This window comes from Zingiber officinale, chromosome 7A, assembly GCF_018446385.1.
Source record: "Zingiber officinale cultivar Zhangliang chromosome 7A, Zo_v1.1, whole genome shotgun sequence".
NCBI lineage: Eukaryota > Viridiplantae > Streptophyta > Magnoliopsida > Zingiberales > Zingiberaceae > Zingiber > Zingiber officinale.
Genome location: NC_055998.1, coordinates 23023986 through 23096074, shown reverse-complemented (window position 1 = coordinate 23096074; position 72089 = coordinate 23023986). Strand labels below are relative to the sequence as shown.

The following is a 72089-nucleotide window of genomic DNA, read 5'->3' as shown; positions in this document are numbered from 1 at the left end:
GATCCAAAATATTTTACAGGTAGTGTAGTCATAACAAGAGCTACTGAGATGATGAAGGGGTGGTCCAGATCCCAAGGATCGGAGAAGCGCCATCACCTGTGGTCAACTCCCAACCTCTCGTCAGATGTCCCGATGAAAAGAGTTCTCCGCTGAGACTCGCCATAGCTCTCTAGTCATACGGCCGGCTAGAGTGCGAGCGTGACGTGGTGCTCGAGCCGGTGGTGGAGGTGGAATGCCTCCTCAAAGGCAAGCATGAACTCATCCCGCCGCCTCTCCTGCGCTGGTCGTCCGGTGTGCCCCTCCACCAAGACATAGTCCCGTCATCCCTATCTACGTGGATACCAGCTAGGGAGAAGTTCCTAGCTGCTATAACATCGAACTCGGTCATATAGGTAATGTCTCCTCTAGTGACATCAATGTGCAACGAGGACATATATGTTGTCAGAATGTGACAGTACGGCATGTGAACTCGTCTATCAGTCACATATCCAGCTGAGTAGATAATGGTGGAGAAGATATGTAGGCTGATGTCAATATCTAACCTATGACTCAGAGCATAGAGTAAAAATGAATGGAATGGGCACATCACGGCGATGTCCCGAGTAGTCAGTGGTAAAATGCAACAGACTAAGACCCTATAAAGAGCGTAGTCCTGGACTCGAAGTTCTACTGATCTAAACTGGGTCACAGTGGGGTCTCGCTCTCCCCCAAAAAAATACGAATAAATCGTATCGAGAGTAATATGTGAGTAGGGATCTCCGAATGGTAGATCCCTGGGAGGATAGCACAAGAAAGGACAATCAGACGGACGTAACTCTAAAAACTCTCGGATGGTCGTAGGGGAGAACGTGATATCAATACCCGCTGCCCTAGTAGTATAGGTGAGATCGTCTACTTTCACTAGGTTATTGCAAAATTCAGCACACAGACTTATGTTTACTGGACTGGTACATTCGACTAGGTTCCTTAAGTTATAGTGGTTTATCACCTCTATAACGGAGGCACACAAATTTAGAAAGAACGATCTATCTATACATTTAGTCCTAATGGCTTTATAAATGGTTGACTCAAACTTAAGCCTTAGTTCTTCTGTGGGAAACCTAGGGTCAGTGCTAGCATTAGAGGGTCCAACACCAGTATTTATTCGTTTCCTACTGTATATAAAACAATATTCTAAGAAAGAATTAAAGGACAAATTCAAATAAATTTTCAGATAGGTGAAGAAGATTTACTGAAGAGCCATCGACAAATATAGATCTGACGACCTCGGTTGAATCGCAGCAGCGTCTTCACCGCAAGAAAATTTTGATTTAAAATACTTTCGCACTGAGGTTCGGAGTGAACCTTGGCAAAAGTGAAGGAGTTTGTGGCAAGTGTTGGGGGCGCCTGCTGCCCCCTATTTATAGGGAGCTCCGGGCGGGGCGCCCGCCCTGGTTTTTTTTTTTTTGGAGATTAGGTTTGAACTTAAGTTTTAAAAGTAAAATTTTGAAATTAATTTTTAAGTTTAAAAGTAAAATTTTGAAATTAATTTTTAAGTTTAAAATTAAAATTTTGAAATTAATTTTTAAGTTTCAAATTAAAGTTTTGAAATTAATTTTTAAGTTTAAAACTAAAATTTTGGAATTTTTAAGTTTAAAATTAAAGTTTTGAAATTAATTTTTAAGTTAAAATTAAAATTTTGAAACTAATTTTTAAGTTTAAAATTAAAGTTTTGAAATTAATTTTTAAGTTTAAAATTAAAGTTTTGAAATTAATTTTTAAGTTTTAAAATTAAACTTTTTGAAATTAATTTTTAAGTTTTAAGATTAAAGTTTTGAAATTAAAATTTTTAAGTTTAAAATTAAAATTTTGAAACTAATTTTTAAGTTTTAAAATTTTGAAATTAATTTTTAAGTTTAAAATTAAAATTTTGAAATTAATTTTTAAGTTTAAAATTAAAATTTTGAAATTAATTTTTAAGTTTAAAATTAAAATTTCACTTAAAAATTAGTTTCAAAATTTTAATTTTAAGTTTAAAATTAAAATTTTGAAGCCTTATTCATCTCACCCGATCTATATTATCAATCAGGGAATCCTATGATTTTGTGAGATGAAATTTAGATTTTTAATTATGGAGTTTTGGTTTAACTTGTGTTAGATTCAGATTTAGCTTTGGTCTCCACAAATAGACAATCTTCGGATAAATTTCTAAGCTTGGTGAGTCACATGGACATCATTAGAAGTAACCAACCTTTCGAGGTTTTCCGAATAGTCCTATCCACGGAGCTTAGTACTAAATCTTAGTCTAACTGGTTAGGATTCATTTAAGGGTAGCTTCGGTCAGTTTCACTTGGCCAAATCCACCAGATCGAAACCATATCTTTCTAGACATGCGATGCCCAAGTTTCCCTAACGTACTATCATCTAAAAACTTCACCAGTACCATGATTCAAGTTAAACTTGGTCTCTAATCCTAATTACCCTGTCGGGTTAGTTTGTTTTAGGTTACCTTGTCGGGTAAGTTAGTTTTGGAGGTGCCAGCTATTCTGGAGCCTCCCCCTGAATTATTGGCCATTAATTTAAATTTTGGATTTAGGTTTGTGTCGATTCCTTTTATAGTTATGGTTAACTTGATGATAATTTTGTTGATTTTCAAAGTGTTTAAATTTTGAATTTGATTTAGGTTTGTATTTTGGATTTTGGTTTGGTTTATTCGATTTTATATAATGTATTTTTTCTTTAGGTATATAATATTGATTAAGTCCTATTTGCGTGGTTAAGCACGCTTTCGGAACCCAAGCTAGATTGGTTGATTTGTATTGGGTTATTAATGATTTGAAGGTTTTATTTGAATTCGACTTATATCCTAGTCCGGTTTTATTATAGCATGCCTTTTGATTACTTAGGATTAAGTCTAGATTTTTTGATCTTGTTGTGAATTTTTCTAACATTTCTTTTAAATTGTTAATCTCAATTTTTAATGATAAATTCTCCTCTTCAAGTGTTAGATCTTGAGTTGGATTTGTATTTTCTTTTTGTTCCTTGAGGTTTTGATTTTCCTCAAGAAGTGATTTGTTTTCATTTTCTAGTTTAATCAATTTACTATTTAAACATGAAATAATTCTAAAAAATTTTTTGTTTAAATTAAAATCTACCTCATTCGGGCCTTGAAACGGACTCGTGGCTTGTTTGAGTTGCCTTCATCTTCCCACTGCCTTTTGTTTCACGGCCATCGCGAGGTGGCTCGATGTTTCTTCTTCCTCCGATTCGTCCGAGGAGTCGTCCCACGTTGCTTTGAGGGCCTTCTTTTGGGTTGACTTGGTTTGTCGAACTTCATTTTGGGCATTCGTTCTTGTAGTGTCCCTTTGTTGCATCGTAGAAGTCACGCTTTTTGTTCCGAGGAGAACTGATCTTTGAAGGTCCTTTTGCTGAAGCTCCTTTTCTCCCGGTGAACATTTTTCTTACCAAGTTCACCGGGTGTTCTTCGGAGTCTTGGTCGGAATCTTCTTCAAATTCAGTGTTGCTCTTCTTTTCTTTGGAGGAACAAAACTATACCTTCTCGGCTCAAGATTAGTTTGTTCATGTAATTCTAATTCACAGAAAGGCTCGTCTAATTTTAACTTAGAAAGATTTTTAGAGATTTTGTAGGCATCTACGATTGATGCCCACAAACTATTACGTGAAAAGCATTTAATGCGCACCTTATTAAGTCTCTATTTTCCATCCGGTGGCCTATCGCATGAAGCCCGCTGAGGATGTCCTTGATCCTCGCATGGAGCCGATTCGCCGTTCACCTTCCCGCATTTTTATATTAAAAATTTTGTTTAAAAGCAAGTCTCGCTTTGTTACCTTGGCGTCACTCGTTCCTGCAGCTCGATCAATTTGTCCCACGACTCTTTAGCTTGTGAGGACCGACTGCTTAGTTCTTCCATCCGCACTGTAGAGTGTTGATCGCTTTATTTTCTGTTGACGCTTTTTTCTTCAAATCAGCTGTCCAGTCTTTAGGATCCAGTATATTCCCGGAAGTGTCCGCTGGAATTTTATAGGGTCTCGTAACGCTCATCCACTGGTCGAAGTCTGTTTTGAGGTAAACCTCCATGCGCTTCTTCCAGTACGGAAAATCGTCCCCGTTGAAGAGTGGAGGTCGTACTGTGCTGAAGCCTTCTTGTTGGGACATCCTGTACACAAGTAAATAGCCAAAAAATATCCCAAGACTTGGTCTTGGATTAGTAGTGCGGGAAAAAAATCTAGATTGGTGTTGCACCAATTTATATTTAAAAAAATAGACCAGTTTGGAATAAAGTGTAAAAGTGAAGACCAAAAAAAATAAAAGGTTTCACCCCCAGTCTGATTGGTGGTTGCACCAAATCAGAGCGGTACCGGCTCTGATACCACTTGTAGGACCGTTAGATTCGATAGAGGGGGGGTGAATATCGATTCGAAAATATTGAGTATAAGCGCAGCGGAAAAGTAAAGTAGACACAGGGTGTTTTTACTTCGTTCGGAGCCTGTGACGACTCCTACTCGAAGGCCCGTACTCCTTGAGTACTTTCGTTGGGCAATTCACTAGTAATTCGGATAATTACAATTTAAGTACAAAAAAGATGCTAATGAAAAGAAAAAACAAAGCTGTACCGACAGACAAGGAATTTAAAAGAGCGGGAACGTGTCGTCGGAGCTTTGTGAGCATTGTTGGAGCGCAGAGCAGCAGAGCGAGTAATCTCAGAGTTCTCAGATGTGAAAAGATGATTCTGAAGCTCCTGCCTGGGGCTTCTTTTATATGTTGCTCCGGGCGCCTGGATTCCTTCCGGGCGCCTGGAATGTGACGTAGCTGCTCAAACCGAGATGCTCCACGTGGTGACGACTTGGCCTGGATATAATTTGCTTTCCGGGCGCCCGGACCACCTTGTTCCAGAAAACTCCCTTTTCCTGCAAAACAAAGTTAGTCCGAGGCAATATATATCCTGCAAAATAGATTGTTAGCACATTTATGAATTAGCACAAATAGTATGACTTAGATTCCGTCTTTCCGAGACCGGAATCTAGTCACGATCTTGACTTAGACATCCGAAATGGATCTAAGCCGGATCGACGCCTAATGTTCCCTTCCTGGGAACGCGTCCTCGCAGTCACTCCCCTCTAGTGACTTACCTTACTTACCTGCCAGACGTCCGGTCAGCCCTTCGACCCGCCAGCTATCCGGTCAGCCCGTCGACCTAGCTGGACTTCTTGCCAAGCGTCCGGTCAGCCCGTCGACCCGCTTGGACTTCTTGTCAGCTATCCGGTCAACCCGTCGACCTAGCTAGACTTCGTGCCAGACATCCGGTCAGCCCGTCGACCTGTCTGGACTTATCCTGCACACTCGATCAAAGTGTCAGACAACAACAAAACTAACTTAACCTGTTTGTCATTCATCAAAACCTAGGTTAGACCGTTAGTGCTACCCGCACCAACATATTCATTCCCCATTGGTCGAAGTGATAAGAGACAGTAGAAGCTTTTAAGAGTTTAGCCTGTCGGTGAGAGATATGTTGATGCTCCTAACAATGTTCACATCTAGTCATGAATTTTACGGCTTCATCTTGTAGGGTAGGCCAAAAAAGTAACCAATCAATAATACCTTATAAGTAAGAGTTCTTCCTCTCATGTGATTACTATAGATGCTTTCATGGATCTCTCTCAGGACAAAATCATTATCTTTTGGCCTAAGGTATTTTAAGAGAAGGCGAGAGAATGCTCCATGGTATAAATGATCATTAATAATAGTGAACCGAGAGGTCCTTCTCTTTATTAGTCGAGCTTCTTTTAGACTAGCAGGCAAAATACAACTACGAAGATCAGAGATGATAGGGGTTCTCCAATCACTTGCTTCTTCCAGATCGAACACCTAGTCAATGTGGGCCATAGACATCGAGTCATCCGGGGTCCAAGTTGTTAAAGCACTCGCCATTTTAGCCAACTCGCCTACGCTTAAGTTATTTGATTGAGGCATCTTTCGGAGAGTTACCTCGTGGAAGTCAACTCTGAGTTGAGACAAGGTTTAGGCGTAGCACCGTAGCTCTTCATTTTTAATCTCAAAACCTCCTTCTATCTATGAAAAAAGCTAACTGAGAGTCTGAATGTATTATGACTCAGGAAGTCCCGCGCGTTTATCCGCCTGTAATCTGGCCAGTAGAGCTTCATATCCTACTTCATTATTCGAGGTTCGGAAATTGAGTCGAATGGATAGTTGTAGAATATCTTTCTTGGACGAGATTAATAATACCCTCACACTGTTGGTCTGTTTGGTAGCTGAACCATCAACATATATTTTCCATAAACCCTCTGACTCTGGCTGTATAGTTTCTGCCATAAAATCCGTTAGAGCTTGAGCTTTGATAGCTATTCTTGGACGGTATTGAATGCCATACTCACTTAGTTCTATGGTCCATTTGACTAGCCGCTCAGAAGCTTCAAGGTTGATTGTGTTGGGATATGTTTGATGTGGTGTGTACTAAAACACGTTTCGTAAACATGCATAGTGAAAAATAAAACAATAATAATTTTTAGATTATTACATCACACGCACCACATGCATATAAGGATACAACATGGAAAATATGATCGCATAATTAAATTTTTACAAAAAGTAAATTTATGCTAGGTATACCTTACGAATGACCTGTAACGAGAAGGATATCAACCGTAGCAATGTTAACCTCGTCTCTATTTATATCCACGCTGAGCTCCTCAAGATAACTCCTTGAGTACAAGACTCTCCTTCATAAGTTACTAGCCATGAGCAAAAAAGAGAGATCCAGAGGAAGAGGAAGAGAAGTACATAAGGGAGAGTTTTCTCCCTTGTGGTGGTCACGGCAACAAGGGGAAAGTCTTCCCCTTGTTGGCGGCAGCAAAGAGAGAGGGGAGAGGGAGAGGAGAAGAGAAATTAGGTTAAGGTTTTCCAAAAATCTTACAAGCCAATTAATGATCTCATGTATATAATTTTCTCTCAACCATATCAATATATTGTTGGATCATGTAATTCGATTAGGGGGGTGAATATCGATCGGAAAGTCATAGAGTAAACAGTGGAAAAATCAAGAACAAAAAAGTGCAATGCTAACACGAACCTTTTTACTTGGTTCGAAGCCTTGACCGACTCCTACTCCAAGGCCCGCACTCGTTGAGTACTTTTGTTGGGCAATCCACTAGCAATTCGAATAATTGTTTTACAAATAAAAAGTATAGTTGCTTTAAAGAAAGAATACCGACAATAAAGGGAAATAAAAACGAGGCGCGTTGTCGGAGGAGATTTCGCAGCGTCGCAAGAGTGTAGTACGGCAGAACAAACGTTGGAAGATCCTTTTGTTCATTGTTCTTTGCTCTAGGCCTCACCCTCCTTATATAGGAGGCTCAAGGCACCCTGATCCCTTCTGGGCGCCTGGAGTGTGGCGTAGCCTATCCACACATGAAGCTCTACGTGTCGACGCGGTTGGGGATAATTTTTGCATTCCGGGCGCCCGGACCTTTGTTTTTTCAGCAACCTGCCAAAAATATTAGTCCGAGGTAAAATGCAAAATTACCCTGCAAAACAAAGTGTTAGCACAGTTAAGTTATAAGAGTAATAAAAGTAGTAGGTAGATTCCATCTCCACGAGACCGGAATCTAGTCACGATCTCATTTCTGAAATGGATCTAAGTTAGATCGACGCCTAATGTTCCCTTCTCGGGAACGCGTTCTCACAGTCACTCCCCTCCAGTGACTTACCTCAACTTACTTGCCAGACATCCGGTCAGCCCTTCGACCCATCTAGACTTTGTGCCAGATATCCGGTCGACCCTTTGATCTAGCTGGACTTTGTGCCAAACGTCCGATCAACCTGTCGACCCGTCTGGGCTTCGTGCTAGCTATCAGGTCAGCCATCGACCTAGCTGGACTTCATGCCAGATGTCAGGTCAGCCCGTGCTAGCTATCAGGTCAGCCATCGACCTAGTTGGACTTCGTGCCAGACGTCAGGTCAACCCGTCGACCCGTCTGGGCTTCTCCTGTACACTTCATAGAAGTGTTAGATCAATATGAAACTAACTTAATCTACTTTATCATTCATCAAAACTTGAGTTAGACCATTAGTGCTAACCGCACCAACATATATAACCCTAAATTTGAGTTGGATTAGAAAGTCCAAATCCAACCTATTATCCCTTAACAAAAAATTAGTCAATTAACCCCTTGGTTTGGTTCATAACTAAACCAAGTTGGTTCATGACTAATTCATGGTTAAACCAAATATAATCCAACTCTTCCATAAGAGATGCGACCCATCCGCGCTTCAATTGCGACAAATATTTTCATATTTATCTTATGTATGGTTCAACCAAATATTTATCTAAGAATCATATTCTTTAACTTGTTTTACGTCTTTTAGAGACTAGTTAGTACCCAATAGGCTCCTGGTTTATCTTGGTCGTTCATAATTAATTACTTAATTATAGAATGATCATGAGTGACACCTAGTAGTACATCATGATCCCTAATTAATCAAAAAATCATAGTTGATCTTAGAATTAATTCTAAATCATTCAGCAGCTACAGTGAGTCGTGTCTCATTCCTTTCACTCGTTTGATACCCACTTAGTTTAGGATATAGTCTATGTGTCTTGTCCCCACTAGGCTGACTACGTCACACCTAGCCCAAGTAATACTTCCTCATTCTGCGGATTCAAATTACTTGTACATGTGTACAAGAGTCTCGTACTCTTAACATGTGATGCTTTGCCCAAAGACTTTGAGTAATAATCCTAATGAGTGGTCATAGGACATACATCTCCTCGCAAGAAGCGGTGAATCATCTATGGGCTATCCAAACACCTTTGGATACTTCAACTTATACCCAATCATCCAGGATCCACACCTCAATAAGATGCTTGCTTAAGATGTCAAAGTATAAATCTTCATGACCAAGATGACTTATATATCTCAAGTCGAAGGAAACTTACGCTCGTGCTACATTAAGAACTTCACAGACATATATGTGTATATATATATATATATAAAGTCTTATAGCGAGTCACTCCAATGAACTAGTTATCATAACCAACATCCACGTTTAACTCTCAACATCCCAATGTCTCCAGCTAGTGAGTAAACTGCTTGACCGAACCAAGGAGTATAACCCGTGCTAGTCTTATAGAATTGATGGTGTCCGAATACATCAATTCGATGACTAAGAAAATTTTAATATATTCATAATTACACATGTAGAGATAATCACTAGTTGTGATCCAATCACAAATTCTCTCATGCTATGAATTATATTACGGGCATTCAGTAAATGAGTTTAAGAAAGTCAAATATATAATATGCACTCAAATAGTGAATCTATACTTATCAAATAAATAGAAAAGAAAACGTAAGACGATTGCCTTAGGACATCCCTCAAATTCTAACAGATTAATATTAGTCCCAAAGGGCTATTGGTGAGGACTATCACTGGATGAGATAAAAAATAAGGTCTCAACTGTCGGGCTATTAAGACCAATACAAAAGCCAACTTTTCCAAAATAGAGTATCGTCTTTCTATATCTTTTAACAGGTGGCTGAAGAAATAAATCGAATATTGGGTATTACCTTCTTCTTGTAGTAGGACGGAATCGACAGCCTGCTCAGCCACTGATAGGTACAATAATAACCTTTCACCTACCACCAGCTTGGAAAGGATGGGTAGTCCTGACATGTATTCTTTAAGCTACGCAAGTGCTTGATTGCACTTTTCATCCCATTCAAATTTAGAGGGCCGATGGAGCACTTTGAAGAAAGGAAAGTTGCGGTCGGTCGATCTGGAAATAAGTCTAGAGAGAGCAATAATTTGGCCTACCAACCTTTGTGCTTCTTGGAGACTGCATGGAGGATACATCTAATAGATCACTTGGACTTTCTCTGGGTTAGCTTCAATTCCTCGTTCAGTCACCATATACCCCAGAATTGGCCCACTTCCCATGCCAAATAAGCATTTATTTGGGTTTAATTTAAGCCCATGGCAAACAGTTAGGGTTTGATAAAGATTAAAGTTATTTCGTCTTGAAAAATTTATGAACCTCAATATATTTAGTGAAAAAAATGTTTGAAACTATCAATGTGATCAGGAGATTGATACAAATGCATAGAAACTTGTTTCGTGTCATTCCGAGGTCTTTAAGTCCATCTTTCGCATTTTAGACGTATTTATTCTTATTTTTTAAAAAATCAAAAATTTGGGATGAATTTGGAAATTTGTCGCAAATCTAGGATGAATTTCCAAATTCATCTCAGATTCCTGATTTTTTTAAAAACTAAGAATAAATGCATATAAAATGTAAAAGATGAACCTAGAAACCTTAGAATGACACGAAACAAGATCCTATGCATTCGTATCAAACTCCTGATCACATTGATAGCCACAAATATCAAATATAATTTTTTCTTAATTAATTTAATTAGATCAACTTAATCAAACTTAAGACTTAGTGAAAAATAGTTAGGGTTTGAAAAATATTAAAGTCATTTCATCTTGAAAAATTTATGGACCTTAATATGTTTAGTGAAAAAAAATGTTTAAACCATCAATGTGATCAGAAGATTGATACAAACACATATAAACTTGTTTCATGTCATTCCAAGGTCTCTAAGTCCATCTTCCGTATGTTAGACGCATTTATTCTTATTTTTTTTAAAAAAATTAGGAATCTGGAACAAATTTGGAAATTTGTCACAAATCTGGAATGAATTTCCAAATTCATTCCAGATTCCTGATTTTTTTTAAAAAATAAGAATAAATGCATCTAAAATATAAAAGATGAACCTAAGGATCTCAGAATGACACAAAACAAGATCATATGCATTTGTATCGAACTCCTGATCACATTGATAGCTATAAATATCAAATATAATTTTTTTCTTAATTAGTTTAATTATATTGAATTAATCAATCTTAAGACTTAGTAAAAAACTGTTAGGGTTTGAAAAAGATTAAAGTTATTTTATCTTGAAAATTTTATGGACCTCAATATATTTGGTGAAAAAAATGTTTGAAGTCATCAATGTGATCAGGAGATCGATACGAACGTATAGAAACTTGTTTCGTATCATTCCGAGGTCTTTAAGTCTATCTTCCGCATTTTAGACGTTTTTATTTTTATTTTTAAAAAATCAGGAATCTGGGACAAATTTGGAAATTCGTCACAAATCTGGGATGAATTTCCAAATTCATTCTAGAATCCTTATTTTTTAAAAAAAAAAGAATAAATACATCTAAAATATAAAAGATGAACCTAGGGATCCAGAATGACACGAAACAAGATCATATGCATTTGTATCGAACTCTTGATCACATTGATAGCTACAAATATCAAATATAATTTTTTTTCTTAATTAATTTAATTATATTGGCTTAATCAATCTTAAGACTTAGTAAAAAATAGTTAGGGTTTAAAAAAGATTAAAGTCATTTTGTTTTGAAAATTTTATGGACCTCAATATATTTGGTGAAAAAAATGTTTGAAGCCATCATTGTGATTGGGAGATCAATATGAACGCAAAGAAACTTGTTTCGTGTCATTCCAAATTCTTTAGGTCCATCTTCCGCATTTTAGATGCATTTATTCTTATTTTTTAAAAACTCAAGAATTTGAGACGGATTTTGAAAATTCGTCGCAAATCTAAGACAAACATAAATTCATCCCAGATTTGCGATAAAATTGAATTCATCCTAAATTTGGGACGATCTTATTCGTCACTAATTTGGAACTGTTGGTGCAAGGAGCACCAGACAATCGAACCTGTGTTTTGATTATGTCAAAGGATTCAAAGTTAAGTTGTCTTGTTATCTAATAAGGTTGATTGAGCTTGTAGGAAAAGTTCTAAGTTGTCTTAGGCAAAATTCCTAGTGGATTCTAGGCAGGTGGAAAATCCTAGAGGGTGATAACCCTAGGTGATGAAAAGTCCTATGTAACGACCCAATTTTCCCTATTTCGAGTTCTAAAAGTCCTTATAAAAAAAAATCTAGAAATGCTATAGAAAAATTCTAGAGATTTTTAGGAATTTTTAGACTATTTTTACGTAATTTTTGGAGTTTGTTTGGTATTTTTACCAAGAGAAAGAAGTTTTAAAAAAAAATATATATAAAAGTGTTAAAGCTGGGTTTTGAACCCAAGAGCTCGGACCCAAACCAGATTTTAACGGACTCAGCCAACCATCTGGTCTACGGATGTTTTGTTAATTATATATGAAGCGATATATATTTAAGTAGTAGTTAGGAACAGTAAAATAAGTTGGAAATAAAAGTGCACAGCGGAGGATTCGAAACCGCAACCCTTGACTTGGTCAAAACCGCAGCCAACCAACTCTTCCACGAGTATTTCGTGAAAAGGTAAGGAGTGAAATAATCTTAAGCCATAACAGAATACCCTAGGTTATAAAAGGATAAGTTAGGAGAGGGATTAATTATTTTCTTTTCCCTCAAAATTTCTCTTCTCGCACTCGGCGACGGCGTCCGCGATTTCCTGTTCTCGGGCGAAGACGAAGCCGAGGCTAGGGCTTCGTCTCCGGCGGCCGGCGAGCGTCTTCTTCCGTGAGTTCTTCACCGATCCAAGCTCCTCTCGTAAAGGAGAACTCGAAGGCGCGAAGAAGACCGAGATTTCAAGCTCGCCGCAAGCCCTAGAAGAATTAGAAGTTCTTCTCTTCGGCTGTAAGTCCAAGGAACACATGTGAGTTGCTTCTCACCTGCAGTAGGAGTTGTTTCGAGCTTTGATTCATTTTCATGGCTTTCGGATTCTTGTTTTCTTTTGAATTTCGAAGCATGTTGTAAGGTTTTTGGTTTTGATGTACCACCGTGAACCCTAAAGAAAGAAGAGAAGGATTAGTGCAGTTTAAGCCTGAAGAACAGTTACAAATATGGTCCTAGATTTCCCGTAGTAGTGTTCTCTTATTAGTTGCATCTTGGTTTTTTCCCTTGCTGTGCTACAAGGCATGTAGAATAGTTGCAATCTAAGTTCCTTTTGTTTAGTTGCCGTGTGCCTCAAAGAAGGGAAATATGCCAATGTTCCTTTTGTTTTGGATTCCAGTAGATTGCAGAATAGTATACCTTGTTAACAGAACGTGACAAACAGCTATGTTCATAAGTTCTTAGTAGCAAATCTTTGTAGTATCGAACATGAAGAAGGATTATCGATTTTGGTTCTTTTTAGTATAAGAAAATTCCATGTTGTTAGGTCAATGAAACAATGATTTTGATGAACTGATTTAATTCGGAAAGTTTCAGTTGGATTCTTAGTAGTTAATCCATGCATGAAGTTTTGATTTCTAGTAGCAATTTTCTTGATCCATCTTTTACTTCCCTATGCATGAGTTAGATTTTTATTTGTTAGTTCCTTTGAAGCTAGTTTAAGTTCCGTGAAGCATGATATTCTGTTAATTCCATACAACAACGATTCCTTATTTTCTAGATTCTATTGCATGCTTAGTAGTTGAATGGGTTTTACTTTCACAGCATGCTTAAGTTGTTCTAGTTTCCTATTTGTTATTGGAATAACATGAGCAGTTCTATTGTTATAGCATGCAGATTTTTATAAGTAAAGTATGCAAATTTTGATAGGCTTAATATGCAGATTTTTGTTAAGCTTTACATGCAGATTTATGTTAAGCTTTGTATACAGATTTTCAGTACGTAGAGTGTGTTCTAGTGCACCCCAAGTGCTTGATAAAATGCTTAGCTCAATATAATGCTACAGTAGGCATTTTAATAGCTCAGTAAATGCAGTAGAAGCATTTAAAATAACTTATTTAGTCTTGCTTCAGCTTATATGGGACTACGGTCCAATGGGTGGGCTCCCACAGTCGCCTCTAGGTTCAGATAACCTAGTTCTAGGTTCAGATAACCTAGTTAAAGCAAGGTAAGAAAATTAATTATGAAATCAGTATTTTATTTTCAGCAGTGGCACTGTACTGGATTAGATATCCATTGGGTTGGGCTCCCACAGTCGTCCCTAGGTTTAGATAACCTAGTAAACCCTACTAGACTCGGAACTTGCAATCCCGGGTTTAGTTAGGGATGCGCGCACAGCAAGTGCCCATCAGCAGCATGATTATTATTTTAATCTATTATGTAAATAGTTTTCAAAACTTCACAAATTAGTTATGTGAATACAAGTTAGACTCGGTTTAGCATTAATTAGTTTAGCTTAGGTATCAATTCAGTTTCTTATTGATACACATGATAGTTCTATGATTAGCTTTACATGTTAGCTTTTTAGTTAGTTTCTTTGCTATTTATGAGCATGATTATCTTTACATGTTAGCTTTTCAGTTAGTTTCTTCGCTATTTATGAGCATGATTAGTTGTACATGTTTAGTATTTCAGTTAGTATGATTCCTTTATTGGTTTATGAGCATGATTAGCTATACATGTTTAGTATTTCAGTTAGCATGATTCCTTTGCTATTTATGAGCATGAGTAGCTATACATGTTAGCTTTTCAGTTAGTTGATTTCTTTGCTATTTATGAGCATGAGTAGCTTTACATGTTAGCATTCAGTTTTAGCATGTTTTTATTTATATACATGCATATCGAGTTTTTGTGAGTAGGATAGCGCTCACTAAGCTTTTAGCTTATAGATACTATTTGCCTCCTACTGCAGATAAAGGAAAAGCTAAAGTATAAGGAAGTAGGCGACAAGGAGATGCTGTGACGGTGTGTGATGTGTGGACTATGGAGATCCTTGAGACTTAGCTAAAGAACTCACTTAGTTTAAGAATTTGTTTAGTTTAATTTCTTATTAAGTTGATAAGAAAATTTTGTAGTAAGAAGTTATGTTTCCGCTTTTCATTACTTACATGATTTGATTTATTAAACTGCGTGGTTGTGAAAATATATGTTCCAGCCGCCTGTGGTTGAGTATACTCTGTTTGTATTTACGGATATGGTCACCGGTACAGGGGAGACTCCGCCGAAATTTTTCGGTAGGGTTTCCATGTGATTTTTTTTATCATACCGGTTAAGTAGAGTTAGTAGTCAAGTAACGGTCATCCTTAGAGTGTAGTAGTAGTAAGAAGGGTGGTCGTTACATCCTAGCTGCAGTTAGGTAGGTGGAAAACTCTATGGGGTGGTAACCCTAGGTCCTAGGGGGAGGTAACCCTAAGCGGAAAGTCTTGGCGGGTCAAGCGCTTCAGGCAAAATCCTAGAGTCGGGGACTCTAGGTTGAAATCCTGGTAGTCGCGGACAGAGTGGAAGTTTGGATGGGTCGTGGAGCAGATGCCCAGCATAAAGATCGAAAGTCTTGGGCACTGAGCAAAAGTCCAGTCGGTTTAGAAGACCGGTCTGGCAACAAGTAACTTCTCCTGAGAGGGGTGGGTGAGGACGCGTTCCCCAAAGAGAGAAGTAGGGATGTAAATAAACCAAGCGTTCGTGAATAAGCTTGGTGTTCGGTTTGGTAAGAGTTTGTTTATGTTCGTTCAATATATATAAGATTAACTAAACAAATAATCTTGAGCAGCTCATTAAGCTAAACAAACAAGCTTGAACACATATGTGTTCAGCTCGTTAATGTTCGTGAACAATGTTCATGAACAATATTCACAAAGCATATTCATTAATAAAACTCTTTTCAATATGCTAAAAAACAATAAAATAAATTTAAATTATCAAGCTCAATAACCAATCAAACAACTAAAAGTTTCAAACAATCAAATAAGCTTGAATTGAGAGCTTGATAACATCTAAATGAACCAAGCTCAAACCAAGCTCAAGCCAAGCTTGAATTGAGAGCTTGATAACATCTAAATGAACCAAGCTCAAGTCAAGCTTCAAACAAGCTCAAGCTCATAAAAAATAAACCAAGCCAAGCTTGAACACTCATTTCAAAAGCTTAGTTCATTTTAAGCTTGGCTTGGCTTGGCTCGGCTCGGCTCGGCTCGGCTTGGTTACCTTATCAAACAAGCTTGAACACTCTAAAGCTCGGCTTGTTTACAGCCCTAGAGGGAACAGTAGGCGTCGGTTCGACCTAGAGTTTCGACGAAACTCAAGGTCAGAATTGGACAGTCAGAGACTGTAAAATCTCATATTATATATATTGTTTTATGTCTGAACTAACTTTATTTGTAGAAAACAAGGGGCTAGAAAAAGCTGGTTTGGGCGCCCCGAACTCAAAAGTTATCTGCAAGCTGATGTTGCGCGTGTAGATTGGTTGAACCACATGTTCCAGGTGCCCGGAGGGGTTCCAGGCGCTCGGAACAACCTATAAAAGTAGGCTTCGACCAGGAGCTTCACAATAACATTCCGAACAAGTTTTGCTTCTTCGAGCTACTCAGAAAACGCTTCTACGATACCCGAAAGCTTCGACGACGATTCTATTGAAGATTGTCTTATACAAAGTTATCGGTATTATTTAATTTTCAAATTACTTGTAAAATTGTATTTGTACTCTTTCCGACTGATTAGTGATTGTCCATCGAAAGTACTCTCAAGTGCGGACCTTGGAGTAGGAGTCGCCATAAGCTCCGAACCAAGTAGATTTTGTAAAATTTCTGACAATTTTCATATTTCGACCCAAATTAGCAATGAAATTTGCAACAAAAATTTATTTCTTACTATTTTCCAATGATTTTATTTTGTTGCTAATTTCATTGCTAATTAGCAAATATTTCAGTTTTCCTTGCTAAATTCGTCGTAAAATTGCGACGAAAATAATTTGTTACAAAATTTTGTCCCTTAAAACCTATTTTTTTTAGTGATAAAACAGTAGTAGTAATTAGATTATGTCTTCTTGAGACTAGGATCTAGTCAAGATCTGAACTTAGGTTTTTCAAATGGATCTAAGTTGGATAGACGCCTAAAGTTCTCTTAACGGGGAACGCGTTCTCCCTGGATATCTCATCTAGTTGTTTACCTTCACTTACCAACTGTAGTCACTTGACTTGCCTTTGACCCACCAAGTCCTCCCACTAGTTGTCAGGTCCATAAACCCAATTGGATTTCGACCGGTTGTTAGATCTCTTTGACCCAACTGGACTTCCCGCCAGATATCGGGTCCCGGAACCTATCTAGACTTTCCACCATCTATCAGGTCCTCTGGACCTAGCTAGATTTCAACCTGGTGTCAAGTCCTTCAGACCAGTCAACTCCTGCACACATAGTAGAAAAGTTAGATAAACAACACATCTAACTTTAACCTATTTGTCGTACATTAAAACTAAATTATTAGTGCAACCTATACCAACACATTATGTGTTCACATTTACTTTATGTATTATCTATCTGCACATTAAAGGTATGGTTGACAAGTTGAGATTGACTCTCTCACATGAGTAAAAATATGCAATATATCCATCTGGGAATCTTCAGGTACGTATTCAAGCACTGCATCGCCAAGGAGTGTTAGCACTCATTATTTTTTGAGACAACAGATGGATAGGTGACCAGTCAATACTGGCCACTATGGAGGTTGACTTAACTAGGGGTAGTCAGATGGTATATATTATTCCGAATATTATGATGACAATAAATGACTTTTACAAAAATATACAGCTTTCTATCCTTACAAGAGGCTATGATCAATGGCAAGGAGGGGAAGCAAACCTTTTGATAACTAGAGGAATGGTAGGGCGCCTCTCTAATACTCCAAACACGGGGTTCGCTTATGAAATTCAAAGAGTTATGGATTATCTGACTAGCCATGGTGTTAGGGCATTACCGGGAAGGCGCTATTCGACTACACCACTACTGGGATTAGACTGGATAATATGGCTAACACAAATATGCATCCCGATGCAACCTATGGAGGTAAACAGACATAACCTAGTTGATGGAAGAATCTCTATTAGTTTTACTAATTATACTGCAGCAACTCAAGAAGATGAAGTAGAGCATGAACTCTTGGCAGTCTTGGAAGAAAAATATAAGACTATTGATGTGAATATTGAATATGAAGAAGATCCTACTCAATACCCTGAAGTTGCAAATAAGGATAATTTTTCCTTCATCTTAGTTCATAAATTAACCAAGACTATAGTAATGATAAAAGAGAAGACATTAGGAGCAGCGGGGTTTGATCTTACTTCAGATCAGAGCATTATTATAGAGCCCAGAGGGCGAGCCCTTATCCCAACAGGACTCAGCCTGGAAATTTCCTAGGGAACTTATAGAAGAATAGCGGCTAGGTCAAGCATAGCTTGGAATCTCGGGCTTGATGTCAGAGCGGGAGTAATTGACTCGGATTATCGAGGTGAAATCTTTGTTTTGATCTTTAATCATTCTGATGAACGAGTTTTTATCCCGCAGGGAATGACAATAGCACAAATCATTTTTGAACAAATTATCCATCCAAATATCTATGAAGTCACCCAGTTATCCACAATAGTTAGAGGAACTGGTGGTTTTGGATCTACCAATACCCAATCAACAACAGATAGTTCTAAAAAGACTTCTAAGAAGTCTTCCAAATATACTACAGGAAGATGGGATACTTTAGGACAGCCAAGTGGAAAATTTGATTATTATGTTAATTATGATATTCCTAAAGCTCCACCAGATTTAGAGCTCCCACCACCATCATGGGATGATGAAGTAATAGATGACTCAGGGAGGCCAAAAGAATCGGATTGGGATCAGCTATTACCAAAAGAAAAGCATGCGCTATCCATATTTTTAGAGGAAGAAACTCTCTCTCTAAAAGAAACATCTAAAGACCTTGCAGGGACTACAACCCCATGGGCCTCTGTACCCCGGTCCAAGGACCCTTTTGATGATATTCTTGAAGAAGATAGTGACCTTTCTTATATTCAATATTTGACGCAGTTATCTCAACCTGATACTACAAAATGGGACTTATATCTTGACGAAGACAGTCCTGAAGAATTTTGTAATCCCTTTGCCTCCAACCTTTCTCAATCTTAACTCATAGCTGCAGGGTATGAAATGGAATATCCAATACTCCAAAGACTGGTAAGTGCTATACCAAGAGAAGAAACTAATCAACAAATTTACTCAACAAGTATTGTTGTTTCACCTTATCAACCACCAACTGATACAACCATGGGATTACCAGGTTACCCTCTAGCAATACAAGATACAAGTCCCTCCCAGCCACAACAAACTCCACAACCTATATTTCGAAATCCTAAATTCTAACGGGACTGGAATACTGAAATGTGGACTCTACCTTCAGCACAACAACAGGGAGGAGCAATCTTTGTAATACCAGAGCAACTTGGATTATTTCAAGATATTTTCTCTAGATGGGAATCCATTACTCTCAATCATGTTGCCGCTCAAGGATTCACTGATCTTGCTAAAAAAAATTGAATATATGGAAAATCTACTTGGTGAAATGGAGAAACTGGTATGGGTCCAGTGACGTATGATGTATCCAACAGAATATGATGCTCTTATTCAGGCAATGGATGGGAGACAAGGAACTCAAAATATACTTTCTAAATGAGAAGAGTCTTTTCATCGAAAGACCCTACACAAGGATCAACTGTAATACAGGATGAAGTATACAGAGATTTAGAAAAGCTCTCATGTGACAATATGAAGAATATTCTCTAGTATATGAATGACTATATACGTCTAGCATAAAAAACAGAACGCTTATATACAGGGCCAGAATTATCTGAAAAATTCTGGTTCAAAATGCCTGGTGATCTTGGTAAGCGAATCAAAGAAGCTTTTGATACAAAATACAAGGGCTTGACAATTGGCGTAATTCCAAGAGTACTGTTTGCCTATAAATTACTGGAACAGGAATGCAAGGATACGACTTTTAAGAATCTCTAAAAGATCTCTCATTTTGCAGTCAAATACCTATCCCAAGATATTATAAAGGGTCTGGTGCAAAGAAATATGTCCTTCGACGAAGCAAGACTTATAAAGGAAAGTCTCATGACACACATGCCCGGGTGGAAAAATGTAAGAATTTATTAAAAAATAAAAAATGCAAATGCTATCTTTGAGGCAGGAAGGCCATTTTGCAAGAGACTATCCAAATGATAAAAGAAGCAGCAAAAGGGTTGTCATGTTCAAGTAGCTAGACATTCCTGAAGATTGCGACATACTCTCCATCCAGGAAGGGGAGAACCTTAGTGATGCTATTTATAGTATCTCTGAAGGAGAAGAAACTAATGACCTACAAAGGTCAATCCAAACATTGGTACTATCTGAAAATAATTTTATGTTAGGATAGGTTGATGGAGGTTATAGACCGCAAATTCGAGTAACGGATCAACAATATGAATGTATCCACCAGTGGATAGAAAATGGGGGCACTTATCCTCCGCAACCATTTAAGTGTACGGGATGCCAACGTGACACACAAAAGCGGACACGAATCCATTGCCCAAATTGCTTGATTACCGCATGTAATCTTTGTGGCCCATATTGCTTTGGCCAATAGGTATCTATATTATGAAGGTGTTGGAATTCCGTTCTGTTTAAATTTTCCCATACAAAAATTGTACAAGTACAAAACTATTCCAAGCAACCCGCATGTTCGATCAGACATATGTTTGATCAATCAAGCAAGTTCTTGACGGATCAAAGCACACCTTGATCGAAGTATAAGATCGATAGCCTCTTGTGTTGGTATTCAAAATCGATACAAAGAAAACTCGACTAATTACACAATGGAATTAAAGGACTAGTTGTACCTTTTCTTTGTAGCTAAAGACCTCTTGATCTTCTATCGTATTCCTCTCCACTTATTGGACGTCGTGTGGGTGACGATCTACCAAGACAACACCACACTCCTTCTCTTCTCGGTTTCCAAACCACCAGCTACAAAAGGAGCTCTTAGGATGGGGCACCTTATCTTCTTCTTCCTCTTCTCCAAGCCGCCGCCCACCAAGGAGTAGAACAGGCGGGTGCAGGCCTTAGGTGAGGAGGAAAGGGAGGGGCTGCTGGTTAGTCCTAGGAAAATCGTACCGGTTCCACTGTACAAAAATTTTGTACAAGTGTCGAACCTTTCCTTAAATAATCTATTGTGTTCTTTAGAAGTTAAATTAGGAATCGCAGACGGAACTTAACATCATTGATTCCAAATTTAACTTATCTGTTCTTAATGGTTTAGATTTGAATCGCAAGCGGAACTTAACACTATTGATTCAAATCCACCTATGTTATTAATTCCATTAAATATTAATTTCTAAAATTGGTTTCCAAGACTGCATGGTGAGGCACATGACCTTCTTAGATATAGGAGCAACCACCACCGCCTAGACAAAGCCTTTTAAGGAAAGTTAATATTTAATTTCCTTAAATAACTCTAGGTTAACCAAAAAGAACAATCGAATCACAAATTCGAAAAATGAAGAAAAAAAAACTCGAAAAACTAGATCTAATGCCTCTTGTGTTTGGAATTCTTACAAAAAGAAATAACTAGCATGATGCGGAAAACAATTGCTAATTATACCTTCTCTTTGTATGCTAATGACCTCGAGATCTTCTGTCGTATTCCTCGCCTCGCCTTGGACGTCGTGTGGGCGACGATCCTCCAAGATGAACACCACCCAAAAGCTTTCTTCCTCTTCCTCTAAAATCCGGCCACCACCACCACCAAGGAGAAGAGAGCAAAGGGAAAGGGAGAAGAGAGAGGGTCGACCACACCAAGAGAACCTCCAAGCAAGAGAATAAGAGTTGTGTCTCATGAATCCTCCTCACCCCTTCTTTTATATTACTTGCCCAAGGCAAATAAGAGAAGAATTTTTACAAAGATTAAAATCTTCCTCTAGTTTTTCCTTTTCCCTTTTATTTTTCCTTTTCTTTCCTCTTGATTGAATCAATCACCAAATCAATGGTTGGATTGATTTAATCTTGGCCGACCCCTTGCTTGGGCACCAAGAAAAGGTGGCTGGCCACTTATAGGAAGAAATAAAAAAAAATTATAAATTTTTACAAGAAGAAATCCTCTTATAAAATTTTACAAGCTCTCTTTCCTAAAGTGGATGTTAAAAAGGAAAGTTTTAAAAAATTAAAACTATGTTTTAAAATTTAAAACTTCTCTTCAAAATTTTCCTTTTTTAACATGAATAGAAATTTTTTAATTTTTAAAACTTCTTTTCCTTTTTTTCTAAAACCATGAGGATGGTTAAAAAAGGAAATTTTTAAAACTTTAAAAACTCTCTATTAAACCATGTTGTCTAATTCAAATAAGGAAAGTTTTTAAAATTAAAATCTCTCTTTTAAAACTTATAGTTTTCTACAAAGATAAGATTTTAAAAATTCAAAACAAGCCTCCTTGTTTGATTAATGTGGCCGACCCCTACTTGTTTGGTTACCAAACAATAGGGTCGGCCCCCATAGAAGAGGATGTGGCTGACCCTTGCATGGTCACCAAGCATTGGACTGACCCCCTTCTTGGACATCAAGATGGACTTATATTTGGATGGACTTGAGGCTTTAATGAGGCTACGACAGGGACCTAGAGGAGAAATTAGTTTTGGCCTTCCAATGAGCTTGAGTATCCCGTGTTCGCCCCGAACACACAACTCAAGTTCATCGATAATAACTCATTCCACTAGAGAGTTATTATCACACTACCGCACCAATCCCAAATTATATTGTGGGCTCCTTCTTATCATGAGTGTGCTAATCTCCCTGTGTTTAAGATTACGAATGCCCACTAATTAAGTAAGTTACTGACAACTCACTTAATTAATATCTAGCTCCAAGAGTAGTACCACTCAACTTCATTGTCATGTCGGACTAAGTCCACCTGCAGGGTTTAACATGACAATCCTTATGAGCTCCTCTTGGGGACATTCTCAACCTAGATAACTAGGACACAGATTCCTTCTATAATAACAACACACACTATAAGTAATATCATTTCCCAACTTACCGGGCATATTGATTTATCGAGCTAAACCTCACCCTTTGATAAGTCAAAGAAATAAATATTAAATATATGTGCTTGTTATTATATTAGGATTAAGAGCACACACTTCCATAATAACTAAGGTCTAGTTCTTTTATTAAGTCAGTACAAAAAGAACTTGCCTAAAATGGTCCTACTCAATACACTTAGAGTGTATCAGTATAATTTATTAATCATGATAAACTAATACTTAATTACACTACGACTATTCTGATGGTTTGTTCCTTTCCATCTTAGTCACGAGCAACTGTTTATAATTTATAAAGAATCGACAACATGATCTTCTGTGTGTGACACAACACACCATGTTGTCTACAATATAAATTAATTGAATAATTACATTTAACAAATAAATGTAGATATTGACCAATGCGATTCTTTTATTTCAAAAAATAAATGTTTACAAAAGCTAGGCTTTTAGTATACATTCTAACAAGGGCGCCGACCATAAGGTGAGGAGGAAAGGGAGGGGTGCCAACCACAAGGAGGAGAAGAGAGAAAATTAGGTTTTAGGAGCCACCACCTACTCCTTTTTATAGGCTTGCCGTCAGTTATAAAGAAAGAAAAATAACATAATTCTGTTTAGAAAAAATCTCTCTTTCTATAACCAAGTTAAACCAAACCAAGTTAAGTTAAACCAAACTAAGTTAAACCAAACCCAGTTAAACCAAACCAAGTTATGGATGGGTGGATGCGAGACTTTATATAGAGGCTACAACAGGGACCTAGAGGAGGAATTGGTTTAGGCCTCCTGATGGGCTTGGGTTTCCTGTGTTCGGCCTGAACACCCAACCCAAGTCCATTAATAATAACTCATACCACTAAAGGGTTATTATTGAACTACTGCATCAATCCCATATCATGAGTGTGTTAATCTCCCTGTGTTTAAGATATCGTATGCCCATTAATTAATTGAGTTACTGACAACCTAATTAATTAACATCTGATTCTAAGAGTAGTACCACTCAACTTTATTATTATGCTGGACTAAGTCCACCTGCAGGATTTACATGATAATCCTTATGAGCTCCTCAAGGGGACATCATCAACCTAAATAATTAGGACACAGTTTCCTTTTATAATCAATAACACACCATATAAACAATACTATTTCCCAACTCATCGGGCCTATTGATTTAATAAATAAATCTCACCCATTGATAAGTTAAAGAAATAAATACTAAGTATACGTATTTATTATTATATCGCGATTAAGAGGGCGCACATCCATAATAACAGAGGTTCTGTTCTTTTATGTAGTCAGTACAAATCAAACAACCTCAAATGATCCTGCTCAATATACACATAGTGTACTAGTGTAATTTTATAGTCAAGATAGGCTAATACCAAATTACACTACAACCGTTCCAATGGTTTGTGCCAATCCATCTTGGTTGTGAGCTACTATTTATAATTTATAAGGAACCGATAACATGATCTTCTGTGTGACACCACACACCATGTTATCTACAATATAAATTAAATGGACAACTGCATTGACATATATATAAATATAAAATGCAAACATTTGACTAAAGTGATTCTCATTTTAAAATATTTCAAAACAGATATTCATACAAAAGCTAGGCTTATAGTATACATCCCAACAATCTACCACTTATACTAAAAGACTATGCTGCCATACATCTGATTCTCATCTCCTCAATATGCCTATCAAAAGATCTCACCGGAAAGGCCTTAGTGAAAGGATCTACCAGGTTATCTGTTGATGTAATCTTGGCGACAACAACCTCTCCTCATTTTACGATGTCTCATATCAGGTGATACTTGCGCTCACTGTATTTACTTACCTTATGGGCTCATGGTTCCTTCGAGTTTACTACTACACCACTATTATCACAATAAATTATGATAACTTTGGGCAAACCAGGAATCACATCTAAGTCCTTCAAGAAGTTTTTGAGCCATACAACTTCTTTGGCTGCCTCAGAGACTGCCACATACTCAACTTCCATGGTGGAGTCTGAAACGTATTTCTACTTAACACTCCTCCATGCTATGCCTCCACCTCCCAAAGTAAACATATACCCCGAGGTTGATTTACTATTGTCCCTATTTGATTGGAAGTCTGAATCCGTGTAACCCACAGGGAGCAAATCATCTGCCTGGTAAACCAGCATATAATCTCTAGTCCTTTTTATGTACTTTAATATATGCTTTACGACAGTCTAATATCCCAGTTCTAGGTTACTTTGATATCTGCTAACCATGCCCACAACAAAACAGATATCCGGTCTCGTACATAGCATCACATACATTAGACTTCCTACAGCTGAAGCATAAGGAACTGCCTTCATCTCCTCTATATCCTTTGACGTTTTAGGACACATCTCTTTAGATAAAGGTACTCCATGCCGAAAAGGTAGAAAACCTTTCTTGGAGTTTTGCATGTTAAAACGAGCTAGGATAGTATCGATGTACGAAGCTTGGGATAAGCACAACATCCTTTTCTTGCGATCCCTTATTATTTTGATCCCAAGAATATATCCACATTCTCCCAAGTCCTTCATATCAAACTGCTTATATATCCATACCCTTACGTCTGACAACACTTTGACATTATTGTCAATGAGCAAAATGTCATCTACGTATAGTACAAGAAATACCACCACATTTCCGTCACTTTTCTTGTATACACAAGACTCATCCGGACACTGAATGAATCCATAAGACTGGATCACTTCATCAAACCGGATGTTCCAAGATCTTGAAGCTTGCTTCAGTCCATAAATGGATCGATTGAGCTTACATACAAGATACTCTTTGTCTTTCGCAATGAATCCCTCTGGTTCCTTCATATAGATGTTTTCTTCAAGACTTCCGTTAAGGAAAGCTGTCTTGACATCCATTTACCAAACCTCATAATCCATACGAGCAATAATAGATAAAAAAATTCGGATAGACTTAAGTATGGCTACCGGCGAAAAAGTTTCCTCATAATCGATTCCCTCTTTCTGAGTATACCCCTTCTCAACAAGTCTCGCTTTAAAGGTTTCCACCTTTTCATCTGTTCCTCTTTTCCTTTTGTAGACTCATTTACATCCAATGACTTTTACACCATTTGGTGGTTCTACAAGCTCCTAGACCTGATTAGAATGCAAAGATTCTATGTCAGAGTTCATTGCACTTTGCCAAGATGCTGCATCTTTATCTTCGAGTGCTTCATCATATGTCCAGGGATCAACTTCATATTCACCAGGGATCAAGTCCGAAGACTCTCCCAAAAATATAAATCTTTTAGGTTGTTTAACAACCCTCCAACTACGATGAGGCACTACATGTAATTGTGCATCATTTGTGACACGTGTTGCAATTTCTTGTGGTATCTCATCTTGTACCGTTGGTACTAAAATAGAAGTGTCCTCTCTTATTTTCTCAAGAACAATTTTACTCATGAGCTTGTGGTTCATTACATAGTCTTCTTCTAAAAATCAGGTATTGGTGCTAACAATGACCTTTTGATTTTTAGGACTATAAAATAAATCACCTTTCATTCCTGTAGGATATCTCACGAACAAGCGAACTTCTGTACATGATTCCAACTTATCAGCGTCTCCCTTCAGCATATGTGTTGGACTACCCCAAATCCAAATGTGTTTCAAACTATGCTTACGCTCATTCCACAATTCTATAGTTGTAGAGGGTACTGACTTAGAAGGTACCAAGTTCAGAATGTAAGCCGTCGTTTCCAGAGCATATCTCCAAAACGAATTTGATAATTCTGAATAACTTATCATTGATCTAACCATTTCTATAAGAGTCATATTCCTTCATTCCACCACACCATTCTATTGGGGTGTACCAGGTGCAGATAATTGGGATTGAATCCCGGCCTCTGATAAGTAACTCCTAAGAGGTACTCTCCACCACGATCAGATCGTAGTGTCTTGATACTTTTACCATGACATTTCTCCACATCAGTCTTGTACTCTTTGAACTTATCAAAGCACTCAAACTTGTGGCGCATCAAGTAAATGCACACATATCTCAAATAGTTGTCTATAAAAGAGACAAAATATTCGAAACCACCTCTTACCTGAATAGTCATAGGGCTACACAAATTAGAATGAATCAATTCCAACACTTCTTTGGCTCTATACCCCTTTGCCTTAAAAGGCCTCTTGGTCATTTTTCCTTCCAAGCAAGACTCGCAGGTCAGAAAGTTTTCCACTACCAATGAACCCAAAGGTCCATCGGCTATTAACTTTTGAATCCTACTCAAGTTAATATGACCCAACCTTAGATGCCAAAGATATGTTTGGTTCATTTCCGAAGGTTGCTTTCTCTTATTAGAATTAGAAGATGTGTTATTAATTTCCATTTGTTGCATTGTGGGAGTTATTGGATTAAGAGTATACAAATTACCAATCAATGCACCAGAATAGATAACCACCCTATTTTTCTTGACAACCACTTTGTCATCAAAAGAAATAGAATATCCATCCATAAATAATTTAGAAACTAAAATCAAATTCCTTTTAAAACATGGTGTGTAAAGACAATTTCTCAGAATCAAATTTTTATTCCTATCAAAAGATAAATAAACATCTCCCACTGCAACAACTGCCACTCTCGTAGCATTGCCCATGTAGATGGTGATTTCCCCTTCATGTAGTCGTCGGGTTTCCTGGAACCCCTACAATGAATTGCAGACATGATCAGTGGTTCCCGTATCTACACACCAAGTACTGGTAGATAACACCACTAAACATGTTTCAACAACTAATGAATAAGATACACCTTTATTGTTCTCCTGCCTGGCAGCCCGATTCTGGTGTCCGAAGAGTTCCTTGAGATTGAGTATCATGTCATAGGCAGTGGGTAGGGCATGATATTGATGTTGCAGCACATTTGACATAGAAGTCAAAATGTAATACCGCGCCATCTCATCTGCCTTGACTAATTTCTTATGTCTCTCTATCTCCTCTTCACTAGAATCCTTATCAGGCACGCTAGGACAAACCTCAAGAAGTACGAACTTGTATTCTTCAGCAGTTAAGACAATGTCCAAGTTTCGTTTCCAATCAATATAATTTGGACCAGTAAGTTTGTTTTCTTTTAAAATAATAGCAAGAGGATTGAAAGCCATTTTGAAATCCTGAGAATCACAAAATAAAGTATTTGGTCAAAACTTTAGAATTTAAAATAATATTGATTCCTCAAACAATATAATTTAAATTCACCAACACCTCAAAACACCGTGAATTTTGTATGCCACGATAGTATGGACGTATACTAATTCAAACATTTGTAAGAGAAGGTTTTATCCATTAATTTTATTATCTTGTCAACCTAACTTTATGACAAATAAAATTAATAGTTGGTTCATCTTCAGTCACACAAATAATATCAGTGACTCCGATGGGGAGGATACTATTAAATGCGTCTAAGTATAAACCATTACTTGATACTTAGTCCATTAATTAGGATTGTTCCCCTTCAGATGGAGAAGATCACACATACCTAAATAATTTCCTATAATCATCCATAGAGGAAGTTTGATCTAGTGATCCACAAACAAACTCATCCGATATGGAAGAAGGCACTCAAAGCCAACACGCAAGTTTGAATGCATCACTTACAAACTAGTAATGGAGATTGTGGAATTTATTTACATAATCCCTCTCCTACTTAGTTATTTAAATTGAGGAATTTTAATATGCACACGCATCACATCAGACATCACAGCACACATCACAGCACACATCACAACACACATCACAACACATATCACAGCACATAAAACAGCATATAAAGGCAATAAATATGAAAATAAAACTTCCAACTATTATGGCCTCATCCAACGCTGTCCTCCAATATGCCGCCAATGGATTGTTGTCCTCCAATATGCCGACAATGGATGAAGTCGGCATGTCTATCTCGGTTACTTCTCCGTCGCGCCTCTGGTCCTTTAAATAGCACCACGCATAGTAAGGATATAAGCCGCGACAAAAAATAAAATTTTACATTTATCGATCCTATATTCTACAAAGGAATTTACATGTAATCTAGATCAAACAAAATGTAAAAAATAATATGACAATCAACCATATTTAATTATTACAATCATGCACACACAAACAATCTCGACATGCCCAAGGGTTCAAATCATACACAAACACAAAAGTCATAATAGTTGGACTTAGGACGCCTGCAACCACAGAGTTAATCTATCTTACACATACTACTATTATCCGACCTAAATTTATATATGAACAATGCATAATTTAATCGAAAACCAATCACACAGAATCAGAAAATTTGCTCTGATACCACTTGAAGGCGCTGGAATTCCATTCTGTTTAAATTTCTCCATACAAAAATTGTACAAGTATAGAACTATTCCTAGCAACCCGTATGTTCGATCAGACATGTGTTTGATCAATCAAGCAAGTTCTTGACGGATCAAAGCACACCTTGATCAAAGTACAAGATCGCTGGCCTCTTATGTTGGTATTCAAAATCGATACAAAAAAAACTCAACTAATTAATCAAAGGAATTAAAGAACTAGTTGTACTTTTTCTTTGTAGCTAAAGACCTCTTGATCTTCTGTCATATTACTCTCCTCTTCTTGGACGTCGTGTGGGTGATGATCTACTAAGACAACACTGTTGGATCGAAAAGCGCTAGAGGGGGGGTGAATAGCCCTCACAGCTATTTTGTTTCGATTATCGGAATTGTAAAGGCGTAAGAGTTAAAGCAGCGGAATAAATAGAGAACAATCACACAGAAAGATGCAAGGGATTTTACTTCGTTTGGAGCCTAGATCGACTCCTACTCGAAGGCCCGCGATCCTTGATCGCTTTGCGTGGGCAACAACTATAAGCTCGATAAAAATGATTATAAGATGAAGTACAATAGCTAACAATAAACAATTGAATTATACCGACGACAGTGAGAAAAACTGAAGTTTCGGAGCTCCGGGTCGTCAGGTGGTTGTCACAGCAGTTCGGGATCATGTCGTTAGCAGCTGGTCCCAGAGATATTACTTGGAATTGCTTGTTCTGAGCTGCTGGTCGAGATCCCTTATAAAGGGTGTTCAAGGCGCCTTCTACTGTTCACCAAGACAACTTGAATGAGCCGAGTCAGCCGCGAAGATAAGGTCTAAACTGGTCAAACCTTATCAGGTTCAAGGCGCCATTATCAAGTTGTCCAAGGTGCCTTGGCTTCCTTCAAGGCGCCTCCAAGCTTGCTTCGTAGCCAGCTCAGGTTTTGCACCCGAGGCGCCTCCAAGCTCCATGGAGGCGCCTCGGTACTGTTCATTCGAGGCCAATTTTGTACTTTGGTCCCTGCAAGATATGTTAAACACAAACATACCCTGCAGCAAAAAGGTAGCTCATAACACATAAGTGAGAGTATAAGAGTGAAAGTTTGACAGTCTCCGGACTGTCCGAGTCTAACTTCGGGTTTCCAACCGAAAACCCTAGGTCGACCCGACGCCTACTGTTCCCTCTGCGGGCAGCGCGCCCTCACCTACTCCACTCAGGAGATTTACCTGCTGCCAGTGCGATCCTCCAGATCGACTGGACTTTTGCTCAGCACTCGAAGTGTAACGCCCGAAAATTCTCGAAACTGCATTATAAATATTCTACGATTTTTCTGGAATTTTTAGATATTTTTCCGGAATTTTCCGAGTAGCGGAAGCAGCAAAAATAAATAGAACCGCAAAATAGCTTAGGCGGGAATCGAACCCGAGACCTATGGTTTAGGGATAATGTTAGTAACTGGTTGAACCCAGCAGGGCCGTGCTGAAAGGAAAGGGAACCAATAAAATTTATATTGGAGTTGGGCGAATTAAGTCTTTAATATAAATAGGAAAATTAATCAAGTGAGGAGGTTATTTTTTTTTCACCGTGACCTATCCTCTTCCAAAACCTCACCGCCGCCCACACCTCTTCCTCCTCCTCTCTCGGCGCCCAAGCCCCTAGGACTCTCGGATCATCCTCCGGTGACGACTCCAACACGAAAGAGGTTCTTCTCCGCGAGAGGAACGCGAAGACGTGAGCGGATCGTCGAGAAGGTCATCTCCACCGGAATTCTAGCGAATAGAATCGTAAGAAATTACGAACCGGAGGTAAGAAACTCCTCACCTGCAGTATAATAGCTACCGTGTGATTTTTCTGTGCATTAGTTTAGTTATATGCGTATGTTTTCGACACATAGGGTGTATTTAACCCTCCTCGCAGGTTTAGGGATTAGTGAGTACCTTTAGATGGGCCGGACACATCTTTTCTCCTTCAGTTGGAGGTTTAGATGTTGTTGGGTGCCTAAAGGTAGTCTCCCTAATAGAGAGGGGAGTTAAAGCGCACTAGGTGTTCGATTAAATAACCAACTTAGAAAAGAATGCAACTTAGGCATTTTTATTAGCACGGTTGAATGCATTAGAAGCATCTAAATTAGTAAATCAGTTTATTCTAGCTTATATGGGACTACGGTCCAATGGGTGGGCTCCCACAGTCACCTCTAGGTTCAGACAACCTAGCTCTAGGTTCAGATAACCTAGAAAGAGCAATTTAGAACAGTTTAGCTATACCCAGTATTTTACTTTTTAGTTGGCATTGTACTGGATTAGATATCCATTGGACTGGGCTCCCAGGTCCCTAGGTTTAGATAACCTAGTAGCTCTACTAAATTCGGGACTTGCAACCCCGGGTCTAGTTAGAGATGCGCGCATAGCACGTATAGTTGTCGGGCCCCTCAGCAGCATGTTTAGTATTTTCACTTATTATATGTATACGGTTTTCAACCTTTCACAAATTAGTTCGTGAATTCAGTACAGTTCTAGCAATAGCTCAGTTCTTAGTATCAGCTTAGTTTTTCCCTGTGAATATGCATGAGACTTTATGTTCAGCTTTAGATATGCCATGATTGTATGCTTATATGCCATGCCATGCTTAGTTTATTCAGTATATTCAGCATATGTTTTAAACAGCATGATTTAAAATCATATTTGCATCGTTGCATGTTTTGTGAGGTAGATGGTTTCTTACTAAGCTTTTTAGCTTATAGATACTACTTTTCTTATACTGCAGATAAAGGTAAAGGAAAAGTGGATCAGTAGCGGAGGCTGGAGGGCAATGCTATCAAGATGTGTGTGGGCAGGAGTTGGAATAAAGATCTTTGGGATCTAAATAGTTTTACTTCAGTATTAGCACTTTGCGTTTTTAGTTTTCATTATTCAGTTTTGATTGTTAAGTGTTATGAGATAGTAAACCATGCACTATGTAGTATGCCAGGTTTAGAATGTTAGTAGTTTTATATTAGTGTGATTTGCATTGGTTTAGAGTTGTTGTGTGAGGTTTTGGCATGCCAAAGTGCTTGAAATCGATTCCGGCGAATCAACTCGACGGTCTCCGCACCGATCGTGAGAAGCACCGATCGGCCACCGACCGATCCGACAGATCTGATATCAGATCCTCCCGGATCGGCCACCGACCGACCCAAAGACGATAGCGGAGAGTTTCAGGTGCTGGATCGGTCCACCGACCGATCCAGACACCGGATCGGTCTGCCGACCGATCCAGCCACACTGGATCGGTCTGCCGACCGATCCGTTGAAGTGTGATCGAGGTCCCCCGATCGATCTGTGGATCGATCGGCAGGTCTGTAGGTAGTTGGGAAGTTTAGTTCCTAGTCCCTAGCTCAGTTGGGATGTTCAGTTTCCCCTCCTTAGCATGTGTACACCAGCAAAGAAGGTCTTTAGACCTTTCTTATCAGTTGTATCCGTCCTTAGTAGAGTAAAATTTTAATTAGCCCAACTTTCCGCACAGTATAGTTTAGCATAAATTGTAGCGACCGGCCTTACAGCCAGTACCCAGAAGGTGGGTCGTTACAGAGTGGTATCAGAGCAGTGTTCCATACTTCCTACACACACATCAGCATTGAACCTGCAGCTTCCAAGTAAGAATACCTCTACTCTCTTTATTGTTCTTGCTTTCTAGTTACAGTTCATGTTTATATGCCTACTGCTTGTTAGTATGTGATAGTTTTAAACATGATATCAGTAGTTATATAACTGTAATTACCTTAGTTATGTTATGTTCTCTATGTCTTTAGAAATGGCACGAGGACGCCCAGCTAGAAGGGCACTAGCTACTGAGCCCCAGCAAGAGGCAGGCGGTGGCTCAGTTACAGCAGCAGCTAGCTGAACAGCAACAGGAAATAGCCACCTTAAAGGCTAACCAGCAGAATACCCCCACAGTCACCCCGGAACCGAATTTGACGACTCCGGTAGTCTTAGAGGTTCCACCAGCTCAGCCTACAGCACCAGCACTAGCACCAGCAGCCCCAGCAGCTGAGCCAAGAAAGGAAGCCTATCTGATCCAGTGGCAGCGAGTCAAGCCAGAGAACTTCTCAGGCACTAGTGAACCATGGGATGCACAAGCCTGGTTCAAAACACTGGAGAGCATGATCGAGCTTCTGGACTGGCCAGAACACGAGAAGGTGAAGTGTGTCTCCTTCTGCCTGACAGGAGACGCACGCATGTGGTGGGAAAGAATTAGAATGAAGCGCCCAGTGAACCAGATGTCATGGGCTGACTTCGAGAAAGAATTCTTCGAGGAGTTCTTTCACATACGGGTTACAAACCGCCACTACGACGAGTTCACTGAGTTTCGTCAGGGCAACCTATCAGTTGAGGAAGCCGTGAAGAAATTCAACAGGTTGGCTCGTCTATGCCCAGAGCTAGTCAGCACAGAGAAGGAACGAATCCGGTTGATGCTCAAGATGCTGAGGCCAGAAATAGCAGTGAACGTGGCTGGTGGCATACATAGGCCACAAACCACAGAGGAGTTAGTGAGCAGTGCCTTGACCACAGAGCATTACCAGAACAGCATAAAGCAGCAGAAGCAAGTCTCCTCAGAGTCCAAAGGCCAAGGAAACTCTCACACTCAAAAACAGCAAGGCCACAGCTCTAACTGGAAAGGGAACTCCAACAGCAAGCGCAAATCAGGGAGTGACCCAAAAGGAGGACCATCTAGCAAGCGACCCAGTTATCCAAAGTGTGCTACTTGTGGGAAATTCCACCCAGGGGTTTGTCGCAAGGGCACACGAGGATGCTTTGAATGTGGACAAGAAGGGCACATGGCCAAGCAGTGCCCGAACAAGACCGGTCTTCCTCAGCCACAGCAGATTCAGTATGCAGGCCAGCCAGCTCAGTTATATCAGATGCAAGCCGCTCTAGAAGGTCCACTTATCAGCCAGGGCAGATTAGAAGCCCCTCCAGTGCGAGGATCTACTCACTCACCAGAGAGGACGTAGCCAATGCCTCGACAGTTGTCACAGGTCAGATTAGCATTTTACAGTATAGTGCTACTATTCTATTTGATACTGGGGCAACCCATTCATATATAGCCAGGATGTTCGCCGAAAAATTAGAAATACCCTCAGAGGTACTCAGTTGACAGTTTTTGACGGCACTACCTTCAGGAGAGATCATGGCATCCACACACTGGCTTAGAGCAGTGCCGGTCATCATAGCAGGCAGAGAGCTCTTTTGTGATCTGATAGTGCTAGAGATGACCGACTATGACGTTATCTTTGGAATGGACTTTCTGATCAAGTACGGTGCTACCATAGAATGCCGTAAACAGAAAGTCATCTTCTAACCTGAAGCGACAGTGCAATTTGAATACAGCGGGGAACCAAAGAGAAAGGCCAAGAAGCTTCTCTCAGCTATGAAAGCACAGAAGCTACTGGATTCAGGATGTACAAGATTCCTAGCACACGTAGTCAACGCCAGTCAGGACAAGAACCAACAGCTAGCAGCGGTTTGAGTCGTATGTGACTACCCATCAGTCTTCCCTGAAGAGTTACCAGCTTAGCACCAGACAGGGAGATTGACTTTGAGATAGAGCTCATTCCCGGTACGAATCCTATCTCCAAAGCGCCTTATCGCATGGCTCCAGCAGAACTGAAGGAACTTCAGGAGCAATTACAGGAGCTGCTCGACAAGGGTTTCATACGCCCGAGTCACTCGCCATGGGGAGCGCCTGTATTGTTCGTGAAGAAGAAGGATGGAAGCATGCGACTGTGCATAGACTACAGATCACTGAACCAAGTCACGATCAAGAACAGGTATCCCCTTCCCAGAATCGATGATCTGTTCGACCAGCTGAAGGGAGCAGCAGTGTTCTCTAAGATAGATCTCAGATCAGGTTATCATCAGGTGAAGGTTAAAGAAGGGGATATACCCAAGACAGCATTCAGAACCAGATACGGACACTACGAGTTCGTAGTCATGCCCTTTGGCGTGACCAATGCTCCAGCTACATTCATGGATCTCATGAACAGAGTATTCAGGGAGTATTTAGATAAGTTTGTTATTGTGTTTATCGATGACATTCTTATCTATTCAGGAACTCGGAAGAACATTGAGCACACGAAACTAGTATTGCACTTTAGCGTAACCGACTATACGCCAAGTTCACGAAATGTGAATTTTGGTTAGATCAGTGTCCTTCCCGGGTCACATCATCTCAAAGGATGGTATTATGGTAGATCCCAACAAGAAGCAGCAAGTAACTGGAAGAGACCTAAGAACGCCAATGAAATCGGGAGCTTTCGGATTAGCAGGATATTCAGAAAGTTTGTAGAGGACTTCTCTAGGATAGCCTCCCACCGACTCTTACCAAAGAAGAAAGTATCGGATGAGGATCAGGAGAATAGCCAATGAAATGAAAAGGAGATTGACCGGCTCCCATTTGGCTCTACCAGATAACACCAGCTTTTGACATCTATAGTGATGCCTCTAAGTGGGACTAGGAGCAGCTGATGCAAACGGCAAGGTGATCGCCTATGTCTCCAGACAACTCAAGGATTATGAGAAGAATTATCCTACTCATGACCTTGAGCTTGCAGCAGTAGTGTGTTCGCTCTAAAATTTGGAGACATTATTTGTATGGAGCTCGCAGAGTGTATACAGATCATCGAGTCTGAAGTACTTCTTGATCTGAACATGTGACAGCACAGATGGTTAGAGCTGGTCAAAGACTACGATATAGACATCCTCTACCATCCAGGAAAGCAAATAAGGTAGCGGATGCACTTAGTAGAAAGTCCAGTGCTACCTTTAGCGACCATGTCACCAACCCTACAGAAGGAGATCGTAGATTTCGGTCTTGAACTCATCGTTGGACGCTCTCTACTATGACCTTAGAGTCTACCTTGCTTGGTGATATTCGGTCAGCTAGGAGCAGGACCCTAAAATTCAAAATCAAGCAAGGGCTAGCGGAACCAGAAAGTAGAGAGTGTCCGATAGAGGGTGTTGTATTTTGGTGACGGACTCTGTATTCCAGGAGGAACTACGGAGATGATTTTAGAAGAGGCTCACAGGACTCCTATGCGATGCATCCAGTTCCACCAAAATGTATCAAGACCAGAAGAACGTTTTTGGTGGCCGGATGAAGCGAGACATCGCCAGATATGTTAGCATCCGCCTCACCGCCGAGGGTCAAGGCAACATCGGCGACAGGAGGAGTTCTCGCACTATCTGATTCAGAATGGAAGTGGAGGATATCTCTATGGATTTCATAGTGGGACTGCCCAGAACCACGAATGGTTTTGACGCCATCCGGGTAATAGTTGACAGGTTGACTAAATCAGCCCACTTTTTAGCTATCAAGATATCCTACTCCATGGAGAAGCTAGCTCAGTTGTATCTCCAGGAGATCGTCAGACTTCATGGAGTCCCACGTACCATTATTTCAGACAGAGACAGCAGATTTACATCACACTTCTGGGAGTGTGTACAGTCAGCATTGGGCACGAAGTTAAAATTCAGCACAGCTTTCCATCCTCAGACAGATGGTCAGATGGAGCGAGTAAATCAGGTACTCGAAGATATGCTCCGAGCATGTGCCCTAGACTTCAAGGGAAGTTGGTGCAAATATCTGAGTTTAGCAGAATTTGCATACAACAACAGCTATCAGGCCACTATCGGCATGGCACCTTACGAGGCTCTCTATGGGCGGAGGTGTAGATCTCCAATCTGCTGGTATGAGAGTGGTGAACAGAAGGAACTAGAACTCCAGACAGATCTAGTAACAGATCCGCCAGAGGATAGAGACAGCTCAGAGCCGCCAGAAAAGCTATGCTGATACACGGCGCAGACCCTTAGAGTTTTCAGTTGGGGATTCAGTGTTCCTCAGAGTAGCTCCCATGAAGGGAGTAATGCGTTTTGGGAAGAAGGGCAAGCTAAGTCCCAGATATGTGGGACCATACCTTATCAGCAGAAGAGTGGGCAAGGTAGCATATGAGCTAGAGCTACCCCAGGAAATGTCAGCTGTCCACAACGTATTTCATGTCTCTATGCTGAAGAAGCATACCCCAGATGCCACCCAGGTGATTGAGCCCCAGTCGGTACAGATCCACGAAGACCTCAGCTATGATAGTCGGCCTATTCAGATAATAGACCGAGCAGTTAAGAAATTACGGAACAAGGAAGTACCATTAGTCAAAGTCATTTGGCATAGTCACACCACAGAAGGAGGTTAGGGAACGTACCGGAGGCAGGCCAAGGTTCTATTCGAGGGTTTTTAGAAGGATTGAGATTGTAACGCCCAAAAATTCTCGAAACTGCATTATAAATATTCTACGATTTTTCTGGAATTTTTAGATATTTTTCCGGAATTTTCCGAGTAGCGGAAGCAGCAAAAATAAATAGAACCGCAAAATAGCTTAGGCGGGAATCGAACCCGAGACCTATGGTTTAGGGATAATGTTAGTAACCGGTTGAACCCAGCAGGGCCGTGCTGAAAGGAAAGGGAACCAATAAAATTTATATTGGAGTTGGGCGAATTAAGTCTTTAATATAAATAGGAAAATTAATCAAGTGAGGAGGTTATTTTTTTTTTCACCGTGACCTATCCTCTTCCAAAACCTCACCACGGCCCACACCTCTTCCTCCTCCTCTCTCGGCGCCCAAGCCCCAAGGACTCTCGGATCATCCTCCGGTGACGACTCCAACACGAAAGAGGTTCTTCTCCGCGAGAGGAACGCGAAGACGTGAGCGGATCGTCGAGAAGGTCATCTCCACCGGAATTCTAGCGAATAGAATCGTAAGAAATTACGAACCGGAGGTAAGAAACCCCTCACCTGTAGTATAATAGCTACCATGTGATTTTTCTGTGCATTAGTTTAGTTATATGCGTATGTTTTCGATACATAGGGTGTATTTAACCCTCCTCGCAGGTTTAGGGATTTAGTGAGTACCTTTAGATGGGTCAGACACATCTTTTCTCCTTCAGTTGGAGGTTTAGATGCTGTTGGGTGCCTAAAGGTAGTCTCCCTAATAGAGAGGGGAGTTAAAGCGCACTAGGTGTTCGATTAAATAACCAGCTTAGAAAAGAATGTAACTTAGGCATTTTTATTAGCACGGTTGAATGCATTAGAAGCATCTAAATTAGTAAATCAGTTTATTCTATCTTATATGGGACTACGGTCCAATGGGTGGGCTCCCACAGTCGCCTCTAAGTTCAGACAACCTAGCTCTAGGTTCAGATAACCTAGAAAGAGCAATTTAGAACAGTTTAGCTATACTCAGTATTTTACTTTTCAGTTGGCACTATACTGGATTAGATATCCATTGGGCTGGGCTCCCATAGTCGGTCCCTAGGTTTAGATAACCTAGTAGCTCTACTAAATTTGGGACTTGCAACCCCGGGTCTAGTTAGAGATGCGCGCATAGCACGTACAGTTGCCGGACCCCTCAGCAGCATGTTTAGTATTTTCACTTATTATATGTATACGGTTTTCAACCTTTCACAAATTAGTTCGTGAATTCAATACAGTTCTAGCAATAGCTCAGTTCTTAGTATCAGCTTAGTTTTTCCCTGTGAATATGCATGATGACTTTATGTTCAGCTTTAGATATGCCATGATTGTATGCTTATATGCCATGTCATGCTTAGTTTATTCAGTATATCCAGTATATGTTTTAAACAGCATGATTTAAAATCATATTTGCATCGTTGCATGTTTTGTGAGGTAGATGGTTTCTTACTAAGCTTTTTAGCTTATAGATACTACTTTTCTTATACTGCAGATAAAGGTAAAGGAAAAGTGGATCAGTAGCGGAGGCTGGAGGGCAATGCTATCAAGATGTGTGTGGGCAGGAGTTGGAATAAAGATCTTTGGGATCTAAATAGTTTTACTTCAGTATTAGCACTTTGCGTTTTTAGTTTTCATTATTCAGTTTTGATTGTTAAGTGTTATGAGATAGTAAACCATGCACTATGTAGTATGCCAGGTTTAGAATGTTAGTAGTTTTATATTAGTGTGATTTGCATTGGTTTAGAGTTGTTGTGTGAGGTTTTGGCACGCCAAAGTGCTGAAATCAGATTCCCGGGCGAAATCAGAACTCTGATCGGTCTCCAGACCGATCGATAAAATCACAGTAGACTACTGATCGATTTCTGATCGGTCTGCAGACCGATCAGTAATCACTCAGTAGCCACTGATCGATTCCTGATCGGTCGCCAGACCGATCCAGACATACCTGGATCGGTCTGCCGACCGATCCAGCCACACCTGGATCGGTCTGCCGACCGATCCAGTTGGGAACAGAACGACCGCAGCTCCAATCGATCTGTGGATCGATCGGCAGGTCTATAGGTAGTTGGGAAGTTTAGTTTCTAGTCCCTAGCTCAGTTGGGATGTTCAGTTTCCCCTCCTTAGCATGTGTACACCAGCAAAGAAGGTCTTTAGACCTTTCTTATCAGTTGTATCCGTCCTTAGTAGAGTAAAATTTTAATTAGCCCAGCTTTCCGCACAGTATAGTTTAGCATAAATTGTAGCGACCGGCCTTACAGCCAGTACCCAGAAGGTGGGTCATTACACGAAGCTTCCAGACTTTCTGCTGGACATCCGCTTCCCGGCTAGTCCAGTCTTTCACCTGGTTCGCGACACCAGGACTTTCCACCTAGGGTTACCACCCCCTAGGACTTTTGCCTGAAGCCTTCGACCTGCCAAGACTTTCTGCATAGGGTTACCACCCCCTATGACCTAGGGTTACCACCCCCTAGGGTTTTTACCTTGCCTAACCACAGTTAGGTCTTTTCTTGAAATGCTTAACAAATTTGTTAGATCACTAAACATCTTAACTTTGAATCCTTTGCCATTATCAAAATACGAGTTCGATCGTCGAATGCTTCCCGCACCAACAATCTCCCCCTTTTTGATTATGGCAACTCAAATTCAAAGTTAAGTAAACAGATATGCAAGTAAAGCAAGCATAAAGAAAAAAAAATTTAAGGCGAGCAAAAATGATCTTGTAAAGCTCCCCCTTTAAATGATATTTTGCGATTAATTTTGAATTGGCTACTTTTGAATTGGCTTACTTTTGAATTGGCTACTCTCCCCCTTTGCCATATATCAAAAATAAGTAATGGAATACTTAGCTTTGGTAGAATCGACAATGATTTTCCAAAAACAATTATTTGTTAGAAAGATAGAGAATTAAATAGGCAATAGATTTCTAAAGAGAGAAAGAGAATTTCAAAAACACTTAGCATTTTATAAGTGATTTTATCATTTAGCTAAGTGAAACAAGGATCTTAGGCTAAGTGAAACAAAATAAGTAAGGAAGATTGACTTAGCTTAATGTTGAAAACACCTTTTAAACAATTGAAAAATATTCTTCAAAATTGACTAAAGTATTTGCTAAGAGATTTGAAGTCATTTAGCTTAGTCTTTTGCAACTGTGTTAGTTAAAAACATTGAATTTCTAAAATATAGCTTAAGTTTTAAAAAAAACTTAGCTTAACTTGAATAACACAACACTTGATTTTGAAAATAGGGGTAAAATTAAGAACTTGTGAATATTTAGAACAAAGAGGGAGTAGCTCAAAATTGAGGTTAATTATTCAGTTGGTCCTTAAGTCCAAGCATGAGTCAAATTAAGGAATTTCAAATTATCGAATATGATTTGGTCAGGTATCAGAGCCCTAACGTACAAGCATGTTTAACCTTAATAGATCCATTTCCTTCACTAACTGTCTAACCTGTAGCTACTTGCTGATTGCCTAGAGGACAGCAGCTTTCACTTGGTTAGTTGAGTTAAGTCATTTAGTCCAGTTAGATTTGACTAAGACTGGAAGACTTGACTGGATTACTGTTAATAAAGTATTTAACGCCCAGACTCATATTGATGCACAGAAATAAGCATTCTTGAGTCCAGGCTGTACCTTATGCATCTCATGTCATTCTATGTTTTACAAACACAAGCAAGGTATACCTAGGTGTTTGTGAGATGCTCTGTATTAAGTCTAGGGGAACATGATATCTAGGGGGAAAGCCTAGGCTAAGTCCAACTTTTGAAAAATCTAATAAATTGGGATTTTGAAATAAATATTTTCCTAGAATTTTTTAAAATGATAACAATTTTGAAATAGGACAATGAGTTTGAAAAGCAATTTTTATTCTACCCAACACATTCCTATTTGTCTTCTAAGTGAGCTGAACTCAAGTTCAGGTAAGGGCTTTGTGAAGATGTCAGCTAGGTTTGACTTTGACTCAACATAGTTGAGTGCAATATCACCCTTAGCTACATGATCCCTTACAAAATGGTGCTTCACTTCTATATGTTTAGTTCTTAAGTGATGAATTGAGTTTTTTATTAGATTTATTTAACTTATATTATCAATTGAGATTTTTGTTTTATGATTTTCCAGTTGATAGTCTTTAAGAGTATGCATCATCCATAGCAATTGAGAAGCGCATTCACCTAAGGCTATATATTCAGCTTTAGTGGTAGATAAAGCAACACAGTGTTGCTTTCTACTTGACCAACTTACTAGGCATTGTCCTAGAAATTGACAACTATCGCTTGTGCTTTTTCTATCTAGCTTGCATCCGACATAGTTTGAGTCAGAATAGCCGGTTAGGTCAAGAGTGTCAGATCTAGGGTACCATAGTCCTACATTTAGAGTTCCTTTAACGTACCTAAGGATTCTTTTGACAAGGGTTAAGTGAGACTCTTTTGCACAAGATTGATATCGTGCACACATACCTACTGCGAAAATTATGTCTGGTCGACTCGCAGTAAGGTACAGTAGACTTCCTATCGCACTTCGATAGTATTTCAAATCTACTGATTTTCCTTCTAAGTCTGAGTCAATTTTAGCATTAGTAGCCATTGGTGTATTAATTATCTTTGAATTCTCCATGCCAAATTTTTTAATTAATTCTTTAGCATATTTAGTTTGATAAATATAAATACCATCTTTAGTTTGCTTAATTTGTAAACCCAAGAAAAAATTTAGTTCTCCAACCATACTCATTTCAAATTCATTTTCCATTAATTTAACGAATTCTTTTAGAAATTTAGAGTTAGTTGAGCTAAAGATTATATCAACAACATAGATTTGGGCTATGAAGATGTCTTTTTCTATGGTTTTTACAAATAGGGTCGGATCGATGTTACCTTGTTTAAAGCCTTTGGATATTAAATAATTGGATAACAATTCATACCATGCTCTAGGGGCTTGTTTAAGGCCATATAAAGCCTTTTTCAATTTAAATACATGACTAGGATAGTCTAAGTCCTCAAATCCTGGGGGTTGGCTTACATAGACCTCTTCTTTAATAAACCCATTTAAAAAGGCTGACTTGACATCCATTTGGTATAGTCTAAATCCTTTATGTGCTGCATAAGCCAGTAGCATCCTAATGGATTCAAGTCTAGCTACTGGTGCATAGGTTTCATCATAGTCCAAACCTTCAACCTGACTGAACCCTTTGGCCACTAGTCTTACCTTATTTCGTACTATATCACCTTGATCATCCAATTTGTTCCTAAATACCCATTTGGTATCAATTATGGACTTATCTACTGGTTTAGGTACAAGTTCCCAGACTTGGTTTCTATCAAATTGGGCTAATTCTTCTTGCATAGCAATAACCCAGTCTGGGTCAGGTAGGGCTTCTTCTATAGTCTTAGGTTCAATTTTAGAAATAAGGGCAATCTGACTCAGGTTTTTATAGGAGGATCTAGTTCTGACTCCTAGGTTTGGATCACCCAAAATTTGATCAGGTGGGTGAGAGATACTTACTCTAGTTGGTCGTATGTGTGGGTTAGAAACTGATTCTTCTGGTTTATTAAGGTTAGGTTGGATGTCATCATCTTCTATAGTTCTTGGATTGATGTCAATATTTTCATTTATATTAGGTAGGTTGTTTTCTTCATCAATGATTACATTAGTTGTTTCTTCAACTTTTAAGGTATTTTGATTATATACTCTAAAGGCCCTACTGGTTGAGGAGTATCCTAAAAATATTCCTTGGTTAGATTTGGGTGTAAAGTTTTCTAAGTAATCTTTAGTATTTAAAATGTGAACTTTACAACCAAATACTTTTAAATAGTTTAGGTTGGGAATTTTATGGTAATATAATTCATAAGGTGTTTTATTGTGAGGTTTGTTAATTAGAATTCTGTTTTGAATATAATTTGCTGTATTTATGGCTTCGGCCCAAAATTGATGATTTAAGTTATACTCATTTAGCATGGTTCTAGCTGCTTCTTGTAGGGTTCTATTTTTACGTTCCACTAGCCCATTTTGTTGGGGGGTTCTAGGACATGAAAATTCATGTTGGTATCCATTTATTTTACAAAATTGGGTAAACCTATGATTTTCAAATCCCCCCCCCCCCCCGTGATCACTTTTGATACGTTTAATTTTAGTATCTTTTTCATTTTCTGTTAATTTACAGCAATTACTAAATATTTCAAAGGTTTCATCTTTTGTTTTTAGAAATTTTACCCATGTGAATCTAGAGTAGTCATATTATAACTAAGTAATACTGGTTCTTGCTTAGTGACTTGGCTCCATGTAAATCAAATAGGTCAAGGTGAAGGAGCTCAAGCACAGAGTTAGTTCTTTCTAGATTCGTTGACTTGTGTGTTGATTTGGTTTGTTTTCCTTGTTGACAAGCATTACAGATTGAGTTTTCAATGAATTTTAATTTTGGAAAACCTCTAACTAGACCATTTTGACTCATTTTAGAAATGAGTCTAGTGTGAGTGTGACCCAGTCTTCTGTGCCACAGTTGGGTTTCCTCTTGTTGTGTCATGAGACACTTTATTGAGGATATTGATAGGTTAATTGTGTAGATGTTATTTTTTCTAAGTCCCTTAAGTCTGATTTCAGGGTTTTCGATGTTTTTAACTAAACACCCAGATTTGTCAAAATTGACTAAGTATCCACTATCACACAATTGACTTATACTTAGTAAATTAAAGTTAAAATTTTCAACCAATAAAACATTTCGAATAATGAAGTCAGAATTAAGTTCAATATTACCTTTTCCGATTACTTTCAGTTTACCGTCGTTGTTGAATGCAACCGATCCTAAATTCTTGTATTTGAGTTTAGTAAACTTCAACTTATCTCCAGTCATGTGTCTGGAGCATCCACTATCCAACATCCATTGATCCAATTCCTACAAATGAAGTAGTTGAATTGGTTTCCTTTTAATGGATTCAAAGATAGCTTAATTGAAGTAGACTCCTTAGTTTTTCTATCTCACCCAATCTAAGTTTGCAATCAATTAATCCTATGGGTGTTTGTGAGATGTTTGATTAAATTAATGTTTTGAAAAGTTTTGGAAAAGGTTTTAAGTTAATGATTTCTAACAAATAATTTGAAGCTAATTAGGTTTTGAAAATAATTTTAAGTTTATTAAATTTGAAAATAATTTTAAGTTAATTAATTTTGAAAATAATTTTGAAAATGATTTAAGTTAATTAATTTTGAAAATAATTTAAGTTAATTAATTTTGACAATAATTTTAAGTTAATTAATTTTAAAAATAATTCAAGTTAATTAATTTTGAAAATAATTTTAAGTTTATTAAATTTGAAAATAATTTTAAGTTAGTTAATTTTGAAAATGATTTAAGTTAATTAATTTTGAAAATGATTTAAGTTAATTAATTTTGAAAATAATTTAAGTTAATTAATTTTGACAATAATTTTAAGTTAATTAATTTTAAAAATAATTTTAAGTTAATTAATTTTGAAAAAATTTTAAGTTAATTAATTTTGAAAATAATTTTAAGTTTATTAAATTTGAAAATAATTTTAAGTTTATTAATTTTGAAAATGAAATCTGTATTCCCAATTTAATTTGACTTTAAATTTATTCCAAATTTAAATTGAATTAATTTTTATTCCTTAGTCATCTCACCTGATCTAAATTTTCAATCAGGGTATCCTATAATTGTTGTGAGATGAATTATGGTTGAATTTTAGGGTCTGGTTTAACTTTGTGTTAGATTCAGGTTTAACTTTGGGTTTAACAAGTAGGCATTCTTTGGATAAACTTCTGGGTCATGGTGAGTCGCAAGGACATCATTAAAGTAATCATGCCTTCGAAGTTTTCCAAATAGTCCTACCCATAGAACTTAGTACTAAACCTTGGTCTAACAAGTTAGGATCCATTTGAGGGTAGCTTCGGTCAGTTCCACTTGGCCAAATGCACCAGGTCGAAGCCATATCTTCCTAGACATGCGATGCCCAAGCTTCCCCAACGTACTATCATCCAAAAATTTCACCAGTACTGTGTTTCAAGTTAAACCTATCCCCTTTTTTTTATTATAATCTTATTTACCCTGCTGGGTAGGTAAAGTTCGGTTACCCTGTCGGGTAGATTAAGTTCGGTTACCCAATCGGGTAGTTTAATTGGGGGTGTCAGCTATCCTGGATCCTCCTTCTATTTTTAATTGATTTAAGTTGAATTATTTTTGAATTGAACTTTGAATTTTGAACTAAATTTGAATTTTAATTTAATTTTAAATTTTTAATTTGATTTTGAATTTGACTTTGAATTTATAATTTGATTTCGATTTTGAATTTTGAGTTTATAATTTAATTTTAATTTGATTTTGAATTTGACTTTGAATTTTAAATTTTATAATTTGATTTCGAAATATAATTTTTTTGGTTTAATTTAATTTTGACTTTTTAGTTTGAATTTAAATTTTGAATTTGTAATTTAATTTTAATTTGATTTTGAATTTGACTTTGAATTTTAAATTTTAATTTTAATGATTTTTCTGTTAACTCTCCCTGGATCATAGCCTCGATATGGCCTATCGAGGTAGTGTATTTGATCCTTCGGGACCCAGTATTGACCAAGTCCAACTTGATTGACCAATTTGGACTTGGGGACCCATGCTTGGATTACCTTACTATTTGGTTTGTTTATTAAGGATAAATAAGATTTATATTTCTTTTTGGTTTTGTATCCTAGCCCAGTTCTATTATAAATGGCTCTTTGTGTCCCAAGAATCAAGTCAAGATTCTTGGAACCTAAAGAAAACCGTTCTAAAGTATTTTTTAAATTCTTGACCTGATTTTTCAGACCAAAGTTTTCTTCCTCAAGTTTTTGAACTTGAGTTGAATTTCCTGTCACGCCCCCAGAGGAGTCCTTACCGAAAAATTTCGGCAGCATCTCCCCTGTACGGGTGACAATCTGAGACATACATACATACATACATACATACATACAAAATACATCAGCCACATACGGCTGGAATATATCTACACAACCACGCAGTTATATAATCAGCCCACTCGGCTGGAACAGAAATAAACACAACCACGCAGTTATATAAATATATTAATCAGCCCACACGGCTGTACTAAAAACCATCACAACGGAAATCACAAACAACGATCACAAAACATAAAGCGACTATCTGCGAGTCGGCTCGGCTTGACACAATAATATCAAACCAAATACAAGAGAACACAAATACATAAACAAGTACAAAATCCAAAATACAAATAGCGTAAGAAATACCAAAATAGTAAGGTCGTCCTCGAATGTGACGTGGGACTGGCGGACAGGCTCTCCAGGCGACTCCATAAATCCTTTACCTGCTACCTGGTGAAATTACCAATATACGGGGTGGTGAGTATAAAGACTCAGCGGGTAATAGACTGATAGTGCATGAGTATAGTAAATCAAACTAGAGATGCAAAGGTATACAGTCTCGTATGGAAATAGCAGATACTACAGTGATATCATAACAAGTGTCCATACCTGAAACCATATCCTAGGCTAGTAAGGGAAGGTAGATATAACAAAGTCCTGCTACAGTACTGCTCATAACTACATGGTATCATATGAGGTATATACAGATCAACAGTAAGTAAGCCAGTGTCTAAACAAATATCACAGGTATAAATCTCAACCTATGTAAGCATAACAGCATAAATAAACAACAGCAGCATAATCTAGCAATAACAGCATAAGTAAACAACAGCAGCATAACTATAATAACAACAGCATATGCACGATGGTCACCCCACCCACCCCTCTGCACCACGACCTCTGTATGGTCAAGAGGTCGGATCGATGGCAATTGTACGACACTCCAGCCGCTACTACTCTCGAGTGACAGAGTGGACAGTTTACATAGTAGCTATCTAACTACGTAGCAATAGGGTCCCTGCTGCTCACAACTCCAACCGCCACTACCCATGAGTGGTCGAGTGTGGCACGACGGGACAAGCGGCACGCTCTAGCCGCCACTACCCATGAGTGGTCGAGCGTACGGCCCTAGCCAACGACCCTCTCAACCACAATGGAGACATGGTCGCCGGCATGCATGCAATGACATGATGGATATAATGCAACAGTCATCATATATATATAAATAGAAATTGGGGATGCTACATGAAGTCAGCATGCTCAATAAGTAACATGTATAAATAGCAATCAAAGCAGGTAAACATGGTATCAGGTGTCCATATATCCAATACCTACTATCTAATGTCTGGTATCTGATATCCAATACCTACTATCTAATGTCTGGTATCTGGTATCCAATACCTAGTACTATAGTATCTGCTAAATATCATGAATAGCAACGAGAGACTGTATAGATACAGAAACGAGTAGCTCAAAGATTGAGTGGAAGTATCAAGCACGGGAAAAATACGAGTGGAGTCAAGATAAATACAGTATCTATCTGAATATAAAGCTCATGCACTAGGGTCAAAATACTAAAAAGATTGAGCAAGAAATACCCGCCTTAACTGCGAAGATCGTGCCAATACCATTCCCACATCGAGACGCTCATCTCGAACCAACATCCTGCAAATCACATAATGAATAGATTTAACTAATCATATCTACAACAATTAACCCAACTTCAAGACCTAAACTAATAGGGAAAAACCCTAATCCCAATGACCATTAATTAACCCTAATTAATGATAATCCGATAATCCTCAATCAACTGATTGTTTCATCTTCCAATAAAAATTCGTATATAGTAACACATTTATAACCCAACCTAGCATCAGGAATCACTTAATTCATTTCCAACCTTCCTAATTACAAATCCACTTCATATCAAAATCAAACTACAATAACCTACTTTGCTAACTCCATTTACCATTCTAAAATCCATTAGCTCATCATTCACTCCATTGTATCAACTACAAGCATAATGAACCACTAATATGATAACCCAAACACAATCTCAACTAATATAATCCATTTTTATCATCTCTACTAAACATCCAAAACCAATCTTACATAATTCATCTGCCTCACTTAATCCATAAATTCCAAACCTATACAATTTGATATCAGAATCTATAAGGAATCGTGTAATCCAATTTAAAACTTAGACTCAACAACCTTACCTCCAAATCCGGATGCCCCAACTGATGATTCGCTACTGAAGAATGTCGCTGCTGGAAAATGACAACCGATGCTAAGTAGAGCTGTTGTCACCCAATTCAAACTGAATTCAACACCTAGGTCTACAGATCTAACATCTGGAGTGGTAGAGTCTTACCTAATGCTTCCCGGATGAAGAATAACTGCTGGGAGTTGTAGCCGAGCTCCTCACAGTGAGCCACTGCCAAGAAACAACCCTCAGTTAACCTAATTTTTCCTCTTCTGACCTCAAATCTCAGATCTTCAAAGCTATCAACCAAAGAAAAACAATTAACATACCTTAACCTAATACAGTATCGGAAACCCCCAAAAATGGCGAAGAGGTATGCTCAGCTTCAGGACTCGGGAAGACGAGAAGTCACCTCCTAAATTGCCGATCACCACCGATTCCAGCGCTCCAAATCCAGCAAAGCAAGGGCTCGGATTCTCCACCCTTTCGCTGAAGATCAGGCTGTGCGGAGCAAAGATCTGAGAAGGTGTGTACCTAGCGGAGCTGTAGATGAGAGGCTGAGGAATAGAAAGCTCCGGCGAGCGGCGGCCTGAGCAACGCCGTGCGATCAGGTACCGTGGCATGTCTCCGGTGCTCACGTGAGGGAGGAAAGGCTAGCCGTGTGATGCCCTTGCGAGAAGAAGAGCCAGCGGCTATAGCTCGAGGGAGAAGAAGTCGCCGGATATGCGGGTCATCGCGACCGGCGGTGGTGCAGCGGATCGCGAGGTGAGGACTCGGGGAAAAGAGTTCGGCGCATAAGAGGGAGAGGAGGAGGTGATCGGCGGAGAGGGACTTAGGGCACAGGTAAGGGGCGAATTGAATAGGAAGGGTTTATAAATTTAAACTTAGGTTTAGATAAATCAAAACCTAAGTTTATTCCTCAATCAACTCCCATCTTTGGGTATTCCAAATAGGCTTTCACTAAACCCAATAATTAATCCCCTTAAAATACGTCATACGAGCTCCGATTAAATTCCCAGAAAATTCCTAAAAATTTCTGAAAAATCCAATAAGATTATTTGTCAAATAACCTTATTATTTAACTGCTATTTAGGTACCGTATTTTACATTTCCAGTCTGAACTTGGTCAGGTAATGATTTAGAGTTAGTCACTTCTTTAAGGACTACTATTTCCTTTAGAAGTGACTTGACATTAAGGTTCGACTTAGCTAGTTTGCGCAACAAATAATTGACTAGATTATTTAGACGAGGGATACTTACAGCGGGATCTGGCCCTTCGGAATCGGATACGGATCCGTGGCTTCGCTCGGACTCGGCCTCCGACTCACTCTCACTCTCGGATCCGTCAATCTGGTCTCTGGCCATCAGAGCAAGTAGGCTTGTCTGATCAAGTTCGTCGTCGTCGTCTTCCGAAGAAGATTCGTCCCACGTCGCCTTCAGGGCCTTCTTCCTTCTCTGCTTCTTAGCTTCCTTTTGATTTGGGCAGTTGGCCTTAATGTGCCCCTTCTGGTTGCACCCGTAGCAGATAACTTAGAACTTACCTTTCGAACTTGGTTGAACCTCCTTGGTTTGTACCACCTTCTTTAGATCTTTCTTGTTGAAGCCCTTCTTCTTCTTGTAGAGCTTCTTTACGAGGTTCACGAGCTCAGTTGTTAGTTCGTCGTCTTCATCGTCTGAGTCAGGATCTTCTTCCTGATAGATCGTTGGAAGCGATAGAGGGGGGGTGAATATCGCTCGTTTTAAAAACTTTTCTTTTCCTTTTTCAAATCAGAAATGTGCAGCGGAACTTAAAGAAAGAGACACGTTTATTTACTTCGTTCGGAGCCTAGCTCGACTCCTACTCGAAGGCCCGCGGTCCTTGACCACACCGATGGGCAAAGCACTAAAACTCCTCTCTCCGAAGTCCTCGGAGAGAAGCAGATCGTACAAGTACAATGGAATAAGATAGTAACAAGCCTACTATCTTATTTACAATTAAGTGCAATATTAAATAAGTATACCGACAATAGTATGCGTAGAATGTAGCTTGGTCGGTACTTCCGGACGGAGTGACTTGCTGAGCTGTTGAAGATGTGTAGCACAATCCGTACGTGAAGAAGAACTTTTGAGATGATCAGAAGAGTTATCTTTGCCTCTGTCTTCGAGCTTGGTTTTATAGGCGTACTGAAGGTTCGGTCGACCGAACCAGCTCCGATCACCTCCAGCTGGCAATCTGACGTTGGCTCGTAATTGTGCTTTAATTTGCCTTCAATGGTTCGGTCGATCGATCCCTCTGTTCGATCGACTGAACAGGCCCCTTCCCTGTTCGTTGAGATTTGCCGTGATCTGCATTTACTGTGCCTTTAATATTGATGGTTCAGTCGACCGATCAGTGTAGTTTCCTTCTGCATCTGATCGTTGCTGATCTATGCTGATTCATCTTGGTTCGGTCGACCGATCCTCTGGTTCGGTCAACCGATCAGTGTAGTTTCCTTCTGCATCTGATCGTTGCTGATCTGTGCTGATTCATCTTGGTTCGGTCGACCGATCTTCTGGTTCGGTCGACTGATCCGGCCAAACCTGCAACACAGTATTAAGCAAAGTATTCCTGCAACACAAAGGTTAGCACAATAATATATAATGCATGAGTATGACAGTTAGGACTGTCTTGATCTCAGCTTGGAAACCTTCCCGATTTCTTTAGTTGGATCAGCGACCTTAGGTTGTTCCCTTTAGGAACCCGACCTCACTGTCGCTCTTCCAGTTGCTTACCTCAACTTACTTGCCAAACATGATCCTCCAGACATGTTTGGTCTTTTGTCTGCTTAGTGTCTGATCGCCTGATCCACTAAGACTTTTCCTGCAATACCATATTAGCCAACAACAATAATAGTAATACAGAAAACAATAGTAAACCTAAACCTAGATTTACCGAGATCCGCTGGTCCGGTCGACCGCCCGCGGTCGACCGGAAACCATCCGATCAACCTTGCTTGGAGTTCACTCCTCCAAGACCTCTCATTACCTAAGGTTACCACCCCTTAGGATTTTCTCCACTTGGCTTCACTCACCAAGACTCAGTATTCGGCTACCCAGGGATCAAGTCCTCCAGACCTATCCACCTGGCTTCCATGATATACCGAGATTTCCCTTACATAGCCTACAACTAGGACTCAGTATTCGGCTACCCAGGGATCAAGTCCTTCAGACTTATCCATCTGGCTTCCACGATATACCGAGATTTTCTCTCCTTGCCTAGCCTCCAACTAGGACTTCCTTTGCCTAGCCTACAACTAGGACTTCCCTAGATCAAGCTCCATACTAAAACATTCTTACTTAAACATATTTGTCTGACATTAAAACCTAGGAGGCTGATTGCACCAACACTTCCGATTCAGGTTCAATTCTTCGTTGTGCTCTCGGTTCGCGTGTTCGACTGGCACTTGCAATCAAAGCAACCCCCTTCTCGGTCGGTTGTGCATTAGTCTGCTCATGTAGTTCAAACTCACAGAATAATTCATCTAACTTTATTGAAGATAAATCCTTGGAGACTTTGTAAGCATCTACCATTGATGCCCACAATGTACTCCTCGGAAATGAGTTTAGTGTGTACCTTATGACGTCCCGATTCTCTATCTTTTGCCCGATTCCATGGAGAGAATTGAGGATGTCTTGAATTCTTGCGTGTAGTGAACTCGCCATCTCACCTTCTTGCATTTTCAGATTATATAATTTATTAAGTAGTAAATCACGTTTACTCACCTTTGTGTCGGAGGTTCCCTCGTGAAGTTCAATCAGCTTTTCCCAAAGCTCCTTTGCTGATGAGAATGGACCAACTCTGTTGAGCTCCTCTTTGGTCAGTCCACACTGGAGGGTGCAGGTAGCTCTGGCGTTGGCTTCCACTTTCTTGATGAGGGAGGGTTCCCAGTCTTCGCAGGGAGTAGGTTTGCCATCAGTGTCAGTCGGTAGTTGAAATCCAGTTCGGATGATCATCCACATCTCAAACTAGATCTTTAAAAACGTCTCCATCCGTCCCTTCCAGTACCCGAAATCTTCTCCGGAGAAGAGCGGGGGGCGAACGGTGCTGAAACCCTCTTGTTGGGCCATTGAGAGAATATGCAAAAAGGAATAGAAAAGAATATGTCCCAAGACTATGTCTTGGATTAGCAGTGCGGGAGTAAAGACTTGAAAAGAGAACTAACTCGAGTGATGTTGCACCAACCTCGAGCGAAAATGATGCGAACGAACAAAAAAAAATTGGAATATAGTAATATTACTAATTTCAGTTGACTCCGTAAAATTTAAAACACCGCGAAAAAATTGCGTGATTGGTGATTGCACCAGATCAACGTTACCCCGCACTGATACCAATTGTTGGATCGAAAAGCACTAGAGGGGGGTGAATAGCGCTCGCGGCTATTTTGTTTCGATTATCGGAATCATAAAGGCATAAGAGTTAAAGCAACGGAATAAATAGAGAACAATCACACAAAAAGATGCAAGGGATTTTACTTCGTTCGGAGCCTAGATCTACTCCTACTCGAAGGCCCGCGATCCTTGATCGCTTTGCGTGGGCAACAACTATAAGTTCGATAAAAATGATTACAAGATGAAGTACAATAGCTAACAATAAACAATTGAATTATACCGACAACAGTGAGAAAAGCTGAAGTTTCGTAGCTCCGGGTCGTCGGGTGGTTGTCACAGCAGTTTGGGATCGTGTCGTTAGCAGCTGGTCGCAGAGAGATTACTTGGAATTGCTTATTCTGAGCTGCTGGTCAAGATCCCTTATAAAGGGTGTTCAAGACGTCTTCTACTGTTCACCAAGGCGCCTTGAATGAGCCGAGTCAGCCGCGGAGATAAGGGCTGAACTGGTCGAACCTTATCAGGTTCAAGGTGCCTTCAGCCTCTCCAAGGCGCCTTCATCAAGCTATCCAAGGCGCCTTGGCTTCCTTCAAGGCGTCTCCAAGCTTGCTTCGCAGCCAGCTCAGGTTTTGCACCCAAGGCGCCTCCAAGCTCCATGGAGGCGCCTCGGTACTGTTCATCTAAGGCCAATTTTACATTTTGGTCCCTACAAGATATGTTAAATACAAATATACTTTGTAGCAAAAAGTTAGCTCATAACACATAAGTGATAGTATAAGAGTGAAAGTTTGATAGTCTCTGGACTGTCCGAGTCTGACTTCGGGTTTCCAATCAAAAACCCTAGGTCGACCCGACGCCTACTGTTCCCTCTGCGGGGAACGCGTCCTCACCTACTCCACTCAGGAGATTTACCTGCTGCTAGTGCGATCCTCCAGATCGACTAGACTTTTGCTCAGCACTCGAAACTTCCGGACTTTCTGCTGGACATCCGCTTCCCGGTTAGTCCAGTGTTTCACCTGGTTCGCGACACCAGGACTTTCCACCTAGGGTTACCATCTCCTAGAACTTTTGCCTGAAGCTTTCGACCTGCCAAAACTTTTCGCATAGGGTTACCACCCCCTATGACCTAGGGTTACCACCCCCTAGGGGTTTTACCTTGTCTAACCACAGTTAGGTCTTTTCCTGAAACGCTTAACAGATTTGTTAGATCACTAAACATCTTAACTTTGAATCTTTTATCATTATCAAAATACGAGTTCGATCGTCGGATGCTTCCCGCACCAACAAACACCACCCTCCTTCTGTTCTCGGTTTCCAAACCACCGGCTATAAAAGGAGCTCTTAGGATGGGGTACCTTATCTTCTTCTTCCTCTTCTTCCTCTTCTCCAAGTCGTCGCCCACCAAGGAGTAGAAGAGGGGAGCGCCGACCTTATCAAGGAGGGGGGCGCTGGCCCTAGCAAGGAGAGGGGTCGCCGACTCTTAGCAAGGGGGAAGGGGAGGGGACCCGACCCTAAGCAAAGAGGAGGGGAGGGGTGCCGACCCTAGGTGAGGAGGAAAGGGAGGGGCACCGACCACAAGGAGGAGAAGAGAGAAAATTGGGTTTTAGGAGCCACCACCTACTCCTTTTTATAGGCTTGCCGTCAGTTACAAAAAAAGAAAAATAACAGAATTCTGTTTAGAAAAAATCTCTCTTTCTATAATCGAATTCTGTTTAGAAAAAATCTTTCTTTCTATAACCAAATTAAACCAAATCAAGTTAAATTAAACCAAACTAAGTTAAGTTAAACCAAACCAAGTTAAGTTAAACCAAACCAAGTTATGGATGGGTGGATGCGAGGCTTTATATAGAGGCTACAATAGGGACCTAGAGGAGGAATTGGTTTAGGTCTCCTGATGGTCTTGGGCTTCCTGTGTTCAACCCGAATACCCAACCTAAGTCCATCAATAATAATTCATACCACTAAAGGGTTATTATTGAACTACTGTACCAATCTCATATTATAATATGGGCTCCTTCTTATCATGAATGCGTTAATTATCATGTCTGTTAATTAATTGAGTTACTGACAACCCAATTAATTAACATCTGATTCCAAGAGTAGTACCACTCAACTTTATTATCATGCCGGACTAAGTCCACCTGCAGGGTTTACATGATAATCCTTATGAGCTCCTCAAGGGGACATCATCAGCCTAAATAATTAGGACATAGTTGTTGGTACAGTGGGGTCGGCAAGAGAGGAGGGGTGAATTGCCTGCAAATAAAGAATACCCTTCTCAAGACTTTTCAACTCAAATAAATAGCAACAATAAAAGATAAAATAGCAGTAATAAAAGAGAGACAGGAAATTTAACTTGGTTACAACCTAGGGGGTTGTTAATCCAAGGCAGTCGAACAGCTCTACTAGAATGTCTCCTTCACTGTAGGCGGAGAAGTCTTTTTTACACACTAAGAACACTCAGAAGTTACAGGAACTTAATACAGAGTTGATTGAATAATTTTCTAGCTCCAGGGGCCTTTATATAGCTCCTGGAAATCCTATCTCGAGTGTTAAGGGCGCCTCCAACGAGGTTGAGGGCGCCTCCAAGGGGTTTGACCGGATAAAACTCTATCTGATTGCAAACGACCACTTTGGTCAAGTCGAAGGCGTCTCCAATGGCCTTAAAGGTGCCCTGGACTGGTTAAGGCCGCCTTCAAGGCAATGAAGGCACCTCCAAGCCTGCAGTCAGTGCAGGCGCCTTCAGCAATTCGTTGAAGGTGCCTCCAGCTAGCTTTTCCAGCTCCTTTTAACTTGTTCTACTCTTCCGAGGCTCCGATTGCTTGGGTGATTGCGGCCAACTGAAATAGGGCTCACCCGAACCTAATTTTCGGCCTTCTCCTCGAGCAGGATTCCGACTCGGCTTCTCATCTCTCGAATGCCACGCACGTTCTTCTCATTCACCGGTGTACTCTTCCGCAGCTTTCTCATCCTTTGGACACACCAAGCCTGTCAGCTTCCTTCCCGTGCCGTCCTTCTCGCTAGCTGCATCTTCCGCTCAACTTCCTACGCTCCTAAGCTCATGCACACTTAGACACAGGGATCAAATAACAAGCAGGACCTAACCTAACTTGGTTGATCACATCAAAAAATCACGGGGTGTCAACAATCTTCTCCTTTTTGATGTGCATCAACCCAAGTTCAAGTTAGGAAAAAAAACTAGTAATTTTAAAGAAATTACTAAACTAACATTTTAAGCAAAAAGATTGCAATTACAGAATTTGCAATAAAAAATTAACTTCCCTAACTCCCCCTAAACTTGTACCTATTTCTCCTCCTTTGATCACATAAAAAAAACATGGGATAATAATTATCAAGTAAAAAATTTCAAGTTTAAAAACAATTTTCTTAAGTAAATACTCAAGTTTTAAAATATATCATTTTCAAAAGAAATTCAAAAAAAAATATTCTAAGTAAATTTGCTAACTTAGGCCAATAGATTTTTTTGAGAATTTTTCTAAGTATAAAAATATTTTTGAAAACTTTCAAAAAAATGTTTGAAAGACTTTTTAAAGCATTATCTAATTCTAATTTTAATATTTTACCAGAAAGTTAATTAAATATTTTATTTCAATATTTTGGCTTCTAGGTCGTAGCGAGGTACTAGGCCTTCTTGGTTATAGGAGCAACAACCACTTCCTTAGACAAAGTCTCATAAAGAAATTTTAACGTTTAATTTTCTTGCTGAATGCTTTAACTCAAAAAAAAATTAGTCTAGAAAAGATTTTGGAACCCAGTAAAGGTTTCTTCCTACTGGATTAATCAAGAACTTATGGGGTACATAACTTTTGGAAACTTTCCTAAGTTGTCCTTGATGTTTTCTAATGTACCAGTTTAATTTTCCATATAACTTGATTTTTTATTTTGGAAATTTATTTAAGCAGCATAATCATTTTTCAATTTCTCATTCTCTAATTTTAAATTATCGTACATTTCTAGTGGGCATGCTTTTGCTAAATTTAACTTCACTTCATTATTCTCCTTTTCTAATTAACTAAGTCTTTAGTGAGAACTTTTATGAATTGAAAGGACTACTTGGGAGTCAGATTACGTACCTCACTTACCTCTATTTCTGATGCTCCCCATTCATCACAGCTTTCTTCTTCTGATTATTCTCCTCTTTCATCTATGCTCATCTCCGAGCTGGTTTCTTCGAAAAGATGGTTGACCATCAGTGCTAATCCCGAGAATGCTTCGATTTCTGATTCTGAGGATGAAGATTCATCCCATGTAGCCTTCAGACTCTTGCGCTTCGAGGACGTCGGCCTTTGAGACTTTTCCTTGCCCCTTTTATTTAGTTTTGGGCAGTCGTCCTTGATGTGTCCTTGTTCGTTACAGTTGTAGCATCGGACCGTCCTTTTGTTACGTTGTTGTTTCCTCGACTGCGATATAAATTTATTAATTTTAATAAATTTATTTAACTTCCTTACTAATAGTGTCACTTCAGTTTCATCAATCAACGCTTTAGAGTCGAGATCATCCTTTTCGTCTTGTAGGACAATATTGAGATTTGGCTTCTCTCCTTGTTTAGGCTCTGCAATTCGAGATTTGTGAAGTTCGAATGTAGAAAATAGATTTTCTAAAGTACTTACCTCAAAGTCCTTAGAGATGTAGTATGCATCTACTAAGGACGCCCATTCTGGATACCTTGGGAAGGCGTTGAGCGCGTACCGGATTGAGTCTCAGTTTGTTACCGATTCTCTGAGGTTGTTCAGTTGCGTTATCAGCTCCTTAATTCTTACTTGAAGTTGTGCTGCTTTTTCGCCGTTGTTCATCCAGAGATTTGTCAGCTGGGTCTAGAGGATGTCCCGCCTTACTAATTTCGCTTCTGAAGTGCCTTCGTGGAGCTCTAGGAATTTCTCCCAGAGGTCTTTGGCGGAGTCGTAATTTCCGATTCGACTTACCTCCTGGGCGGCAGAATGCTGAGCAGGTGAAATTCCGCCTTTCCGTTGGCCACAAAATCGACTTGCTTCTTTTTCATCCAGTTGTATTCTTCCTTGTCTTTGGGGGCTAAAAAACCAAATTTCATAGTTAGAAGAATGTCAAAATTCGTTTTAAAAAATACCTCCATTCTTCGTCTCCATATAGCGAAGTCTCCATCGAATTTCGGGGGATGAATGCTTGTTCTGGCCATCGTCTTGATCTTTGTGCTTCAGTCGGTGGTCAGTCCTTCTGAGGCAGTCTGACTCTGATACCACTTGTTGGTACAGCGGGGCCGGCAAGAGGGGAGGGGTGAATTGCCTGCAAATAAAGAATACTCTCCTCAAGACTTTTCAACTCAAATAAATAGCAACAATAAAAGATAAAATAGCAGTAATAAAAGAGAGATAGGAAATTTAACTTGGTTACAACCAAGGGGGGTGTTAATCTAAGGCAGTCGAACAGCTCTACTACAATGTCTCCTTTACTGAAAAAATGTCTATAGCACAAAGCGGTCAACACCCTCGACTGGTTAAAAACCTGCTGTATAACTTGCAGGTTGACCTAGATATTCCAGGTATTCCAAAATTCACTTTAAAGGCTATATTAGATACTGGAGCTACAACTTGCTGTGTAGATCAGCATTCAGTACCAGGTCAAGCACTTGAAGAAAACTCCTTTCTGGTACATTTCTCTAGTATTAATTCTCAACAAACAACAAGATTGAAATTGAAGCAAGGAAGGATGACTATTGGAGATAATAATTTTCGAATACCATACACCTATAGTTTTCCTATGATATTGGGTGACAAAATTCAAATGATTATTGGTTATAATTTCATTCGTGCAATGAACGGGGGAGTCAGAATAGAGGGCAACATTGTCACCTTTTATAAAAATCTAACAGTTGTAAACACTCTTCCTACAGAAGATACACAAGTGGCAATACAAGAGCTTGACCTTGATGAGGAAGAATATTTACAAGTCAAGGAGGTGGTATTCTATTCTATCGGACAATCCTCACAAACTTTTTTTGAACAATTTGGGCCTTTATTAAAAGAATTGGAACAACATGGATATATTGGGGAGAACCCAATACAGCATTGAGCCAAAAATAAGATTTTGTGTTATTTAGACATCAAGAATCCAGACTTTATCATAAAGGACCAACGAATCAAGCATCTAACTCCAACACTAAAGGCTGCTTTCACGAAGCATATTGAGGCACTACTCAAACTTAAAGTTATACGACCAAGTAAGAGTCGTCATTGCATTACTGCAATTATTATAAATTCTGGCACAACTATTGATCCTCTTACGGGAAAAGAGAAAAAGGGCAAAGAAAGGATGGTCTTTAATTATAAGAGACTTAATGACTTGACGAATAAAGACCAGTATAACCTGCCAGGTATTAATACAATTTTACAAAAGGTAAGCACAAGTTCTATATATTCCAAATTTGATTTAAAAAGCGATTTTCATCAAGTAACAATGCTCCCAGAGTCCATTGAATGGGCTGTCTTTTGGGTGCCTGATGGACTTTATGAATGTCTAGTTATGCCCTTTGGCCTTAAAAATGCACTTGCAATTTTTCAGTGAAAAATGGATACATGTTTTAAAGGCACCGAAGACTTTATAGCAGTATATATTGACGACATATTGGTTTTCTCAAAATCAGAACAAGAGCACGCAAAGAACTTAAAGATTATGCTTTCCATCTGTCAAGAAAATAGCTTGATCTTGAGCCCAACTAAACTCAAAATTGCAGTTCTAGAAATAGAATTTCTAGGTGTTGTATTGGGAAATCGACAGATTAAGCTCCAGCCCCACATAATCACAAAAATCACTGAATTTCAAGAAGAAGACCTTGTGACCAAAAAGGAGATGTGTTCATGACTAGGCATTCTTAATTATGCAAGGAATTATATTCCCAATTTGGGTAAGTTACTCGGCCTTCTGGATGCAAAAATAAGCCCGACTGGTGACAAGCGAATGAACTCTCAAGATTGGTTATTAGTAAAGAAAAACAAAGACAGTTCGAAATCTCCCTCAATTAGAGATACCTCCTGAAGAAAGTTTTATTATTCTTGAAACCGATGGGTGTTCAGATGGTTGGGGAGGAGTTTGCAAATGAAAAAATTGTAAGTTCGACCCCCGATCTTCAGAAAAGGTGTGTGCTTATGCTAGTGGCAAGTTCTCACCACCAAAGTCCACCAATGATGCCGAAATTTATGCTATAATGAATTCCCTTGAAGCACTGAAAATCTACTATCTTGACAAAAGGAAATTAATCATTCGTACTGATTGCCAAGCAATTATTAGCTTTTTTTGTAAAGACAACAACCAAGAAACCTTCAAGGATTCGTTGGTTTGTATTCACAGATTATATAACCGGCACCAGAATTCCTATTACATTTGAACATATTGAAGGCAAGGATAATCTACTTGCAGATTCTTTATCCCGACTAATTACTTGCCTTACTATTTCAGAATGGTCGGAAGCAGTTCTCAATGGTCTGGAGTTAATCCCTCAGACTCTCCAGGAAGTCCAGCAAGCACCAACATTGAAAGCAAAGGAGGCTCTTTTGAAAGCACTCAACAATCTCTGCCATTGGTTGAACAATACCTGCGGATGCTCAAACGAAAATACCCTATCAGCCTTGAATCAGATAATCAAAGACGAGAAAATCTACACCAATTACAACAACAAATTGCTGTCCAAGTACAAAACGCGCTTCAATAACTACGTATAATACATATGTTGAAAGTAAAGGAATGTCAGTCTCTGAGTACAAAAGATAATTGGTGGCATGACTGGTTACCAACTACGAGATAAATTGATCAACGGCTGGAACAGACAACATATCTACTTAGCGATGCGGTTCAACGAATGTCCAATTTCAAAGTCTAAAGTTTACTTTTGTAAAGAATATATTGTGTGCTTTAGTGTGCTGTAAAGGAAGGAATATATTCCTTCCAAGTGTGCAGAAGGAATATATTCCTTCCAATCGGATCCTTCTTTACATCCTGTCCATAAGGTATGTTGTAAAAGAAGGAATCTAATCCTTCTTTATGTCTTGTCCATAAGTAAAGTTAGGACACCTCATATATTCGATCTTATCGGATAAGAGAAAAAGCTTGTCGATGGGGCCCACAAAGCACCCGAGGCTTTCTTCTGTTTTTCTATATAAGACGAATAGAGGAGCTTGTGTAAGCATCGAAGCCTCACAGTCTTTAAGAGTCTCCTGAAGTAAGAAGCGTCTGTAATTTAAGTAAGTGTTTAAATTCTTATCCTTTTACTTCCACATTCCTTTCCGCTTTTCCGCATATCGTTCTACCAGTATACATTCTACTAGTATACCGTAGTGACACGTTTTTGGTATCAGAGCAAGGTTGTTTTAATATTATTTACTAAGATGTTGGTATTATGCAAGCTAATTTAGCAAAAGGACAAGTCTTACCCCATAGATCACAGCAGGAGGCTTGTGAATGGGAGAACACTTGTATGAGCTCAGGTAGCAAGGAACTGCCCTTCTTAGTTTTTGATATGGACAGCTTTGTCATGACTAAAAATATGACCCCTTATCGTGAGGCTTTTCAAGCAACTGATCCCATTGAATCCCCAGCTGTAGGGTTTGCAAAATCAAGTGATTATCAGGGAGCAAATTCCTCATTAGCCACTATCATCAAACAAAACAATACCCAAATACAACTATTAGTCCAAATTTGCTAAAAAACTAGAAGAACTCCATATTAGCTTATCTAACCTTGACAAAACACGACAAAAACATCAACCTTTGCCAGAAGACATCATTCATAAGCTTCAGAATCTTTCATTAGGAAGTCAAAGCAAAACTAAAGAAACAGTAGGAAAACTTAGGATTTTCAAAGATCCTTATTCAATACTCAAGCAGGAATAGGCCAAGCTCAAGCACTAATGGCAAGGCGACAAGCGGGACCTATATCCCAGACACCTTTATTTGAGGACCAAATCAGAGAATATCGGCAATCGCAACGACGACTACATAACACCAAAGGTGTTGTTCAATGGTTGGGCCGAAGATTAACAGGGAAACCATCTCCTGTTTATACTATTGAGCAACAGTTGGATCCTCAAACAGAGTTACAATTATCAATGACAGAACGAGCTTCATTAGTCCTGTCATGCCCCGGGAAAGTCCCTGTCCGAAGAAATTTCGGCAGCACCTCCCCTGTATGGGTGACAATCTGAAGCATTTCTACAGACACAATATACATCAGCCACATGCGGCTGGAATATATACACAACCACGCAGTTAATAATCTCAGCCTACACGGCTAGACAAATATAAAAACAACCACGCAGTTATATATATTTTTATCAGCCCACTTTGCTGAAATCAAAACCAACACAGCGGAAAAACATAAATACAAGCCCATACAAAACAAAACAAAACACTGCTAGCCGGCTAGGCTTACACCACACATCAACACAACACTCCGGAAACAAAACCGGAACACAAAGCCAAATAGACACATATCATATACCAAGATAAAATAATAAAAAGGCTGAGACATGTCTTCTGATGTGACGTGAGGACCAGCAAACAGGATACTCCAAGCGACTCCATAAACAACCTGGTACCTGAAAAAGATAGTGTCTATGGGGGGTGAGTTCAACAACTTAGCAAATACCAAAAGACATGCCTAGTAAGATATATCTAACAGCAATAAACATGGAATATAGCTTCCTAATTGATCCGGTAGTAAGAGTGGGCCCCCCCTTTTTCTTGCAAAGTCAACGCCAAGGGGAAGTCACCGGAACAGCCGCCCACCCAGAGGAGAGTGTAGTCCGACCGGACGGACGGCCGTAGACGGCCGGTCCGATTGGACTGCCGGCCGGCCGATGGAATCGAGTACCCGGAGGGGTCCGGCTTCCGACGCTCAGTTAAAAAGGTCATGGACCGAGCTGACCTTTTGACCGACCACAGTCATAAAGCACCCCTGTTTGTTAGTCTCCACAAAGCACAAGTAAACCACTGCGGATGTCCGGTCGGATGTTTAGGTATCTGTCCGCTCGGACTACAAGTTTGGAGCAAAGGAAAAGGCCAGAGGATTTCTTTCTTTGACAACCTGTAGGTTTCACGTGTGTGTCATGCTCCAAATCTTGTGATAGGGGATTCTGCTGTCCCATCGAGGGCATGCTTTGACTGTAGCGATATGGGTCAGGTAAACTTTCTGACAGCCGCGTACCTAGGAAAGGACAGGTAAGCTTTCTGACAGCCGCATACCTAGGATAGGACAGAGGACACTTATGCACCTTGGTACGCGTGCCCAAACCTTTCACAGCTCTATATAAAGAACCTCAGGTTTCATCGACAGAGGATACTGGGTACGTACTTTGAGACTTTGGGAGCCACCTTGTTCATCGTAATTTACCTGACTTGAGCGTCGGAGGGTCGTCGCCGGGAACCCCCTTTCCCGGCCCGACTTCTGTGCAGGTTAGCCGGAGCATCGCTCCACCAGTCGGAGATCTACATCAGCGAGCCAGGGAGCGCCACGTGCCCAGCGTCTATTGATTTCTGATTCGAACAGGATCAAATTGGCGCCGTCTGTGGGAACGCACCTGCATTCGAACAAGAGCAATGGACGAGGCTGGACGACAACACACGATGGCGCTTTCAACAGAAGAACTCGAAGCTCTGGTCGAGATGAGGGCTGCCAAACTAGTGGAGCAAAGACAAAAAACATCAGCCGAACGGCCAGAGCAACAAGCAACATCTGCGTCTGGTGGCCGAGCGGAAGCACCTCCAGCCACCGTCGCATTCCATCAGGCCTTATTTCGCACCCCTGAAGCCGCACCAGCTCGAAGAGATAGAGGCTCTTCTTCAGACGAAATGCCAAGGCGGGATGACAGAAAAGGGAAAGCCCCCCGGGCGGACTCATCTCCCGAGCGGATCAATCGCCAATTCTCGGAGGTTATTCTACGAGACCCTCTACCCAAGCACTACGTGCCTCCGACGATCGGCGAGTACAATGGAACAACAGACCCGGATGATCATCTGGGTAAGTTCGATAACACAGCTACGCTCCATCAGTATACAGATGGAGTAAAGTGCCGAGTCTTTCTTACCACCCTCTCGGGATCGGCTCAACGGTGGTTTCGGAGGTTGCCGGACGGATCCATCACTAGCTTCAAGGAATTCCGAACGGTCTTTCTCCACCACTTCGCCAGTAGTCGGCGTTATCAAAAGACAAGTGTCAGCTTATTCGCCATCAAGCAAGAGCCGAGAGAATCGCTTCGAGGTTATATTCAGCGATTCAACCAAGTGGCGATGGATATCCCCACGGCCACATCGGAGACGATGATGAATGCCTTCACGCAAGGCCTTGTGGATGGGGACTTCTTCCGGTCGCTCATCCGAAAGCCGCCCCGAGATTATGATCACATGCTACATCGGGCCAACGAATATATAAACGTGGAAGAAGCGCAAGCCGCTTGGAAAAAGGAAACCCCAGCCGCATGCCGAGCGGAAACAGCACGCCGCTCAGCAGCCACCCAGAGGACCGAGGGCCGAAGCCATTCGATCCCCGCACGCCAGATCGCACGTACAAGAAGTGGCTGCCGCTCGGTCAAAGCCAAAGAAGAGGTGGACCCCTATGTTCTGCACCTTCCACCAGACAGATACGCACAACACGAGGGATTGCCGAAGTCTTCCCTTTGTGTCCAATCCTGTTCCCAGGAAAGCCGAACGACGGTCGCCTCCCATCGACAGGAGACGTAGGACTCATGAAGCTGACCGGACCCGCACCGAGGGGCGACATCAGCAGACACCCGATCGGCACAGATCTCCAAGACAGGAGAATCGCCGGGCGTCCAGAGAGCGGTCACGACCGTCCGCTCGGGAGGAGGAAAATAGGAGCAATACTTCCCGGGGCGAGATCAACGTTATTGCTGGTGGGCCGACCGGAGGAGATTCCAACCGAGCCAGAAAGGCGGGCGTCCGGCAGCTGCAGATCCACGCGGTCGGCTGTAGCCAAGAGCGGGCAAGTGGACCGGAAATCACTTTCGGACCCGGGGACTTAGAGGGAGTAGAAGTGCCCCACGACGACGCGCTGCTCATTAAAGCGGTAATAGCAAATTACACCATTCACCGCATATTTGTTGACACAGGGAGCTCGGTCAACATCATATTCAAGAAGGCGTTTGATCAGCTGCAAATTGATCGAGCCGAGCTGCTGCCCATGACGACCCCGCTCTACGGGTTTACGGGCAACGAAGTTTGACGATCGGACAGGCTCCACTGGCCAGATCGCTTGAAGAGGAAACTTCGTGGTGGTCGACTCTCCCTCGTCCTACAACGTCATTTTGGGACGACCGGCGCTCGGCGAATTCCGAGCGGTTGTCTCAACCTTCCACCAGAAGATAAAATTCCCCGTGGAGGATAAAGTAGGAGAAGTACGTGGAGATCAGCTAGCAGCTCGGCGGTGCTATATAGAGATGATCCGAGCAGAAGCTTGTTCCGCTCGGAAGGCGCCCCGAATCGAGGTACACGCCATAACCGAGAAACCTCCTGCTTTAATTTATGATGAAAAGGAGGAAGTTCAGATCCATCCGACCCGATCGGAGGCCACGACTTTTATCGCCTCTGATCTGGAGGAAGAACAGAAGGAGAAGCTGATCCAATGCCTCCAACGAAATCATGATGTCTTCGTCTGGACGACACATGAGTTGCCCGGAATTTCGCCGAGCCTAACGCAGCATGAGTTGCATGTCCGACCAGACGCTCGGCCAGTGAAGCAGAGGAAAAGAGATTTCAGTGCCGAGCAGAATGCCATCATCCGGGCAGAAGTAGAGAAACTTCTGGAGGCCGGCCACATACGCGAGGTGCAGTTCCCGAGCTGGCTGGCCAACGTGGTATTGGTCTCCAAGCCGGGCGGCAAGTGGAGAGTTTGCATCGACTTTCGGGACTTAAACAAAGCATGCCCCAAAGATTTTTATCCTTTGCCCCGGATAGATCAGCTGGTGGACTCTACGGCCGGCTGTGAATTAATTTGCATGCTCGACGCCTACCAGGGCTATCACCAAGTACCGCTCGCCCGTGAAGATCAGGAAAAGGTTAGCTTCGTGACTGCCGATGTGTTCGGATTGAAGAATGCCGGGGCCACCTATCAACGCTTGATGAACAAAGTGTTCAGGGAGCAGATCGGGCGGAATCTGGAAGTTTATGTGGACGACATTCTTATCAAATCCTTCCGAGCGGCCGATCTCTTCAAGGACATGGAAGAAACCTTTCAAACGCTACGCAGATATGGAGTCAAGCTAAATCCCCAGAAATGCTTGTTCGGAGCAAAAGGGGGGCGTTTCTTGGGATATATAGTGACCGAGCGGGGAATTGAAGCCAATCCTAGCAAGGTGAAAGCTCTGCAAGACATGCCGCCTCCCAGAAATACAAGGGAAGTGCAACGGTTAACCGGTCGGATAACTGCTTTGTCCAGATTCATCTCCAAAACCGCCGGAGCCTACCATTCTTCAAGATCTGCGCTACAAGTTCCAGTGGGATGAGGAATGTGACCGAGTTTGGAGAATTGAAAACATATCTGAATTCTCTGCCTATACTTGCCAAGCCGATCGGGGTGAGTCACTTTATCTGTATCTGTCGAGCATGTTGTAGGCTCGGCACTTGTGAGGGCGAACGAACCCGTGTATTTTCTAAGCCACATTTTAAAGATGTTGAATCTCGTTACACAGGGCTCGAGAAGTTGGCCTTTGCTTTGATTCTAGCCGCTTCCGACCATATTTCTTGGCTCACACCATCATCGTCCGGACAAACAGTCCACTAGGAAGAGTGCTGTTGAATCCAGAAGCGTCCGGACGGCTCATCAAGTGGACGACAGAACTAAGTGAATTTGACATCCAATACCAGCCCCGCTCGGCAATCAAAGCGCAATCCTTGGCTGATTTTGTGACCGAAGTGCAGAGGCCAGAGCCGGAAGCTCTGTGGAGGATATATGTGGATGGGTCTTCCACTCGACTCGGAAGTGGGATTGGAATATTGCTGATCTCACCTCAAGAAGAAAAGATGCACCTATCCGTCCGGCTGGACTACAAAGCCACCAATAATGAGGCAGAGTATGAGGCCCTCATAGCCGGATTACAGGCAGCACGGCATGTGGGAGCCGGTCGGGTGACTCTCTATTCGGATTCACAGTTGGCCGCTCAGCAACTTTCTGGTACCTTTGAAATCAACAGCGTTCGGCTTAAGCTCTACGCTGAAGCCTTTGAAAAACTCAAAGCTACTTTCCGAGAGGTCCTTATTCAAAAGATTCCCCGAACGGAGAACCAGACAGCCGATGAGTTGGCCAAACTAGCAAGTTCTATAACGCCGGTCGCCATTCAGCAACCAATTGAAAAAGTACTGCTGGTGGCGCACGTCGACCGGATGGAAGGCTTCACATTTCCAAGCGACTGGAGGACACCCATCATAGAGTTCCTTCGCTCGGGAGCCACACCGGCCGGTCGGGATGAAGCCCAGCTGCTCAGGAGGAGGGCCGGTCGGTTCACACTCATCGGCGATCAGCTCTACAAGAAGGCTTTCTCTCGCCCGCTGTTGAAGTGTGTGAGCTCGGAAGACTCGGCTTACATCCTCCAAGAGGTACATCAAGGATCGTGCGGAGGACATCCGGGCGGAAGATCACTAGCCAAGAAGATTTTGCTAGCTGGATACTTTTGGCCGACCTTACAAATAGACGCCGCCCGGACAGTATCTACTTGCCTTTCATGCCAGAAGTATCACAACGTCTCCCACCGACCGGCAGAGGAGATGAAGGCATCAACCGTCTCATGTCCGTTCGATCAATGGGGAATGGATATTGTGCGTCCGTTTCCTATGGCGACCGGGCAGAGGAAATTTTTGCTAGTGGCGGTCGATTATTTCTCCAAGTGGGTGAAGGCCGAGCCACTAGCCAGGATCACCGAGCAGATGGTCAAGAAATTCATCTGGCAACATATCATCTGTAGGTTCGGTATCCCTCGCCGATTGGTTTCCGACAACGGGCGGCAATTCACAGGGAAGGTGCTGGAAGATTGGTGCAAAAGCTACGGCATCGAGCAACACTTCACGTCTGTGGCTTACCCCCAAAGCAACGGTCAAGCCGAAGTAGCCAACCGGGAAATTCTCCTTATTCTGCGCGCTCGGCTCGACCACGTGGGAGGAAGTTGGCCGGATGAAGTGCCGGGCATTTTATGGGCCATCCGAACGACGCCAAAAGAAGGGACAGGAGTCACACCGTTCCATTTGGTATACGGCGGTGAGGCCGTCATTCCGGTCGAAGTCGGCGTCGAATCCGCGTGGATCCAGTGTTATGATGAAGGCAACGCCGAGCGGAGAAACATGGAGCTGGATTTGGTCGACGAAGAGCGTGCCAAGGCATCCGTTCGGCTGATGGCCTATCGTCAACAAATGAAGCAAAACTACAACTGACGCGTCATTCCCAGATCATTCCAGGTAGGCGACCTGGTCTGGAAGAAAGTCAAGCCGGTCGGCGACGTCGGCAAGCTTGAAGCTCCGTGGGCAGGTCCCTTCAAAATCATCGAAAAGCTCCGCTCGGGCGCGTATTATTTGGAGGATGAGGACGGTAGGGAGCTAGATAGGCCGTGGAGCGCGAACCACCTCCAGCCTTACCGGGCGGGGTGAAAGGTGTGCCTATGTAAATCATCCTGTGTACATTTTTCGATTGATTACTGGAAATGCAGAAATGAAAAGTCAAAAGAGCGAATATAAGGCATTATCATCGAAGAACGAAGGCCCCGCGCCGCTCGGCCGGAGGTAAATGGGTCGAGCCAAGCGCTCGAGGAACGAAGGCCCCGTGCCGTTCGGACGGAGGCAACTTATTCGAGCCAAAATGCCCGACGAAGTAGACCCTGAGCCGTTCGGCCATGAATACGTTCTCCAAGTTGGGTGAAAGGTGCGCTAAATATAAACTTATATACTTTTGGGTCGCCTATGTACTTGCGATGCAGGAAGTAGAAAGATGAAAGCACAGGGTATCCTCTGCTGAAAGGAAGGCCAAGGTCGCTCGACCTGGTAAGGAGTTAGCCTTGAAGGTCGTCTAGCCCAGACGTTAAACCGTAGAGCCGCGCCGTCCGGCTATAAATATCCGCGCCGACGAGCTCCGTCGTTAAAGATCGAGAGTCGCGCCGTCCGGCTATAAATATCCGCGCCGACGAGCTCCGTCGTTAAAGATCGAGAGCCGCGCCGTCCGGCTATAAATATCCGCGCCGACGAGCTCCGTCGTTAAAGATCGAGAGCCGGGCCGAGCGGACGAACCGACGAGCTCCGTCGTTAAAGATCGAGAGCCGCGCCGTCCGACTATAAATATCCGCGCCGACGAGCTCCGTCGTTAAAGATCGAGAGCCGCGCCGTCCGGCTATAAATATCCACGCCGACGAGCTCCGTCGTTAAAAATCGAGAGACGAGCCGGCGTCTATAAATAATCTGAGCGGACGAACCGACGAGCTCCGTCGTTAAAAATCGAGAGACGAGCCGGCGTCTATAAATAATCCGAGCGGACGAACCGACGAGCTCCGTCGTTAAAGATCGAGAGCCGCGCCGTCCGGCTATAAATATCCGCGCCGACGAGCTCCGTCGTTAAAGATCGAGAGCCGCGCCGTCCGGCTATAAATATCCGCGCCGACGAGCTCCGTCGTTAAAGATCGAGAGCCGCGCCGTCCGGCTATAAATATCCGCGCCGATGAGCTCCGTCGTTAAAGATCGAGAGTCGCGCCGTCCGGCTATAAATATCCACGCCGACGAGCTCCGTCGTTAAAGATCGAGAGTCGCGCCGTCCGGCTATAAATATCCGCGCCGACGAGCTCCGTCGTTAAAAATCGAGAGACGAGCCGGCGTCTATAAATAGTCCGAGCGGACGAACCGACGAGCTCCGTCGTTAAAAATAGAGAGACGAGCCGGCGTCTATAAATAATCCGAGCGGTATATCGTCGACACTGCAATTATCCGTATTCTCCGCCGAGTCAGACCGACGCTAATTTCCGCTCGGACTCGAGGTATAAAAGGTTCGGATCAGCTTATAACAAGCGATTCTGGCTAGCAACACAGAATGATATTCGGCCGAACGGAAGAGCTGGGGAAAACACTTGCAAGAATGCACCTCGAATGCCCAAGGTATGATGTGATAGAAGACGAGCGGACAGTACAAGTGTTAGCAAGGGAACAGTGCAAAAAGATAGAGTACACGAAAGGAAAGCATTTCATTAAAATTAAAACCTTAGGCCGAGTGACCTAAGTACAAAAAGGTTCATGTTCAGCCGAGCGGCGAAATTACAAGAATTACTCGATGTAGTCGTAGAGGTCCCTCGGAATGTTGCTCAGGAGCTCCACCTGATCGCCGGCCGGAATATTGGTGGACTCCGGAAGAAGGCCCTTCGACTTCAGATAGGTCATAGTGGCCGTAATGGCCAAGTCGAAAGCCGAGTACATCCGCTCGCAAATTTTCTCCGAGAACTCGGGCGATCGGATGTGGCTTTGTCGGAGAGCGGCGACTCGGCTCGGCTCGGCATCCTGGTATTCTTTGAAGGTTGCCTGGGAGCTTGTGAGGGCCTCATTCAGACGTTCAATCTTCTCCGCATCGGCCGAGCGGCCTGCCTTCTCCCGATCGAGCTGCTCCGTCAGCTCCTTTATCTTCAACTCCCGGGCCTCCACGTTTTTCTTCTCCAGATCGGAGATGGCTGTGTTCTTCCGAGTGGTGGCCAGAGTTATCTTTGTGTCAAGCGACTTGACCTGTCGCTCGGACTCGGCTAGGGCGTGGGCCTGGTCAGCTGTTTTCTTCTGCTCAGCAGCTAGTAGAGTTTGAGCCCTCTTCAGCTCTTTTTGCAGCTCGGAGTAGGATGGGCCTTGGGAGCCGCTCGGACCGCCTGCCGCCCGCAGTTGTCTTATCTCCTCGTCCGCCATAGCCAGGCGGCTGGAAACTGCTATCTCTTCCACCCATCTCTGAAGCAAGAAGGCCCGGTTGTTAAAAGCCGAGCTGAAATATTTAGGCAAAACTTGAAAAAACAACAAACTTACCCCCGTAGCCGCTTGCATGTGGCTGTTGGCTAAGTTCCGGAGGGGGATCACTGCCACGCGCGCCCGAGCGTCGGCCCACATCTCGGCGAGGGGCCCTTTCAAAGTAATGGTGTGCTCGGGCACGGTGGGCCGGTCGGCTTCTGGTAGCAACTCTTCAGTCGGAAGATGAAGAGTAACCCGTATTGTGCGGCCGAGACCAGGGATCGCCCGACCGGGATCAGAAGCTGGCGCAGAAGACCGCGAATGGATGGTCGAACGTTGGACTGAACGGCGAGCGGGGGGGAGAGTGTCGACCAGAGTGGCTTCAACCGGAGCAGGCAGCTCGTCCCAGTCAGAAGGCGTCCGGTCGGACGAAATGGTCTCGGGCACAGGCTCCTTTCCTTTAGTAGCCACGGCGGCCCGATCGGATGGTTGGACCGCGGAGGTAGCCGAGCGCAGCGGAGTCTCCACCCGGCGCCTCTTTTGCAGTGGCTGTTCCTCCTCCCGAACGGACCCTTCCTCGGGGGCCGTTGGTTCCCTGGAGGGGGTAGCTCCGCTGGCCGCCTGTTGTTGAGAGGCCTGAGCGGCCGATTCAGCCTGAGTGCCGCTCTCTCCTTCGTGAGAACCGACCGGCTGAATACCCAGCGCCTTCATTTCCTTGGCCGCCGCGGCCTCCAGCGCCGCTGCCTTCCTCTTCAGAACGCCGGCCATCACCGAGTCCATGACTATGTCAGCTGCATGAAGAGAAGAAGAAATCAGTTAGCAATTAAAGCAAGTGCCCAAGTAAAATTCTTACCGAAGCCGGTCGGAAGTGGGGTCCGTATAGGACTCAGCCCAAAAATGTACATCACTCCCTCGTGAAGAAGTTTGTTGATGTCGAGCCGCAGACCGGCTAGTACATTTGTGGCGTGAAGATAATCCGGTCGGGTCTTGAATTTCTTCAACTCGGGAGTAGGAGGTAGACTGACTTGCCACTGGGTCGGAAAGTTTGGCTGGCTGGGCATGCGGATATAGAAATAATAGTCCTTCCAATGTTTATTGGAAGTGGATAGTTTATTGAAGAAGACCAAACCGGGCCGAGCTTGGAACATAAAGGTGCCCGGCTCGGCTTGCTTAGGATAATAGAAATAAAAGAAGACCTCCGGTCGGAGGGGAATGTTGTGAATCTTAAACAAAACGACAACGCCGCAGAGGAGACGGAAGGTGTTTGGTACTAAACTTCCG

The 72089-nt window shown here is 41.2% G+C and overlaps 1 long non-coding RNA gene across 1 annotated transcript; it reads right to left on the bottom strand.

The window, feature by feature from the left end:
• Positions 1 to 46700: 46700 nt before the first annotated feature.
• LOC121999984 lies at positions 46701 to 49010 on the bottom strand. Its single transcript, XR_006116878.1, has 5 exons — positions 48849 to 49010; positions 48688 to 48750; positions 48533 to 48583; positions 47909 to 47975; positions 46701 to 46756 (listed from the first exon to the last, which is right to left on the bottom strand). It is a non-coding gene; the product is annotated as an uncharacterized LOC121999984 (long non-coding RNA).
• Positions 49011 to 72089: the final 23079 nt, after the last annotated feature.